This window comes from Salvelinus alpinus, chromosome 36 (assembly GCF_045679555.1).
Source record: "Salvelinus alpinus chromosome 36, SLU_Salpinus.1, whole genome shotgun sequence".
In the NCBI taxonomy this organism is placed as follows: domain Eukaryota; kingdom Metazoa; phylum Chordata; class Actinopteri; order Salmoniformes; family Salmonidae; genus Salvelinus; species Salvelinus alpinus.
In genome coordinates this window covers 12,170,531-12,227,270 of record NC_092121.1, presented here as the reverse complement: position 1 = coordinate 12,227,270, position 56,740 = coordinate 12,170,531, and the positions used below count along the sequence as shown (strand labels likewise).

Below are 56,740 nucleotides of genomic sequence, written 5' to 3'. Positions count from 1 at the left end.
TGGAAACTCATTTCATGAAGCTCCCGACGAACAGTTATTGTGCTGACGTTGTTTCCAGAGGCAGTTTGGAACTCGGAAGTGAGTGTTGTAACCGAGGAAAGAAAACGTTTATGCGATATGCACTCGGCAGTCCTGTTCTGTGAGCTTGTGTGGCCTACCACTTCGCACCTGAGCTGTTGTTGCTCCTTACATTTCCACTTCACAATAACAACACTTACAGTTGATCGGGGCAACTTTAGCAGGGCATAAATTTGACAAACTGACTTGTTGGAAAGGTCGCATCCTATGATGTCAGCACGTTGAAAGTCACTGAGCTCTTCAGTAAGGCCATTCTACTGCCAATGTTTGTCTATGGCAATTGCATGGCTCTGTGCTCTATTTTATACACCTGTCAGCAACGGGTGTGGCTGAAATAGCCAAATTCACTAATTTGAAGAGGTGTCCACATACTTATATATAGTGTATCAAACCGCCTGGCGGAGCACATTTTTTGAAATTTGTGCTTTTTAGCCTCTTTACATTTTAACTATTTATTTTCGTATCCCTGCTCTTCATGGTCTCTACTAACAGGAATGGTGCAATATTTATGCCTCACCAACTGAGTGTCTGCCTTTTATCCCATGTCTTTGGTGACTGATTGAGTTTTCTTACAGCCCTCTGAGTGGGCAAATTTAGTGCCACTACTGATGCAGAAGGGCTAGGGAAGTTGACCAATCAGGTTCAAGTGAAGCTGTTTTCATATCCATTTCTAAATCGACTTCTTTTGAGCCTAAAATTAAGAAAATTGGCATGAAATTGTAGAATGGGATCCTCCTGCAGCTTAGAATGCTTAGCATATTATAATATAGATAATGTAGCTAGATATATGAATGTGTATTTAACAAATCAAATATCCACATAGTTCTGCAGATAGGCCGGTATAGTCAAAGTGATCTACAATTCTTGGTTTTCTTGTATAAACAGACATTGAATTTGCTACAACTTATCGGAGTTCCTCCTGAGATGCAAATTGTTGTGTTTCCCTGGAATTCAACATCTGAAAGTTGTCACAAGGGAGAGAGGACTCATCGGAGAATGACAATGAGTGGGCCACGCAGCTCGTGCACTGGCCAGGAATAAATGAGTGAATTATAGAAACATATCTCAGTAAATCTAAGTCGAATGGCAGGAAGGTCAAAGGCTGGAAAATGTATAGGTCAGGGTGGGGGTGGGAGCCACAACAAAAAATCTGAAATCATCACGAGGGGCCCCAGTGGCTCGCAGGTCTCCATACCCACATCGATACCCACACATGCAGCCTAGCGTTTTGGGGGCCCTAAGCAAAACATATATATTTTATAATTATGAATTGTGTTGTTGTATTGGATCAATAGAATATGGGGAATAAAATGTATCCAAATACACCAGTTCATCCTGAAATTAAAGCTAGATTCCTTCATTGAAGCATAAAAAAGAAAGCCATCCATATCGCGGTCACCAACGCCCCACTAACCAGCTAAACAACTTTTCATGATTCGAGCACAATGACCCTAAGCTGCCGAGGAGGGCCCAGATGACAACGTGGGCTACACACCCAGTCTCCACTGAGGACATATGTGTTAACCCTCACAAGGCTGCCGGCTCAGACGGCATTGCTAGCCCTGCCCTCAGAGCATGTGCAGACCAACTGGCTGTTGTCTTCTCTGACATTTTCTCTCCCTAGGTCAGGCCGCTATACCCACCTGCTTCAAGATGTCCACTATCATCCCTGTGCCCAAGAAAGGGAAAGTAACTGAACTGAATGACTATCGACCAGTAGCACTCACTTCTGTTATCATGAAGTACTTAAAGAGGCTAGTCAAAGACCATATCACCTCCTCCCTCCCTGACACACTCGACTCTCTCCAATTCGCCTACCGCCCTGACAGATCCACGGACGACGCAATCACCATTGCACTGCACACTGCCCTTAGCCACCTGGACAAAAGGAATGCATATGTGAGGATGCTGTTCATCGACTACAGCTCGGTCTTCAATACCATAGTGCCCTATAAGCTCATTACAAAGCTCACGGCCCTGGGTCTGAACTCCTCCCTATGCAACTGGGTCCTTGGCCTCCTGACGGGACATCCCCAGGTGGTGAAGGTAGGCAACATTACCTCGTCGACACTGATTCTCAACACAGGGGCCCCACAAGGGTGCGTCCTCAGTCCCCTCCTGTATTCCCTGTATACACACGACTGCATAGGCTCACACAGTTCCAACTCCATCAGCAAGTTTGCTGACAACACGACAGTAGTAGGCCTGATTACCAACAACGACGAGAGAGTTTACATGTAGGAGGAAGGCACTCTGACGGCGTGGTGCCAGGTAAACAACCTCTCCCTCAATGTTAGAAAAACAAAGGAGCTGATTGTGGACATCAGGAGGAACCAGGCTGGACACGCCCCCATTCTCATCAACGGGGCCGCCGTGGAGACAGTCAATAACTTAAAATTGCTTGGTGTACACATCTCAGAGAAGCTGAAATGGTTTAACCACACGGACACGTGAAGAAGGCACGACAGTGACTCTTCAACCTCAGGATGCAGAAGAAATTTGGCCTGTACCGAAGGGCCCTCCACAGTGTGCATCATCGAGAGCATACTGTCGGGCTGCATCACTTACGGCAACTCCACCGCCACGGACCGTAAGGCGCTTCAGAGGGTGATATGTGCAGTCAAATTCACCATTGGGTGCACACTGCCTGCCCTACAGGACAACACCAGGTGTCGCAGGAAGGCCAAGATGATCATCAGGGACCCCAGCCATGCCCTGTTCTCCCTGCTTCAATCACTCAGATGCAAACAGTTGTAAGGGATTTCTGCCCTTTGTTCGTACAAGAGACCACAGGAAACTTATTTGATCAGAGGTTAGTTTTTTTAATAAGGATTGCAACCTGGAGTATACACTTACAGTAATTTGCAAGTAACACACTCAGTTCTCAAGATGGTGTTTGCCCTTTTTCTCCCTACTATGGTTCACACAGCACAGGGTGATGTCCCTTAACTTTAATACCATATCAGTTGCTAATACAAAATTGTCTCTGCTAGCCATGTTTTGAGGGTATACATTGTTCGTTTACATTTAATCTAGGCCTACATTGTTTACAAACATTGGTGTAAAACAAGCTTATATTTTGGGTTCTGATGGGGTAGGTCTACGACAGTTGAACTAGCTCATGAGGCATTTATAACTTAGCGTATTCTTCAAGAATCAATGGGTATAGGCTATATCATTCATGTATAGCCTATATCCAAAAATGGATGTAGCAACTAAGAGTTATAGCTGTGTTGGTTAGAATATGAGAACTCCTTTTACGGCTTGCCTCAGAAAGAAAAAGTGAGGAGCGCTATACACTATAAACCTACTTCAAACTGAGGACTTTCGGAAGGCTGCCAAGACTTGTGGCTTTCCACTTACATCAAATGTTGGGAAGAGAATGTTGGCTGCGTTCCGAAACGGAAAACTATTCCCACCAGGGTTCAGGAAACACTGCGGGCGGCAACAGACAAATCAAGACGGCGTTTTTTCACTTCGACAGTGCAGTGAGACCCAGGTTAGTGAAAAACAACAAAAGCAACACCATCAGTTGTTTTGTCTGCGCGTGATGCCTGGTTTATAGAGGCTTCCCAACTAAAATAACCATTATAGTGTATTTCAACTTCAAGAAGACGATGCTCTTGCAAACCACATTTTGTGTAAAAATAGTTACACATTTAATTTAATCTAGGCCTACATGTACAAATAAAAATATATTTAAAAAAATATATCAACATAACGAAGTCCCTTGAACAAGTATTTATTTGACAGGAACGCACAACCCTTTCCACAGTATGTGCGTAAAATACACTTTACGCAGGAGGAATGTTGGCCTTTATCCAAAAACTATTGGATTAAATCCCGGCAATTGCATAACTTTATTCAACGTATGGGAGAACTTTGGATTTCTGGAGGGTGCTGCATGGGGGTGGGACGAGGGACGGACGGGTGTAGCTCATCCGAAATTCATTTGCGCGCCTAATCTTATTTCATGCTCGCAATCGCCTCCTCTATCCAGAACACCCCATGGTGTTTAGATGGTGGTTTTGAGAATGACTTCGTTAGTTAAATGGATATTGATACTCCTTGGCCTGATCTCAGTAATAGCGAATATTGTCATTGTATGTCTTTACTCAGGTAGGCTGCCCAAATGCTCCTCGAAGCCGCATCATGTTTTCAAGGGCAAACACAATGAACGCAGCGCGGTGTTTGCTGACCTGTCCGCCGAGGAATATCTCCAAGTCCGCGACTATATGAGTAATCAGAAAGACTTGGATATTTCTGTCAATGCGCTTACAAAGCCTTCAGGGAATTTTCTCTTCTTAATTGATGTTTTGTTGCCAAGGAAAGCAGATGCGCTTGGCTACCTAGATAACAATAAGCCCAAGCCGGTGAGAGAGGCGACTGCGGTGGTTTTCTATGGCACCCTTGGGCACATTAAAGAATATGTGGTGGGACCTCTCCCCAACCCGACTTATCACCGCGATGTCACCGTTGAGAGGTATAAAGAAGAGTTGCCCATCAATGCGCGTACGGTCACCATTGGTGAATATGCACTTATTTTCAAGTTTATTAATGAAGAGGTATTTACAAAACTTGGTAAAATTGTGAAAGAAAGTTTTGATGTCAGTAAAGAGAAAACCCTGAATTGTTTCGAAGGCATGCCTCGGGGTGTCAAATCAGGAGAGAGACAGACATGGATATCTTTCTTTCGTGATTTGAGTGGGATGTACATCCACCCTGTAGGTTTGGAAGTTTTAATCAACCACGAAAGCACCAACGCGTCTCTTTGGAGTGTGAAGAGATTACTTTATAACGGACAGTACTTTGACAGTGTGGAGGATCTTATAAAACAATATGATGATGGAAAAGTGACTAAAATTGTGTATAAACCTGTCCAGAACTATGCATCACTCAAACCTAAAATTAAACCCACCGGTTTAAGCCCTCAGCAGTTTTACGCGCAAGGTAAACGCTTCAGTGTCAAGAATAATCATGTTATGTATCTCGAATGGAGTTTTGCGTTTGGTCTGAGTTCCCTCACCGGTATGAGAGTTTTTGACGTTCGTTTCAAGGGGGAAAGGATAGCTTATGAGGTTAGTGTTCAAGAGGCAATGTCAGTGTATGGTTCCATCACACCCGGCATGATTCTGACTAAGTTTTTGGACTCTAGTATCGGAATAGGGCGCTTTGCGCACGAGCTCGTTCGAGGCGTGGATTGTCCGTACGCTGCAACCTACATCGACACTTTCCGATACATTGACGTCAGTGCACCTCATAGATTCAGGAATTCAATTTGCCTTTTTGAGCACAATACAGGCCGTCCTCTCAGAAGACACTTCTCGGACTTTTTCAGCAATAGTTATGGAGGCATGGTTAACAGTGCCTTAGTTTTTAGGACCATTACGGCCATAGGTAACTATGACTACTTGTGGGACTTCATTTTTTACCAGAGCGGCTCTGTTGAGACCAAAGTGCATGCCACTGGATACATATCGTCATCTTTCAACGTTGATGGCAATCTCAAATACGGACACCAGGTGGCAGAAAATACTATTGGGAACATCCACACTCATTTCATCAACTTCAAAGTTGACCTGGACGTGTTGGGTAAGTGTGAACAATGCATTTGGCCTAGTATGAACCGATGAAAGGTCAAGCACAGTTGTAAATGTTTTAAATGTCTTGTGGCCACTGAAGACCTGGTTTTAACCCCAGTTGGTTACATTGGTGCTGGACATGTCTCTGCAAGTTATCTTTCATTTCAATGATAGGATTATAACATGATCCAATAATTAGAATTTTGAATTGGGTTTCTGTACCACAGGGGTTGAGAATGTATTCCAGACCAAGGACATGAAGTTTATGAATGTGTCTTTACCCTGGATGCCGGAGCGCTATGCCATGGTTCCTCAGCTGGTGGAGGCCCAGCTAAAGACTGAGAAGGAGGCTGCTCTCCGCTACGACACCAAGACGCCACGCTACCTTCACATCGCAAGCAACCGCACCAACCGCTGGGGCCACCAACGCTCCTACCGCCTCCAGGTGGTCAGCTTCACCGGTGACAGCCTTCCAGAGACGGAGCCAGAGGAGAAGTCCATGTCTTGGGCTAGGTGAGGCTCCCTCCTCTCTCCTCCTAAGGTCCTAATTCCCAAAACATAGGTTACAGGTAGACCAAAGGCAAAGCAGTTTGACCAACTTTTGCTATTTTATTTGACAGGTATAAAGTGGCCATCACTAAGCACAAAGACTCAGAACAGACCAGCAGTAGCCTGTACAGTCAGAACAACATGTGGACACCAGCAGTGGACTTCAGCAAGTACATTGAGGATGATGAGAGCATTGAGAACCAGGTATGTTTTTGATCTTATGGCCATTGTCCTTACATATATTTTACCCCTCTCTCGAGATTTGCACATTTTCAGGTCATTGATAAATGAAGGTTTGGTAGTCACCGAATTAGTGCTTTTTCGTCTAGGACCTGGTTGCCTGGGTAACCACCGGCTTCCTCCACATTCCTCACGCTGAGGACATCCCCAACACAGTTACCGTTGGAAATGGAGGCGGAGTGATCCTGAGACCACATAACTACTTTGACGAGGACCCGTCTATTCACTCTCCAGACGGGGTGTACATCAGTCCAGGGTCAGAGGGAAACTGTGAAAATAACAAGATGGCCTGCTTGGCTGAAGACGCATGCAGCCCAGTCATTGAACCCTTCACCTACAGTGGGTTTGAAGGGACCATAAAGTTTGAAGAGTGAAAAAAAAAGTCCCCAGTCCCAATCCTGAGTGTGCTCTGCGCTAAACACTTAAACACCTGTGAAAATGTGAATCTTGCCCAAGACAACATTTGAAATAACTAAGAAACAACATTGGATTTCTAACTTAGCATGGACTCTACAAGTTGTCAAAAGTGTTCCACAGGGATGCTGGCCCAAATTGACTCCAATGCTTCCCACAGTTGTTTCAAGTTGGCTGGATGTCTTTGGGTGGTGGACCATTCTTGATACACACGGGAAACTGTTGAGAGTGGAAGACTCCAGCGGTGTTGCCGTTCTTGACACACTCAGGCCAGTGTGCCTGGCACCTGCTATCATACCCTGTTCAACAGCACTTAAATCTTTTGTCTTGCCCATTAACCCTCTAAATGGTACACTCACTGTATATATTCAACTCAATACAGTATAGGTTTATATCTGCTGATTTGAATACTTTATCACTGCACTGAGGCTTTTCAATTCACTTTCGTCTGACCACTCTCTGTATGAGGAGGAAGCCGAAACTCTCCGTTGATTGTTTTGTTTATGTTTTTACCTTACACATAAGAAATAATCTGTCTAGTTGTCTCTCCCAATAAAAATAAAAATATTTGTTTAAAATGGGCTGGACCTCAGCTGTTTCCTGTTTTTTCAGTCTTTCTACTCCCCATGGTGTCTGCAGAGACCAGATCAAAGTGGGTGAATGAACTCCCCACCCCTCCTCACTTCATGGGAACGGAAGTTCTTGTTGTAATGCATTTTAATACATTGATAACTTTTTTTTAACCTTTATTTAACTAGGCAAGTCAGTTAAGAACAAATTCTTATTTACAATGATGGCCTACACCGGCCAAACCCAGACGACGCTGGGCCAACTGTGCACCACCCTATGGGACAATCACGGTCGGTTGTGATACAGCCTGGATAAGAATTAACTTAGATTTTTTTTCACAGTACAATAGGGTAACAAATTTAAACAGCACTGCAATTTATTTCCTGTAAACATGCATTTCTGGGGGGTTTGTTGCACAAGATTTTGCCATTTTTTAAGGCCATTGCGAGTCTGTAATTTCCCCCGTTGGATAACCCACAGATTTTGTAACATATCTCGGCACAGCCTCCAATCCTTACAAAAGGTGACCTGAAAATGACCTCCTCTCCCTGGCCATCGTAAATATTTGAAAGAATGTCCATGCAGCGAAGAGGCCTCTTACGCTGAACTTTGTCCACATTCTGGAGTGATGGATTTCTGCTCCGGTGCTAAGTGCCTCTTAGACCTGTGTAGGCTGCTCAACACACACACACACACACACACACACACACACACACACACACACACACACACACACACACACACACACACACACACACACACACACACACACACACACACACACACACACACACACACACACACACACACACACACACACACACACACACATCTACTCCCACTTGTGTTGCAAAACATCTGTTTGAATTTGACCTTCCACTTTCAATAAATTCCACTCAGACTGTGTAGACATTCAGTTACAGACCAGATGTTAAAGTGTTAGAACTGTGAGGGGAATGGATACATTGAATCAACACTGGAGTTAGTGGTGTCAGAGAAAACGTTCCTATGGAGATTACCACATCTGGGTTCGCATAATTTCAGTCAGACACTAAGGAAACTTTGGTTTGTCCTCCATTCTAATTAATGCCTGCAGGCTAGCTTGGTTAAAACAAGACAGATGAGTAAAAACCAAACACTCAGTAGAAAGCGAAGGAACTTCATTTGTCAAATTCCTAACTTGACTCCTGACACAGCAACCCCCCCCCCTAAATAAAGAGGAGATAACTGCATCTGTGTCACTGGATTCAAACTCTCAGCTGCCTAGTGCTGGTCACCCCAACGTCCTCGCCCTGTGACCTTCCTGCTCCACTAACCATATAACGGTCATGAGTCATGACCAGTAGACTGCTCCAGTTACTGGTAAGAACCCCCACACACTGATCTCAGTGGTAGACCAAAGACTGGTTGTCAGTCTCTCCAGAGGCACCTTCATTCTGGGAGTCACTCCCTTGGAGTTGAAAAGTCTGCACCAAGATTACTAGACTTAGACTACGCAGTAAGAAGACTTGAATAGAGGAATATACACAGGATAGCCTATAGCCCACATAGAAAGATAACATACAACATTAGATCAAATGCTGGCCAGATAAAACCACACATCTTTAGCTATTTACCTGAGTACACTTGAGTTTGATTTTCATTTCATAATGAAAGACCCATGCACAACTATTAGGTATCTTCAACCATGGGAAATGTTTTTCTTTATGGCAACAAGAAAATCTAGCAAAAACTACTCAATGTCAGGGTCTCTTGGTTCAGGGCATCCTGTGAGGAGTCTGAACAGACTTGGGAAAGTATGTTGGATGTTTCTATAAAGAACCTTACTGTCATAACAAGACTGTTTATCATTTGGATTCTCTTGGCAGACTGCCTGGCGAGACATCGAGACCAACATGGGTGTCACACGCTATGGCTTCATCTGTCTATTCTCAAGGGCAATAGATGGAAAGTTGCCTATAAGTTGAGGTTCCTGATAGTATAGTACAACACTTCTTTTGATCCTGTAGTCCTTAATTAGTCTAGTTTCTCTTTCAACAACAACTTCTATAACAGATGTATAAATGTTGAACAGACCAGATGACTTTATAAACAAAACCTCAACTTTATGGCTAAATTGTATTGTGTAAACACAGTGATGCTATTTTAATACGCTAATCTATCTGACGCAGCACATCAGATGATTGTTTATTCAGTATTTCAATGTGCTTGTACCCGTCCCTATTAAAATAAACCATAAATGAAATTAAATATAGGCCTATGCATGGTGTGAGTGTAATGGGTACGTGTTGGTGGCAGGGAAGTCAGGCGCAGGAGAACGAACTTGGTATAAATGGAGTTGTTAAATAAGTGCTCACAAAAAACTCCAAAACCAAAATATACAAAAATAATAAAAATGGGTACAAAACCCGTTGCGCACCAACACATAACTAGCACAAACAGACAATCAAACAATCTCCGACAAGGACATGAGGGGAAACAGAGTGTTAAATACACAACATGTAATTAATGGGATAGGAACCAGGTGTGAAGGAAGACAAGACAAAACCAATGGAAAATGAAAAGAGGATCAGTGATGGCTAGAAGGTCGGTGACGTCGACCGCCAAACACCGCCCGAACAAGGAGAGGGACCGACTTCGGCGGAAGTCGTGACAGTGAGACCCCCAGTATTTGACTACCCTTTGGAACTTCCTCAAAGGTAAGCCTCTCCAACTGATGAAAGAGGATGCTGACAGAGTCCAGAAACTCAGGGAGGAATCCAAAAATCTCCCATTGACATCAATGCATTATTTCCGCAAAAGTCTGAGCCTTGTGATTCCCTGGTGCTAAAAGTCTCCAGTAGACCATTATCCTCCTTTTATAACGTGGTGAACAACAGCAACACCACACAATGTAATGAACGCATGGTGACCTGCACAGGTTTCCTCTCTAATGCATCATGCATCCTCACATTTGTGATGAATGTGTTGGGGATGTCTGTAATCATTAACTAATAGACCTGGTTTGGTCATAACTCACAGTCCCAAACAGCCACAGCTCAGAGGCCTGATCTCCATACAAAGCAGACAACCATTGGCTGAACATTCAATATTTGGACAACTGTGTGTTTTTCTCTAGTTTATCAGCACTGTCCACTGGGACAGATGGTACATTGGTGTGCAGGGCAGTGATGTTGGTGATGTGGTCTATGGCAAGGGTATTATTGGTGATGGAGTGCCCGGTTTAACCTCTGTTTTAACTCTGTTTATTAAGCCTGGTTAAAGCACTCTGGTAATCAACATGGCACAATTAAGACAATTGCCTTGTTAATCACAGACGTATTTGTGTAGACATAAACAAGAGGCTCTTGACTGAGTTAACATCTTCACAGTTATATGTTGCATAGCAGAGATCAGCCACAGTTAATGGCCTCCTTGAGTTGCAATCTCACACCAGTAGCAGTCCCTTAGCTGGCTAGAAAATATTAATAGGTTTGTAATGGATTTACAAATGTTACATGAATAAATATCGCAAAAATATGTCCTATTATAACGTCAGGGAAGAGTTCAACAAAACACACTTAGATCATGCATCTCTCACCTGGTTTCCCCCCTCCCCACCCCACACACATGTTCACTTGTCTCCCCCCTCCCTGAACGTGTTTCTCAAGGGAAAGCCATCCGCTCCATTAGTGCAGTTGGAGGGGTGGGGGACGGACATGAAATGGGAATTGTAGGATGTGTGTGTACGTGTGGTGGGCTGCACAGTGGGACCATGCTAGTGTTATTTTTAGCTCCCTGGGGAAGATTATGGTTTGTGGAGCAAACAACTGCAGCAGCAGGCAAGGAACAGGCCTAATGTCTGTCAGCCGGCCACGGCCAGATAACATATCACCTTGGAAACGTGTGCTGGTTGGAGGGTGGTGGCTGGGGACACTCAGCCTGAAGTAAACACAGACCCTCTCCTCCTCCCCTCCTTCACTCCCCTCCATGCCTACCCTCACTAAACGAGGCTACACTCTTTTCCATCAATAGCTCTGCGTGCCTGTCCAGTGTGGGTTTTTCCATATTGTCCTCTTTTTCCCCCTCCTCCTTTGGCCTTCAGCAACACATGCAAAGTAGTATGTCCTGGAAAAGTCCTCTTTCTTAACATGGTTAACCATACACTCTTAGAAAAAAAGGAGCTATCTAGAACCTAAAAGGGTTCTTCGGCTGTCCCCATAGGAGAACCTTTTTTGGTTCCAGGTAGAACCGTTTTGGTTCCAGGGAGAACCCTTTTGGGTTCCAAGTAGGACCCTTTCTACAAAGGGTTCTACATGGAACCCAAAAGTGTTCTACGTGGAACCAAAAAGGGTTCTCCTATGGGGACAGCCAAAGAACCCGTTTGGAACCCTTAGAGAGTACATGTAGTTTAAAGCAGTCATTGAATGAAATAAGAATGATGGATCAATGAGACATTGAGGGATAATGAACTCTTGAAAGGAGAAATCCGTCAGCGATTCATTGGCGCTTATATTTAACCCATACTCTTGTTATTGTTCAACTCCACTAGCCCCATAAGAGGGCAATCAGCCGACGGGGGAAAAAGAACACTTCACATTTACTTCATCTGGTATCTACTCACTCTGAGCTCTCAACAGGGCAGGGAGCGATAACTGGAGGAGCAGCCCCTGCACATGTGACAGTGGTGATGAGTATGTGTGCATGCATATGTCTTTCAGTGGAGGCTGGTGGGAGGAGCAATAGCAGGACGGGCTCATTGTAATGGCTGGAATGGAATTAATGGAATGGAGTCAAGCATGTGGTTTCCATATGTTTGATACCGTTCCATTGATTCCGTTCCAGCCATTACAATGAACCCGTCCTCCTATAGCTCCTCCCACCACCCGCAACTGGTGTGTGTGTGTACGTGCGTGCATGTGGGGGGGGGGGGGGGGGGTTTCCAGCAATACCACACCACAGGTAGTCCCCATGGTGATGCACTGACCAGCTGCCTGCAGTGCAGTCAGTCATGATGTAATGTTTGTCCAGTTCTTTTCCCTCCTCACTCTCTCCAGTTCAAAGATCAGGCGTGGTGGAGTGACCAGGTGTTCACACAGGGTATAAAAGGGATGGCAGCGGTGACAGGCGGGCACTGGACAGACAAGCAGCACACACTACAAGGGCTGCACAGAGACCTCACACCTCTTGACTTTATCGGACAATACACACAGAACTATGGTACTGCCAGCGGGCATCTCAGCAGACACCTCTGCTCTTCTGACATAGGGTATCAGACACAGCAGCAGCTATAGACTAGTTGTCGTAACGTTAGTGTGACTGTCAGATACAGTGAACTAGAGAGCAGCCATGGACACCGTCCACGCCTATGGGGTTGGCACCACACGATACCTCCAGACTCACTACAGGGACACGCAGAGCTGGTTTCTGTTTGTTTCCATGGCAGCTGACCTGCGGAACACCTTCTTTGTCTTCTTTCCTGTGTGTTTCCACCTGCGGGAATCAGTGGGGGTCAAGCTGGTCTGGGTGGCTGTGGTGGGAGACTGGCTCAACCTTATCTTCAAATGGTAGGTGACTGCTAATACTAATACTAATCACAGTGCTCAGATGCTAAGATAAAGAATAACAATATAATACGTATATTTCCAGGATGAAAATACTGCAGGTTCCGAATGTTTTAACTATGCTATGAGAACGATCCAACAGATGATCCCTCCAGTGCGTATGTTGCCAGAAAGAGGAGGATTCAATATGTGATACATGATGTATTACTCTCTCATGTCTACACAGGATCCTGTTTGGCGAGCGTCCCTATTGGTGGGTTCAAGAGACTCCTTACTATGGCAACTCATCAGCGCCACAAATTGAGCAGTTCCCTATGACCTGTGAGACTAGTCCAGGTGAGTTCCTGTTTGTCTGCTGCTGGTGGCAAAACCACTTTCCCTTCTGGAGAATCCATGCAGTATATTCAACTCAAATGAATTAAACTCAATTATTTTCTTTTCTTTTTTCTTTTTTAAATCTTTATTTAACTAGGCAAGTCAGTTAAGAACAAATTCTTGTTTACAATGATGGCCTACCAAAAGGCAAAAGGCCTCCTGCGGGGACGGGGGCTGGGATTACAAATAAATTAAATAAAAATATAGGACAAAACACACATCACGGCAAGAGAGACAACACAACAACATAGCATGGAAGCAACACATGACAACACAGAATTGTAGCAACACAACATGGCAGCAGCACAACATGGTAGCAGCACAAAACAGGGTACAAACATTGGGCACAGACAACAGCACAAAGGGCAAGAAGCTAGAGACAACAATACATCACGCAAAGCAGCCACAACTGTCAGTAAGAGTGTCCACGATTGAGTCTTTGAATGAAGAGATTGAGATAAAACTGTCCAGTTTGAGTGTTTGTTGCAGCTCGTTCCAGTCGCTAGCTGCAGCGAACTGAAAAGACGAGTGACCCAAGGACGTGTGTGCTTTGGGGACCTTTAACAGAATGTGACTGGCAGAACGGGTGTTGTATGTGGAGGATGAGGGCTGCAGTAGATATCTCAGATAGGGGGGAGTGAGGCCTAAGAGGGTTTTATAAATAAGCATCAACCAGTGGGTCTTGCGACAGGTATACAGAGATGACCAGTTTACAGAGAAGTATAGAGTGCAGTTCGATTCAGTTGGATTCCATTCATTTCACAATTTTTTTTTCAAGCAAAACTGTACTTGACAGCAGTTCTCCTCTCACAGGAAGTCCGTCGGGTCATGCCATGAGTGCTGCAGGGGTTTACTACGCTATGATCTCATCACTCCTCGCCATCCTCCTCAAGGGACATGGGTGTCACATCAAGAACTGGTAAGAGGACAAATTCTGTTGTTTATGTTGTTTCTCAGAGTTTATCCTCTAGACACAATTATCTAGATTGAATGATCCAACTCTGCTAAGTAGGTGACTGTGTGTCTTTCCTCGTGTGTGTGTGTGTCAGGTGTGTCCGCGGGACCCTGTGGGCTGTCTTCTGGTATGTGCAGGTGTGTGTTTGCCTCTCCAGGGTTTTCATCGCTGCCCACTTCCCTCACCAGGTTGTCGCTGGGGTCGTCACAGGTCAGTGGAGAGCCCCAACTCTTATACCAAATTCTAAATCAAACCCTACACCCTACCCTGTTCAGAGGGTGAATGGGCAAGACAAAAGATTTAGGTGTCTTTGAACGAGGTATGGTAGTAGGTCCCTGGCGCCTTTGTTAGGTGTTTTCCCAATTGAGAACATGCAAGTGAAAGCTGGGAAAGAACTTCTATTTGACAAGCCTGTCCGTTTTCCTAGGCATCCTGGTGGCGGAGACCTTTGACCGGGTCCAATGGATCTACAGGGCTAGCCTGAGGCGCTACATCTACACCACCCTCTCCCTGCTCTCCTTCGCTGTGGGCCTTTACCTGGGCCTCAGGGGCCTGGGGGTGGACCTGCTCTGGACCCTGGACAAGGCCCAGCGCTGGTGCCAGCGGCCCCAATGGGTCCACATAGACACTACACCCTTCGCCAGTCTCCTGCGCAACACCGGCACTCTGTTAGGCCTGGGCTTGGGCTTGCACTCGCCCCTCTACGCCGAGGCCCGGAGAGTAGGCGGTGGCGCCACCTACAGGCTGGCATGCGTGGGCGTCACACTGCTGCTGCTCCACCTACTGGACTCATTCAGGCCACCAGCCCACACCAGGGCTCTGTTCTACCTGCTGTCCTTCTGTAAGAGTGCCACTGTGCCCCTGGCCACTGTGGGCATAGTGCCCTACTGCGTGGCCGGGGCAGCGGGACGGAACGGAAAGAAACACCAGTTTTGAACTAATTCAAACTTATTGTAATTCTGTGAGAAATGCCCTTAAGGGACAGACAGAGGCGGACTGTCATAGGAGAAGCAGGAATGTTCACCCCAGTTGAAAGAGCTTGAAGGTCGGTCAGTAGACACTTGTTGCTGCATGAGGTGGATGTTTTTGTAGATGTAGTTGCAGTGTACAGTGAAATTCTTAAGCTCCGAGCTCCAGCAGTGCAGGTGTGAACGAAACAATAAAAAAATACAATAATTATTATTATTATTATTATGTATACATGTTTACAACGTGACAATGATAAATATAAATGTTCATTGGGTGTGGGCAGGGTAATTGTCCGTTGGGGGGGATAAAATGTCCATAGAGGGATCAGCTGTCGTTTTTCAATGGAAAGTTCTGGTAACCTCACACAGTGCAGTGGTCATGGACAGGGCCTGCCCTGAGAAATTAGACAGCAATATAAAGCCGTTATTAGCTCACTACTTGGTTTTCTTTTTATATGACATGAGAGACAATTATTTTAAAATTAAATATATATATTTTTTTATTGTGTACAATCCAGATTATTCATGTTCTATGAAACAGCCCTTTTTCCTGTAAATGCCCTGTGATTTGTAATACCCAATGGCACATTTTATTTGACTATCAAATAGCATAATTAATAATTACTTACTGTAGATAGAACACAGTTCATTTATTTGTTATCGCTCTCAGCCAGAAAAACCTGTGGAGGATTCAGTCTTTAGATTGTAAAATCAAGAAGCACCCCAATCGGTTTCTTGTCTTCATTAAATATTGTTATAAGGAGAGAAGGAGGGTGAGCATAGAATTACATATATACTTAACAAAAATATAAATGCAACAAAGTCTTGGTCCCATGTTTCATGAGCTGAAACCAAAGATCCAAGAAATGTTCCATACGGACAAAAAGCAGATTTCGCTCAAATGTTACGTACAAATTGGTTTACATCCCTGTTAGTGAGCATTTCTCCTTTGCCAAGATAATCCATTCACCTGACAACTGTGGCATATCAAGAAGCTGATTAAACAGCATGATCATTACACAGGGGGAGCGTGCAATTGAATGACTGCAGGAATGTCCACCAGAGCTGTTGCCAGAGAATTGAATGTTCATTTCTCTATCATAAACTGCCTCCAACGTTGTTTTAGAGAATTTGGTAGTATGTCCAACCGGCCTCACGACCGCAGACAACGTGTACTGCAGTCCGCCACGTGACCGACTTCAGTGGCAAATGCTCATCTTTGATAGCCACTGGCAAGCTGGAGAAGTGTGCTCTTCACGGATGAATCCCAGTTTCAACTGTACCGGGCAGATGGCATCGTGTGGGCGAGTGGTTTGCTGTTGGCAATTTTGTGAACAGAGTGCCCCATGGTGGTGGTAGGGTTATGGTATGGGCAGTCATAAACTACGGACAATGAAAACAATTGCATTTTTATCAATGGCAATTTGAATGCACAGAGATAACGTGACGAGATCCTGAGGCCCATTGTCGTGCCATTCATCCGCCGCCATCACCTCATGTTTCAGCATAATAATGCACGGCCCCATGTCGCAAGGATCTGTACACAATTCCTAGAAGCTGATAATTTCCCAGTTCTTCCATGGCCTGCATACTCACCAGACACGTCACCCATTGAGCATGTTTGGGATGCTCTGGATTGACGTGTAAGACAGCCTATTCCAGTTTCCGCCAACATCCAGGAACTTCGCACAGCCATTGAAGAAGTGGCCACAATCAATAGCCTGATCAACTCTATGCGAAGGAGATGTGTCGCACTGCATGAGGCAAATGGTGGTCACACCAGATACTGACTGGTTTTCTGATACACGCCCCTACTTTTTTTTTTAAAGGTATCAGTGACCAACAGATGCATATCTGTATTCCCAGTCATGTGAAAGCCATAGATTAGGGCCTAATGAATTCATTTAAATTGACTGATTTCCTCATATGAACTGTAACAGTAACATCTTTTAAATTGTTGCATGCTGCATTTATATTTTTGTTCAGTATAGAACTCTATAGAACTCGGTGGGAGTGAGACTTAGTAGTAAAGACAGAATGTGTGGGGGAGGGGAGGTCAGTTACACAAGACCTCCCCTGATATACACTCAATGAGCGCTCTATGATGAATGAATGGTCTATGTACATCCTCATCAAACTTCTCACTATGCATATTGTGTACTGTACTGTATTTTACCTCAGAAAAAAAATACACAGTCTATTTTTATGTAAACTGTATGAGTCAGTGTATTGTCAGTGTATTTCACTGTACAATATCTGGGGTCCTTGGGATGTCCCTACCTCTAAACCCTAACCTTACATTTCAACTTGTAGTGGGTAGGGACTTCCCAAGGATTCCGAATAGCAAGGGGCATTTACACAAGGGACCATCATGTACACGTTACAACACTGCCATCTAGTGGCCAATTGAATAACAGTAGAACCGTTTCAAAACATTCCGAAACGTGTCGACCTGCTTGAACACACCACGGAAGTGTGAGACAAACGTTGAACGGCATCTCCAGTCAACCAGTTTCATTAGTGAGCATTTTCATTTTAAAACGCTGTGTTTATTTTTACTGCTAAGGGATAGCTAACGTCTTAAAACAGACACCGTTAAAGTGAAATATGCCTCGGAGAAAGGTAAGAACTTGATTTATTTAGATACGTAGTGGTAAAATACAGGTGACTGACTCATGCTAGCTATATTTAATGTCAATTTGTTTAGCTAACTTGCTATCATGTCGAAATGTCACTATAACGTGACAGATAGGAGCTAATTGAGCCCTGGTTTGCGTTAAAACATGGCACAATCAATTTTGTGTAACATTTAGAATAGCACAAATGCCATGGCAAGCTGATGCGATACTGGTCTAGTTAATGCTAACTAGCTATCCATGAGTGTGTTCATGGGGCGCATTTGAACATCATTTCACAATCGCTTTAGCTAGCTGACATAGTTATCTAGCTAACAGATGAACCACCAGCTAGCAGTGATAGAACCAAAAGCTTGGTGGAACAGGCCCGCAGGGTGTACGGAAAAGGTGTTATCTAGGTTCAAACCTCTCTGGCTGTAGCTAGTTGAATCCTGCTGGTGGTGAGGGAAATTTTTGTCTTCCTCAAAACAACAATTTCATTGGATTGATTCAGGAATAACATAGTGTCAATTGGTTTAATTTTCTCCTGTCCCGCCTTTCCTCACTTGCAATTGGTTAAAGACAAATAGTGCCCTCAAGATTGTTGAACCATTTTCATCTCGAATGTATTTTCTCTACGCTAGTTGTCAACGTAACAGTATGGTAATGTTGTTAATATACATATGCATGGTCCGTTTCATGTTCATGTTTGTTTTGGAACATTTCTCGAATGGATTTCAGTTCTGGCCGTTGGTAAATGTTTTGACATGGTGCATTGTGGGAAAAGTACTACGGAAGTGTTGCTTGTACACATGCCCCTCCTCCACATTAATCAAGATGTAAACCATTGACACTTGTAAACATTATTTTCGGCGATTCTTGTATTTTATGTGCTTGTGCTGTTGGATTAGGATTTTTTTCTGTGTAGAGTACTAGCTAGTATTCCAGTCCAGTTTGCTTCAAAACACACAATGCATTCAGAAAATATTCACATAAACTTGACTTATTCCACTTGTTGTGTGACAGCCTGAATTCAAAATGGATTAAATATGTTTTTTTCTCACCCGTCTACACACAATACCCAATATTTATAATGACAAAGTGAAAACATGTAGTTTAGAAATGTTAGCAAATGTATTGAAAATGAAATCAGAAGTATTAACACCCGTGAGAATGCATGTTAGAATCACATTTTTCAGCAATTACAGCTGTGTCTTTCTGGGTAAGTCTCAAAAAACTTTGCACACCTGGATTGTGCAATATTTGCCATAGACTTTCAAGCCGATTTAAGTCAAAACTGTAACTATGCCATTCAGGAACATTCAATGTCGTCTTGATAAGCAACTCTTGTGTATATTTTGCCTTGTGTTTTAGGTTATTGTCCTACTGAAAGGTGAATTTGTCTCCCAGTGTCTAGGTTTTCCTCTAGGATTGTGCCTGTGCTTAGCTCTATTCCATTTCTTTTATCCTAAAAAACTCCCTGTTCCTTGCTGATGACAAGTATACCCATAACATAATGCAGCCACCAATATTCTTGAAAATATGAAGAGTGGTACTCAGTGATGTGTTGGGATTTGCCCCAAATATAACGCTTTCTATTCAGGACATAAAGTACATTTCTTTGCCACATGTTTTTGCAGTTGTAGGGGGCTTTTACACAATTGGTTTGGTGCGTTTTTTCCGACCTCTGGTGCGTTTACCCCCTTAGTTGGGCTCGTTTGTACTGGTGTGATTACTATCTGCACTCGGAAGCACACTAAACAACGCACCGTGATTTGCTCAAAAAGGGTGTACTCGGTCCGATTCTATTCATACAGTGGTGCGGTTCACTGCAGGTGAGAATGCAGTCTGGACTAAACAGGAAAATAACCTGTCACATTTTTATTTTTTATTTTATTTATTTCACCTTTATTTAACCAGGTTGGCCAGTTGAGAACAAGTTCTCATTTACAACTGCGACCTGGCCAAGATGAATCAAAGCAGTGCGACACAAACAACAACACAGAGTTACCCTTTTTCTAAACAAACGTACAGTCAATAACACAATAGAAAAAAAGTCTATTTACAGTGTGTGGAAATGGCGTGAGGAGGTAAGGCAAGAAATAGGCCATAGTGGCGTAGTAATTACAATTTAGCAAATTAACACTGGAGTGATAGATGTGCAGATGATGATGTGCAAGTAGAAGTACTGGTGTGCAAAAAAGTAAATAAAAACAATATGGGGATGAGGTAGGTAGATTGGATGGGCTATTTACAGATGGGCTGTGTACAGCTGCAGCGATCGGTTAGCTGCTCAGATAGCTGATGTTTAAAGTTAGTGAGGGAGATATGAGTCTCCAACTTCAGCGATTTTATTTTAAATTTATTTTATTTTGGATTTTTTTGCAATTCGTTCCAGTCATTGGCAGCAGAGAACTGGAAGGAAAGGCGGCCAAAGGGGGTGTTGGCTTTGGGGATGACCAGTGAGATATACCTGCTGGAGCGTGTGCTACGGGTGGGTGTTGTTATCGTGACCAGTGAGCTGAGATAAGGCGGAGCTTTACTCAGCGAAGACTTATATATGACCTGGAGCCAGTGGGTCTGGCGACGAATATGATGCGAGGGCCAGCCGACAAGAGCATACCGGTTGCAGTGGTGGATGGTATATGGGGCTTTGGTGACAAAACAGATGGCACTGTGATAGACTGCATCCAGTTTGCTGAGTAGAGTGTTGGAGGCTATTTTGTAAATTACATCGCCGAAGTCGAGGATCGGTAGGATAGTCAGTTTTACGAGGGTATGTTTGGCGGCGTGAGTGAGGGAGGCTTTGTTGCGAAATAGGAAGCCGATTCTAGATTTAATTTTGGATTGTAGATGTTTACTTGGAGTCTGGAAGAAGAGTTTACAGTCTGCGGGCAGCGATCGGTTGAAAAGCATGCATTTAGTTTTACTAGCGTTTAAGAGCAGTTGGAGGCCACGGAATGAGTGTTGTATGGCATTGAAGCTTGTTTGGAGGTTAGATAGCACAGTGTCCAAAGAAGGGCCATATGTATACAGAATGGTGTCGTCTGCATAGAGGTGGATCAGAGAGTCACCCGCAGCAAGAGCGACATCATTGATATATACAGAGAAAAGAGTCGGCCCGAGAATTGAACCTTGTGGTACCCCCATAGAGACTGCCAGAGGTCTGGACAACAGGCCCTCCGATTTGACACACTGAACTCTGAGAAGTAGTTGGTGAACCAGGCGAGGCAGTCATTTGAGAAACCAAGGCTGTTGAGTCTGCCGATAAGAATACGGTGATTGACAGAGTTGAAGGCCTTGGCCAGGTCGATGAAGACAGCTGCACAGTACTGTCTTTTATCGATGGCGGGTATGATATCGTTTAATACCTTGAGCGTGGCTGAGGTGCACCCGTGACCGGCTCGGAAACTGGTTTGCACAGCGGAGAAGGTACAGTGGGATTCGAAATGGTCAGTGATCTGTTTATTAACTTGGCTTTCGAAGACTTTAATAAGGCAGAGCAGGATGGATATAGGTCTGTAATTATTATTTGTTGTTTGACTGCGAGCATTTGACGAAATGCATGCAGCATCATAACTTGAGATCTCTGCAGAGAATTTATGAGCGCATCCGATGCAGATTAGGGGACACTGGAGCTATATTGGGGGATATACAGTGCATTCGGAAAGTATTCAGACCCCTTCCCTTTTTCCAACTTCTGTTACGTTACAGCCTTATTCTAAAATATATAAAATATAATTTTTTTCATCAATCTACACACAATACCCCATAATGACAAAGCAAAAGCAGGTTTTTATAAATTCTTGAAAATGTATTAAAAAATAAATAAATGTAAAACCTTATTTCCATAAGTATTCAGACCCTTTGACTTGAAATTAAGCTCAGGTGTATCCTGTTTCCATTGATCATCCTTGAGATGTTTCTACAACTTGATTGCAGTCCACCTGTGGTAAATTCAATTGATTGGACATGATTTGGAATGGCACACACCTGTCTATACAAGGTCCCACAGCCGACAATGCATAACAGAGTAAAAACCAAGCCATGAGGTCGAAGGAATTATCCGTAGAGCTCCGAGACAGGATTGTGTCGAGGCACAGATCTGGGGAAGGATACCAAAAAATGTCTGCAGCATTGAAGGTCCCCAAGAACACAGTGGCCTCCATCATTCTTAAATGGAAGAAGTTTGGAACCACCAATACTCTTCCTAGAGCTGGCCGCCCAGCCAAACTGAGCAATCGGAGCCTTGGTCAGTGAGGTGACCAAGTAAAAAAAAATAGGAAAAGAACCCAATGGTCACTCTGACAGAGCTCCAGAGTTCTTCTGTGGAGATGGGAGAACCTTCCAGAAGGACAACCATCTCTGCAGCACTCCACCAATCAGGCCTTTATGGTAGAGTGGCCAGACGGAAGCCACTCTTTAGTAAAAGGCACATGACAGCCCTATTTGAGTTTGCCAAAAGGCATCTAAAGGACTCTCAGACCATGAGAAACAAGATTCTCTGGTCTGATGAAACTAAGTCTGGAGTAAACTTGGCATCATCCCTACGGTGAAGCATGGTGGAGGCAGCATCATGTTGTGGGGTTGTTTTCAGCGGCAAGGACTGGCAGACTAGTCAGGATCGAGGCAAAGATGAACAGCAAAGTACAGAGAGATCCTTGATGAAAACCTGCTCCAGAGCCCTCAGGACCTCAGACTGGGGTGAAGGTTCACCTACCAACAGGACAACGACCCTAAGCACACAGACAACGCAGGAGTGGCTTCAGGACAAGTCTCTGAATGTCCTTGAGTGGTCCAGCCAGAGTCCAGACCTGAACCCGATCAAACATCTCTGGACAGACCTGAAAATAGCTGTGCAGCGATGCTCCCCATCCAACCTGACAGAGCTTGAGAGGATCTGCAGAGAAGAATGGGAGAAACTCCCCAAATACAGGTGTGCCAAGCGTCATACCCAAGAAGACCCGAGGCTGTAATCGCTGCCAAAGGTGCTTCAACAAAGTACTGAGTAAACAGTCTGAATACGTATGTAAATGTGATATATATTTTTATACATTTGCTAAAATAAAAAAGTTGCCTTGTCATTATGGGGTATTGTGTGTAGATTGAGGAGGGGGAAAAAACGATTGAAAACATTTTAGAATAAGGCTGTAACGTAACAAAATGTGGAAAAAGTCTCTAGGGGTCTGAATACTTTCTGAATGCACTGTAGTCTACTGAATATAGCCTATTCACGTCGCAGTTAGAGCGGCTATTGCGGCGTTTCCTCCCACATGTTGTTGGAAGACGCCAACGAAAGTAATAGAAAGATTTGGGGCACACAAGTGATGCTTCATGATAATCATAAATGGATTCGACGATAGCATTGTGTTCATACAAGCTAACAGGAACCAAACCAAAGAATCGTCATGTTTATGTTACTGATGTGCATAACTGTCGATCGATCTTCCCTTTTGTTCTATGAAAGAGGAATGCTGGGAGCAGCTCCGACGGCACTGAAGATTCAGACTTCTCTGCTGACCATGAGCACACAGACAGAATCGAGACCTATGGGAGAACACGGAGGAACACGCGCCTCACCCGGGCATCGCTGCGACTCAGCCAAAGTTCACAAGGTAAATATGCTGTTTTCAAATCAAAATGTATTTGTCACATGTGCCGAATACAACAGGTGTAGTAGACCTTACAGTGGCTTGCTTACAAGCCCTTAACCAACAGTGCAGGTTTGATATGGAACTGTCATGAGATGGCCAAGATATTTATATTGTTATGTTTCTGCATCAAGAATCTGCTGAATAACTATGAATCCCTTGGATTCCAGCCATATGAGTTGTCAGTCTAGGTCATTGAACCAAATGTTGTGACAATAATCTAAGTCAGAAGATTCAAAATGAAGATACTGACTGTAATGCTGGGGTTCTCTTTTGTCTGTAGATATACCCATAGATGTGCTCATGGGTTGTTGTCGCTTGCTGTACAATAGCCATTGAATATCAGCATTCAAGCTCATAAACTGTGAATGGGTTTAGACAGCAGTCATACCCCCTGATCCCTATTCGGTCTGGCTGTCATGGTTTGAGTAGAGGATGATATAGTTTCCACTCCCTTTTGTTATGCATTCTATGTGGTTTTTGAAAAGCTTGGCATGTCCCTTGGTCCTCAATGTGACAACTGAACTGATATTGTTATTAAGTTGTTATACACAACAAGTAGCCTACTGCTTGGGCCTATGTTTTGTTTGTTGCCTGTACTCTACTGGTCAGTTTTGTTGTGGAAACGAATCCGTTTGTTAAGGGAGTGTAAGTGTCTCTGCTTGAAAGGGAGTTGTCCATTGACGAGACAAGAGTTGTAGCTCCTAGCCTTCTACATTACTGCTTAGGGCCAGAGACCCCTGAAGACGTTTGTTAAAAAAATGTCTTTTTAGATTCCAGCCCTGCCCAGATCAGCCCAGCAGAGGTGGTGACCTTCTCTGCCCGGCGAGTGACCCGTAGCCGTAGTCTGCAGCAAGGGCCGCCGGTCACCCCCAAGAAATACCCTCTGCGCCAGAGTCGCTCTTCGGGGTCGGACACGGAGCAGCATGTGGAGGGTAGGAGGACGAGGCAGCATGGTCACTTTCTCTCACAGTTCCCCCCCCCCGCTCCATTGTCCACATGCGAGAGCTGGCCACCCACTGCGTTATTGATGTTATGTTTTATTGTATCATTTTAAGTTTTCGAAGAGGCAGTGATGCTCAACCAGTGCTTTTCTACTCTAAGTTTGTTTTGGACTTGTGTCCTCAAACAGATGATTTGAGCTTGTGTTGTCCTCCACATGTTATTCCACTCATTTGTTATGTCTCTGCTGGTTACTCAGACAGTTCTGCTGAAAATTGCAGCCTATGCTTGTAGCTACCATCCCTATTCATTCCTTTGGGTTTCCGTTGCTGGTGTGGTGGGGTCGTTGTACTCGATCATGTATTGGGTGTTTGATGTCACAATAAGTCATCATCCCCTCCTGTCCTGTTTCATACCCTCACTTTTTGCCTTTGGAAGAACATGGCTTGGGAAAACCTGAAGGGGGCGTGAAAAACAAATGCATCACCAACATTGACAAGAAATATATAGGTGTGTGTGTGTGTGTGTGTGTGTGTGTGTGTGTGTGTGTGTGTGTGTGTGTGTGTGTGTGTGTGTGTGTGTGTGTGTGTGTGTGTGTGTGTGTGTGTGTGTGTGTGTGTGTGTGTGTGTGTGTCACAACAAAATGGAACCTTGTGTCCTGAAACTGTATAGACATGGTACTGTGAGATAGTTGGAATGTCCTCGTTCATAATTCTAGATACAAGCCAGGCACTTCAAATATGAACTAAGCCCCATCATGTGGGCTCCCGAGTGGCACAGCGGTCTAAGGCACTGCATCTCAGTGCTAGAGGTGTCACTACAGACCCTGGTTCGATTCCAGGCTGTATCACAACTGGCCGTGATTGGGAGTCCCATAGGGCGGCGCACAATTGGCCCAGCGTCGTCCGGGTTTGGCCGGGGTAGGCCGTAATTGTGAATAAGAATTTGTTCTTAACTGACTTTCCTAGTTGAATAAAGGTAAAATAAAACAATGTGAGGTGTCTGTCGGACTTGTGAGTATAACAATTCCTTTACATGTGTTCTTCTCCTCGTTGGCTTTTCCAGACCTGAAGCGAGCAGCAGACCAGGACGAGTCTCCGCCCCGTACCCCAACAGGGAACGCCCTCTCATCGGAGTCGGACATTGACGTGTCCAGCCCTAACGCCTCTCATGACGAGAGCCTGGCCAAGGAGCTGTCACTCAAAGACTCTGGCAGCGACCTCTCCCACAGGCCCAAGCGCCGCCGCTTCCACGAGAGCTACAACTTCAACATGAAGTGCCCCACACCAGGCTGCAACTCCCTGGGTAAATGATCTCATTCTTAACTGTCAGCTCCACCGTCAATGAGGACAGGACATTTATTTACATAGTTGACTTTTTGTGCAATGTGGACCTCAGAGCGCTACACATTCAAAACACACACTGTTAATTGTTATGTTCTGCATTGGTTTCATTTGACGTTCTCTGTTTTATTCGTTTTTCAGGCCATTTGACAGGGAAACATGAGAGGCACTTCTCAATATCTGGCTGCCCTCTCTTCCACAACCTCTCTGTAGATGAATGCAAGGTAAATCTACCTTAGAAGTTGGCTTTAGTGTTGAGGTGTGGGATTCTTGGACTGTGTCTGAAATCTGTCTGCCTACTACTTAATAAAACAACATACTGTAGGCATATCTTTAGTAGGGATCGCTTACCAAATGGGAATTCTCTTCGCAGACGAGGGCCTCCTCTCGTGACAAACAGGTGGAGGAGCGGACGTTGTCCCACCGGCAGGATGAGAACAGACACGCTACCCGTCACCAGGTACTATGATCCTGGGCCTTTCATTTGGTCAACCATCTCATTTTATCACTACGCTACTGTTTTTGGTTTGGATTTGTCTCTCCTTGCAGTCAATGTTTCAAGAAAGGCAATATCAAATAGGGCGCAAATTAGGATTTGGATTTAAAGGCAGTATCATGGCAATATCATAACATTGCATAATGGATTAGGCCCCAACGGAGAGACAGATGAGGTACAAGGAGAAGGTGACGGAAATGAGGAAGAAGAGGAACTCGGGTCTGCCAAAAGAGCAGAAAGACCAGTACATGGTGAGTGTGATGATCTGACCTCTAATCCAAACTCTAGGAATGAAAAAACTACCCATTTCCATTAGTGCCAGAAGAAAAAGCTTCCTTGTAGCCTACGCGTTGCAATACACTCTTATCCCATACGAAACGTAAACAAATATAATACTTCCAATATTAAAAAGTGTCTTGCAAGCACAGTTTGACAACTGTTCGGACAACAGATATGTTGAAGGTAAATAATGTGTCCGGTTGAAGAGATGTGCTGATTGTTCTGAGGTTAAAGGCTTCTTCTCCCTCTCTGATGTCCCAGGATCACCGGCAGTCCCACGGCAACAACCGAGAGCCCCTCCTGGAGAACATCACAAGTGATTACGACCTGGAGCTCTTTCGAAAAGCCCAGGCACGTGCTTCGGAGGATCTTGTAAGAGAGAGAACTCATCGCCCTTCCTCCCATTTTCCTCTTTCTTTTCCTGAGCCTGTACTAGTGACTGGCTGGACTGGGCCCAGTCGACACCCAGCTCTCACCGTTTATGGTGGGCAGTGCCAGACGGGGAGCATTCTGGGTAATCTGGCTTCTCACACTGTCTGGTGTTGTCAGTTACAAGACCGGGTAGTTTATGGAGAAGTTCTTCTTCGCTCTCTTTGAGCTAGATTTACTCTAGCCAATATCTTTAAGAGCCTCCCCTTTCAGTCTTCCAAATCAGAGCTCTCTCTTATCCTTTCCACACACATTTCTAACCTTTTTTTCCAAATTAAAGCGCATTCTCCGTGGTCGCTTCCACGGAGAGTAATGAGTTCTCCTCCCGTGGCGTTTTGCCTGCCCCTCTCCCTCGCTGCGTTGGTCAAACCTCTCTCTTCCTCCTCTCTTTTCTGTCCCCTCTCCCTGTCCTCCGCCTGGTGCAGGAGAAGCTGCAGGGCCAGGTGGCGGAGGGCAGCAACATGATCAAGACCATTGTGTTTGGCCGCTACGAGCTGGACACCTGGTACCACTCGCCCTACCCCGAGGAGTACGCCCGCCTGGGACGCCTCTACATGTGTGAGTTCTGCCTCAAGTACATGAAGAGTCTGACCATCCTGCGCCGGCACATGGTGAGAACGTTGGTGCATGTCAATTACTTTCTCCGGTGTTTTCTGATTGTTCTTTATGGATGGATTCAGACGTTTCAGAGTGGATCTCAGTTCTGAATAAGTTTTTGTATGATGATCGGTGCCGTCCCTCCCCCTGTACAGGCCAAGTGTGTCTGGAAACACCCACCAGGGGATGAGATCTATCGAAAGGGAAACATCTCCGTCTTTGAGGTGGACGGTAAAAAGAACAAGGTGAGAGATTGCTGGGGTCCCAGGAATGTTATGTTATCCTGCCTTGTGAATGTTCTGACTACCCTGCTCTGACCATAACCCTGCTAAATGACCCTATCGTCCACAGATCTACTGCCAAAACCTGTGCCTTCTGGCTAAGCTCTTCCTGGACCACAAGACCCTATACTACGACGTGGAGCCCTTCCTCTTCTACGTCATGACAGAGGCTGACAACACCGGCTGCCATCTTGTTGGCTACTTCTCAAAGGTAACCAGTCAGTCGTAGTTATAATGCTACGTTTTATTTATAAACTGCTTTTCTCAAACTCAAAACGTCTATGCCCTCCCATTTTAGGAGAAGAACTCGTTCCTGAACTACAATGTCTCCTGTATCCTCACCATGCCACAGTACATGAGGCAGGGCTACGGAAAGATGCTGATTGACTTCAGTGAGTACAGCCACTACCTTGTGGTCTCTCTGTGACTCTACCTGACCTCTCTGTAACCCCGTGTCTGGTCCTGGTTTCTCTCTAACCCTGGTCTCTGTGTAACCCTGTGTGTGGTCTGCCCTCTCCCAGGTTACCTACTGTCTAAGGTGGAGGAGAAGGTGGGCTCTCCAGAGCGGCCCCTCTCAGACCTGGGCCTAATCAGCTACAGGTCCTACTGGAAGGAGGTGCTGCTGCGCTACCTCAACCAGTTCCAGGGGAAGGAGATCTCCATCAAGGAGATCAGCCAGGAGACAGCCGTCAACCCAGTGGACATCGTCAGCACCCTGCAGTCCCTCCAGATGCTCAAGTACTGGAAAGGGAAGCACCTGGTCTTGAAGAGACAGGTATGTCACCTACCATTTCTTCATATATTTATTCTTTAATCAGCCAAGAACAAGTCCTGATTTAGTATGACGGCCAGGACATTTCTCTAACTAACTGTGGAATTAGTTGGGGTTTGGGTTATTACATTAGACGTCAGTTCAGTCTCGATGTTGTCTTGGACATCCACTTATCATTGAGCCTAGCAGTGCTAACATTCTTACTAACCTCACGGAGCCATCCTTCCAAATCTCATCACGATGACTTTACTATTGGAAGTCTGGAGAACTTTGGTATTGGATTTTGAGTAGAAGTGACGTTTCCCCTCAGGAGAGGCTTTTTAATTTATTTTTTTATTTTTTTATTTGCTTTGTTTCTCTTTCTACCGTGTCAGACAGTTTGCCTATGCTGTGTTAGTTGTGTATGAATAAATAAAATAAGCTGAAACATGCTAAATATTTAATGGGTTTGAAAAGTGGCAGTTTCCATCTATACCACTGTCTGTCCTTTTTTATTGTCTTCCTGAGGAGAACTTCCACAGGTTTTGGAACGGAGCGTGACAAACCTTGGCTTCTGAGGCTAACATGCTACTATCTCCTCCAGGACCTAATCGACGACTGGAAAGCCAAGGAGACCAAGCGTGGCAGCAGCAAGACTATTGAACCCACCGCCTTAAAGTGGACCCCACCTAAAGGAACATAGGACACCCCTTCCCCCTACACCATACCACGCCAACTCTCCAACCCACGGACCTGCGTTCAAAGCTCACTATCAGAATAGTTTACTTCAAACAACTTTTTGATCAGTACACTGTGTTAGTGCAGAATTATTGATCATTATTATTGAGAGTCCTAACCAGGCTTAAGTAGTAGATCATAATATCAAGAAGAATACTGATGGTGGGTTGCTTGAATCCAGACCCTAGCTTTCCTCACACAACTTCTCAGTAGAAGCGTATTAAACTAGTGAGCCAGTCAGTTAGTACGTATGGGAATATAGCTGTCTTTCTGGGAGGGGTTGAGGTAACACAACAATGTATCCATGTGTCTTGATTGTCTTTAGTGTTTCTGTTTGGTTTGAGCTTTATTTAACTTTTTATTTAACTTTTTATTTTTTTGAATTTTTTTAAACTTCTGTTTGGTTTTACCACTGTTTTAAGCTGTTTTGGCGAATGTCCTTTTTTAAGCTATTTTAAATTTGGATTCCTGAAAAATTGCCAATTCCCTTTCTTCCCCTTCTCTCCACAGTGTGCACTCTTTCAAGTATTTAAAAGCATCGGACTGGTGAAAACGTTGGCTGGAGGAAGTTCCTTACCCCAATCCATTCCTTTTAAATCCACGAGGAAGAGTGCACAAGTAAACACTTTGGGAGAGAAGGAGGAGGAAAATAACTGGAATTCTCAGTCAGGCTCTGTCTGAGGCCGAAGTACGAATTTGATGTCAAGTTCAAGTCATGCTGTCAATATATTTAAATGATAGAGAGAAGATTTTATAGTACAGGTTTGGCAAGACAAAGTATATTTGAAGAAAGTTTTTAAAATGTGCAGGACTGGTTTCCTAGCCGTACTGAGAACTAGATTTGAACGTGTCATTAGAAGAGATTTTCTCTGACATGTTGCAGAGGAACAAGCAAATGCATGTAGTACACAGCAAAAGAGACCATTAGTTTTGCGTTGTGGTCAACCCATTTTATGTCTATGTGTATAAGGATAAAATAATGGATGTTTTTCACCAACATTTTGAATTGCTGCAAATGTTACTGACTGCTAGACTGATTGTGCATATACTTTGGATGAAACCAGAAATTACCTCCATCTGCTGTGTGTATATATAAAGATTCCGAGTTCCACAGCAACCTATGGCCCTCATCTCAAGAATTTATAGCCACAATAGGGCAATAAATATATAAAGTGCACATCTTTATAGTTGCAGAAGAAATGGCCTTTACTGACCATATGTCAAAAGTTAACTCTTACTAACATCGTAAAGGATTGACAAACTTCACTGTCATTCTGAAATAGTGTTAATCCTTGTTTAGAATTTTTATTCAGTTGTGTTTCTGGGTTCTTGTGTGTTTAAAAAAAATAAGCTATTTGATCTGTGTATATGTTTGTCATAGGGGAGAAACAAAACAAGCTCAGAATCTGAGAGGAGGTATTTCTTCAAGGCTGCCAAATATACTGTATATTTCACGTCCATATTTCAAAATGTATTTCAATGGATCCAACTAAGAAAGTAATACTCCAATAATATGGTGTTATGATTATTTTCAGAATTGAAGCACTCGTGTTGGATGTCCAATTTAAATTGCATGTTAAAATAGTTTTGGGCCAGTCAGGCTTTATTCATTCCTTCTGCTTTTGAATGTTAAGTAACAGGCCTTGAAATATACCTGCCCATCAGATTGTTTACTTCCTTATTTTGACTCTCTGAAACTAGATTGTACACTGTCCACTATATTTTGGGGTATGATTTTGATTTAGTTGCAAAGTTCATGGTTCTTCAAAGAGTCTGTATAATATCAGCATCTTTGGCATGAATCGATGCTAACTTGGCCTAACATCACACAAAGTAGGTATTATAGCAGGTCAACTTGCAGCTCATTTCACTGTATATTTTATTGGAACCTGAGAAAACACTGCTACAACAGGTCAACTGTTAATTTCCCCAAAACAATTTTCCTTTACCTCTGCCTTTCATATTTTGCCACCCAACATGTTGCTGTGGTCTGTGTTGTCTTGATGCTTCCTCCTGTGCCAGTCATGGCAGCTATAGAAAGCAACTCCAGAACAGCTGGGTTTACCTGAAACCAGTGTGTGTGGTCATAATGTTCACCTTCATTCAAGAATTTGTTCTTCAGTAAGCTATCAAAAGAGCAGTAGACCACTGTAGCTACACAGTAGTACCTCTGTACAGCATTAATATGTAGATAAGTTGTGTGCACCTGCTTTTGTACTTGCTTCCTCTCCAATAAATCTAAACTCAAATGTCTTGATCCTGTGTGCAAGGTGTTCTTTCTGAACTTTCTTGGGCAGCATCCTCTGTTTCCCCAACCAATTGCCACTACACACTGCAATGTGTTGCTGTCTCGGGTGCATGGATCAGTCTAGTGGTTTCATCTCCGCTCCATGACCTGCACCAATCTGGTAAATCTAGACAGTTGAAAGCAAATGAACACTACAAAAAGTGGACTTGATTGAACAAATTGTTTTTATTAAGGAAATGTGAACAGCATTGAGCCTTTGCCACATTGATGTGTAGAGGTTCACTGACAAATTATCAGCATTTGATATGAAGCACAGAAAAGCAAACAATTTTTCAATATTAATTAATCTTGAAGTTCAGTAATGCTCTCAGTGATGGGACATGTGTGAATTATCTTAAATTAGACAAATATACCTGTTTGTATGCACAACAATCCATCTAATATTATGCCCCCCCCAAAAATACTGCGGCTTGTATTGCAAAGAGTACAGAATGATACAGTTAAGGAAGGCATAAAATGTAAATTAGTTGCAGCAAATCCCTGACGCCGTTTAAACACATGGGTCAAATAATTATTGACCCTTATTACACATTCCTTACTTATGTTACATCAATTAAGCTTTGTTGCACGTATTGGATTGCTTTGACCTAGATTAATAATTTGAGCAACATTGATTATTACAGTAACTTTGAACAATCAAGTTATATCTTCATCTCTAGTAATACTGGGGCTTGTTCCATTCTTCTTGTGACTCTGGAAAAAACAAATATGGAATAAATATATTAGATTGAAATTGTTCTGAAGAATGATAGCTAACATATTTATCATCTGGTAAGGTGCTTGACTCTACCTCCACTTGAGGACCTTCGACCCATGAGTCCAATATACATGTCTCCTTTATTTCCTGATGAAACACACACAATATTTATTTTATTTGAGAAGTACATAATATAGGCTATAGCCCAAAGCAGGCCAATTAATAATGCTTTCAAATTTGAAAAACCTACTTTTCTGCCCCAGTTTATTAATCGGTTGAGGGACTCCTAAATTGGGAAATGAAATGTGTTTAATTCATTCAAATTTCTATAATTTCTATAAATTATAGCCTACAGGCTCATTTTACTATGACCCCCCCCCCCCCAAAAAAAACTGACCAAATCAAAAGATATGAAAGTTGAATTGACCTGAGGTTCGCCCAACGAGTCCGTGAAACTGCTGCGAGTTGGACCTCTTGATAAGGTCAGCCACGCGGAAGGCCAAGCCACTCTCCAACGGATCCCTCTGTAACAATATTGTAACAGTCAATAAAGAAGCCTTCTATCAACCATTGCCATATAAGATGTCCTAAACGTGAAACCTAAAAATAATAGCTTGAACGCAGCAGGACGCTACAACATTCGCTGCTAACCAACTAGATATGCACTTCAGAAGAGGGATGTGCGTTTTACCTGCCAGTTTTCAATCGACCAAATATCTCCATCGTCGCTGGTTGGGGTTCCCAGGGCACCGTATACCTGCGCAAACACGGCAACAATCAAAACCACAAACTTTAAAACGTCCATGTCGGTAAATTTGAGGAAATAGATGATAGGCAGCAGGTGTTTCTTCTGTATGAAACAAACAGATATCTATTAAGCAAAGCCAAAGTTTTAACGGTCTTTATAGTGTGGTCTCTCTCGTGTGCCTGTCAATCCGTAGCGCTGCGGTCAATTTATATTCCAATGTTTTGCTCCGCCCCTCTCTCCATAAGCATCATATGTGCATTTTTATGAGAATAAATATTGGTTTTGACATAGCTTTGTGCGCAACTGGTGAGCAAACTCACGATTGTCTAAAGCTATCTGACCTTTTTCTCATGATGCATGTGTTGTTTTTCTCAACCCATCAACCCATGTTTACCTCTGGATAAATTATCATCCAATAAGGGCAGAACACTCAGAGGTGAGTACTATTGAGTTAGCACAATAAGCAATGATTTATTGAAGAAATATATATTGCAGTTGCAGTTGACTTGGTGAAAAAATGCTAATGGCATCAATGTTGGACAAATCAAACCCTCTCTAATGAATATATTTATTGAAAAAAGTTTCTTATATCTTAACAGTTCTTATTCGGTAATTTCACTCTTTATATCTCTGTGTCAGACTGGGGTGTCGTGCAACCTAAAAACCTGAGGGGGCACAAAGTATGTGAGGATGGCTGGTGGGTGGGCCAGAGAAGGGCTATAAATATAAAATCATAAAAGCTCATTTACAAAATAAACCCAGAATGCAATTATGTCATTAATTAGGAATGTATAACATTGCTTTGTTCATTATCACCAATAATTCAGCTATTTGCCAATTTGGAGAATTTAGCATTTTTCAAACATCTGAAACAGCTTTTCTTCTGCAATCTAGAGCCATAAGCATGATGCTTAGTTCTATGTAAAAACAACATGGTTATTTTTCTGCATATCTAATCATACCTCTTGAGCTGTCTGTATCCTACTGACTGGTGTTTTTTCTAATTTAAGAAACTAAATATGCTACTTTGCATTTCTACTAAAATCTGAGTAAAATATTGAAATGAATGAGTCTTATTCAGTACACTTAGTAATTGCTTACTTTTCTAGTCTACCAACCTTGCCAGCAGGCATGCCAGCTGAGATAGTTAGACAAGCTACTCTAACTTGATAGCCTGAAATTTCTTCTTGGTAGCTAGTTATGAGGTTGGGAGATTGTGTATCTGGGCTAGCTAAAGCCAACTTCATAAAATTGCTACAGATGTAGGATCTTAATTTGATCACTTGAAAAATTAAAGGACAGGCGCACATTCTGGGAGCTCAGATGCAATAATTTAATAACCAAAGTTTTGACAGACAAGCTGTCTTTACATAGTGTCAAAGGACACACACAGGTGTGGCCTGATATCATTGGTTAATTCTCAGATATATAAAAAAAACATACCAAAAACATGAATGGATAGCATACGATCATAGATACAATTTGGCTACATAGGCCTACAAAACTTTTACAATAGCAAAATCACAATAATCACAAGAATGGCTTCAGATAAAAGTCTACGTTAAGACCGAAGGGAACAAGGGTCTTTAAATTAAAGATCCAGGCAGCCTCTCGTTTTAACAATAAATTGTCGAGGTCACCCCCTCTTCTAGGGAGGGTGACATGTTCGATGCCGATATAAAGTAGGGATGAAATCGAGGGGTTTGCTTCCAAAAACTGTTGCAGCATAACTTTCCTGCAATGCAAAATGTAAAACTTGGAAATGTAAAACTTGTAGTGTATTTCAGGTTTAAAAAAGTTTCTGAAGTCTGTCATTTCCACTTTGAAATAACAGACTTGATTGTCCATTACAAAAAATGTCTCATCCCTTACAAAAATTGCATTAATTATAATCCACATAATATTTCCTATTGCTGCAGGATTATTTTCCTGCTGTAGTAAACTCCCTCAAATTAACATCATACATATGTAGGTGTCTAGTAGTATTACAGAGAAACAATAACAACAAATTAAACAAAAACATGTCATGTTATTTTTTTCCCAGGACACATCTGAGGGGGCACGTGCCCCTGTGCCCCTTATGGGAATGACACCTCTGTTGGCAGATCTGCATGTAGCATGTAGGCCTACATCTTCCATGTGTTTTATGGCATGCGTCACATAGCAGGCATAGGCTAAGGTCTATGTTAATACACACATACAATACATACATTAAAATACAGGCTGGAAAATACACCACAAGAAAGAACAAAATAACATGCTACACACATGTTGGTTATATCATCCCTCTAATGATAGATGGACCAATTCCAGGCTGAAGTACAGGTGCTATTGGATGTGCGTGACAAGAGCAGTTCAATCAGCACATAGCCACGTGTTTTGCATTCAATATCCCAGCCAGTCACAAAGGTTCCTAATATCCTCATTGTCTTTTTGGACATTGGGGTCAACTCTAGGGATGAATCTGTAAAATGAGATTGCTGCTCTATCCAGCTCAATCCTACCCAGGCCACAGAGGTAGTTTCAGTGAAATGGCAGGTCTCACTGAGTAGGCAGTCAATCTCAGGCATGTTGCTAGAGGTGTGAATATGTGCCAGGAAGATGAGGCTGGCTGGGAAGTTAAGTTAACTTAGCGTCTTTGACAGGATTAACTTTTTTAATATGATTGATAAAAAACAAAAAAGGTGTATGTAATAAAATGAATGTATCATTGAAGTAGAACGATTGATACAGGTGAGAGGTTATATAGAACCTGCCAGAATGACATGATAGAAATGTCTGTAATCAAGCTGCATTGAAAATCAGACCCATTTGAAAATCATTCTCCATTGAAGTCATAAGGGTCGGTATCAATGGACATTGTGGACGTCATCAGGAGATAATAACATATTTCTGGAAGATAAAAAACTGAAATAAATGTTTAGTCTAGTCATCTTTATTTTTTGTTTTACAGTCTTGTTTCAGCCGTATAACTGAAACAACATTTTGGTAACATAGCTGTGTTGTGTTTATCATATCTAGCACAGCTCAATAGATCAGGCAAATTAGATGGAGACATAGCAGCCATCTTGTTTAGCAGTTTTATCCCAGCTATCTGACCTTTCAGAATCATAAAACACACAGCATTCTGCCCATCGATGCGCGCACATCATTTTTGTGACGTTGTCAGGCAACCCATCTACAAAGAGCAATAGATAGCAATAAAGAATGTTAGTCTTCAAGTTTTCAACATCTGTCGTCAACTTGAAAGCTTCTTTATTAGTTATTGTAATTCATTCGGAAATTAGCCTGCTAATTTGGATTGTTACACAACCCTACCCACACATGCGACATCTTATAACTGAGGGTATTCATGGGTAAAAAAGTGTTCCTAGAATTGGACCTAATGGAAAAGTCATCCCACCTGGGCGATACATGTCAGTCATTTCTATTACAGTTACCGAGGAATGCATAGGTTAGATTGACTTAAAGGAAATTAGGATGAGAATTTATGTCAGTTCCTTCTCAACACTTCAGCCTTCGGTCTGGAATGTCACACTGCCAACTAAAACGCTCCTGAGGGAGAGCATGATTAGTCCCTAGTGTTATCTCTCCTGTTCCACCGATCAAATCAAATGAAATCAAGCATTTCAGACATGGAATGCAACGCAATGTGCTTTACAGGAAAAAATAATGAATAACCTACGAAAATAAAAGCTGAAATATTTACTACACAACAAACGTCAGATAAACAAACTAAAGAATGACACAAACTGAACAACTAAAAAGCACCCTAAGGAAAAGCAAAGCTAAAAAGATGTTTTAACATCTCTTTTAAATATGTTCTTAGTTTCGGCCCCCCTCATGTTCTATGGGAGGCTATTCCAGAGGCTGGGGACATAGTAACTAAAGGCTGCCTCCATGCCTCTTGGTCCTAGGCTATGGGATAGTTAAAAGGCCAGTGCCAGAGGACCTGAGGGACCTACTGGGTACATAACTTAAAATCATGTCTGACATGTATTGGGGTGCACAATTGTGGATTGATTTAAAAACCAAGAGAAGAATCTTAAAATGAATTCTAAAACTCACAGGCAGCCAGTGCAGAAACCTTTAAACCGGTGTAATGTGTGCTCTCTGTCTGGTCTTGGTCAGTACCCGTGCTGCAGCATTCTGTATGTTTTGCAGTTGACCAATGGCTTTCTTGGGTAGACCAGACAGGAGAGCATTACAGTAGTCAAGCCTGCTTGTAATAAAAGCATGGGTGAGTCTCTCTGTATCAGACTGAGAGAGAAACGGCCGCACCTTGGCAATGTTCCTCAGGTGGTAAAAAAGCTATTTTGGTCACATTTCCTAATGTGTGATTTGATATTTTGTTCAGAATCTAAAATAAAACCTAGGTTTTTTACCTTTTGTTTTATCTTTATTGCCTGTGAATGTGCAAAAATGTGCAACTATATTCTCTCTCTATGCTTTGGCTCCAACAATAAGTACCACAGCTGGGGGAAGTTGTGAGCCATCAGAGTATTTAAATCACTAATACAGTCTAATAATGTATCTGTGGAGCTAAAATCCTCTGGTGACACAGAAATGTAAAGTTGTGTATTGTCTGCGTAGCAGTAAAAATCAATGCTTTCCTTTCTGATAACGCTGCCAAGGTGTAACATATACACTGCTCAAAAAAATAAAGGGAACACTTAAACAACACAATGTAACTCCAAGTCAATCACACTTTTGTGAAATCAAACTGTCCACTTAGGAAGCAACACTGATTGACAATAAATTTCACATGCTGTTGTGCAAATGGAATAGACAACAGGTGGAAATTATAGGCAATTAGCAAGACACCCCCAATAAAGGAGTGGTTCTGCAGGTGGTGACCACAGACCACTTCTCAGTTCCTATGCTTCCTGGCTGATGTTTTGGTTACTTTTGAATGCTGGCGGTGCTTTCACTCTAGTGGTAGCATGAGACGGGGTCTACAACCCACACAAGTGGCTCAGGTAGTGCAGCTCATGATGGCACATCAATGTGAGCTGTGGCAAGAATGTTTGCTGTGTCTGTCAGCGTAGTGTCCAGAGCATGGAGGCGCTTCCAGGAGACAGGCCAGTACATCAGGAGACGTGGAGGAGGCCGTAGGAGGGCAACAACCCAGCAGCAGGACCGCTACCTCCGCCTTTGTGCAAGGAGGAGCAGGAGGAGCACTGCCAGAGCCCTGCAAAATGACCTCCAGCAGGCCACAAATGTGCATGTGTCTGCTCAAACGGTCAGAAACAGACTCCATGAGAGTGCTATGAGGGCCCGACGTCCACAGGTGGGGGTTGTGCTTACAGGTGCAGGATGTTTGGCATTTGCCAGAGAACACCAAGATTGGCAAATTCGCCACTGGCACCCTGTGCTCTTCACAGATGAAAGCAGGTTCACACTGAGCACATGTGACAGACGTGACAGAGTCTGGAGACACCGTGGAGAACGTTCTGCTGCCTGCAACATCCTCCAGCATGACCGGTTTGGCGGTGGGTCAGTCATGGTGTGGGGTGGCATTTCTTTGGGGGGCCCTCTATGTGCTCGCCAGAGGTAGCCTGACTGCCATTAGGTACCGAGATGAGATCATCAGACCCCTTGTGAGACCATATGCTGGTGCGGTTGGCCCTGGGTTCCTCCTAATGCAAGACAATGCTCGACCTCATGTGGCTGGAGTGTGTCAGCAGTTCCTGCAAGAGGAAGGCATTGATGCTATGGACTGGCCCGCCCGTTCCCCAGACCTGAATCCAATTGAGCACATCTGGGACATCATGTCTCGCTCCATCCACCAACGCCACGTTGCACCACAGACTGTCCAGGAGTTGGCGGATGCTTTAGTCCAGGTCTGGGAGGAGATCCCTCAGGAGACCATCCGCCACCTCATCAGGAGCATGCCCAGGCGTTGTAGGGAGGTCATACAGGCACGTGGAGGCCACACACACTACTGAGCCTCGTTTTGACTTGTTTTAAGGACATTACATCAAAGTTGGATCAGCCTGTAGTGTGGTTTTCCACTTTAATTTTGAGTGTGACTCCAAATCCAGACCTCCATGGGTTGATAAATTTGATTTCCATTGGTAATTTTTGTGTGATTTTGTTGTCAGCACATTCAACTATGTAAAGAAAAAAGTATTTAATAAGAATATTTCATTCATTCAGATCTAGGATGTGTTATTTTAGTGTTCCCTTTATTTTTTTGAGCAGTGTATATAAACTGAACAGTAAAGGACCCAAAATCGAACTTTGTGGAACGCCACATGTGATTTGTATTTTATGTTTTATGAGTTATGTTCACCAAGGGTGACAAAAAAGTCTCGACCGGTTAAATCAGTCCGAAACCAATTTATAACTGGACCAATGGCTTTCACATAACTCCCTGGACAATGTCAATAATACAGTTAACCAGTCCACCATCAACTATCAAGGTATTCATTTCATGTTAACAAAACATTCAATTTGATTGGTAATCATCTTTGTTTGTGCTTTCTAGCATAACTCTCCCAGATGCCAACAATTCATCAAGGCACACATCTACAGAAAGGAACATTTAGTTGAGGTAAGACATTTCTCTCTGACACTTTGTGGTGATTGAAAGTAGTCAGACATCTCTGGCCGTGTTTAGGCGTGGAGTGATGAGGGAAGGGTCAGAGGATGCAGAGAGATGAGATGAGTTAGACCAGACTAGACCAAGGCTGATTGAGGATGTGATCTAAGGAGGGTCCTCAGATGATCTGAGTGTCCTGATGAGAAACACTGTCACCACTCTCCAAACGGACAGGGAATAAATTAGACTGCTTCTGTTCCATATGAATTCTAGACAAAAAGGAACGACAACACCACCATGTCACTGCTCATAACCGTCTCTACAGTAATGTGGCTACAAATATCCTGTAATTCCTTGTCTAGCAAGGGTAATACTGGTGCTATCTGGAGGCGAAAGAAACGCACACCTGTTTAGGTGCTGGCTGGCCGAGTAGAACACTTGAAAAAGAAAAGGAGAGCCACACACTCTAGGAGCTCAGACGCACTCATTTCAGAACCTAATGACCAACGTTTCGACAGACAAGCTGTCTTCATCAGGGTCCTGGTGCTATATCATATTTATGCACATACAGTACCAGTCAAAAAAGTTTGGACACGCCTACTCATTCAAGGGTTATGCTTAATTTTTAATGTAAAATAATATTGAAGACATCAAAAATATGCAATAACAAATCTGGAATCATCTAGTAAGAGAGCTTACTCCAATGAATACGGCATTCATATGACTGGGTATCATGTAGTAAGAGAGCTTACTCCAATGAATACGGCATTCATATGACTGGGTATCATGTAGTAAGAGAGCTTACTCCAATGAATACGGCATTCATATGACTGGGTATCATGTAGTAAGAGAGCTTACTCCAATGAATACGGCATTCATATGACTGGGTATCATGTAGTAAGAGAGCTTACTCCAATGAATACGGCATTCATATGACTGGGTATCATGTAGTAAGAGAGCTTACTCCAATGAATACGGCATTCATATGACTTGGCATTTCCCTCAATGATGGATTGACTCAATCATTTGCCTGAGAGACCAGCATGTGTCTTTGAGGCATGTTTCCTCTAAAGTCCTCGACTGATTGGAAAGCAGTTAAACTCGAATCAGCATCAGTCAGTTAGTTGGTGTGTTGCCGTATGGTACACACTCACTCTCCACTGCAACGTGTGTGTGTGTCACAGATGGGCTAGATCTCACTACCTGCCAGACTGAGCTGTGAGGTACACCCACACCCTGTTAGGAAATTGTCTTTTAAAGAGCGAGTCACTGAGAGGTATCTGCCTTCATCTCCTCTCCACACCACTAGCTACTGTGTGGTGAACTACTGACGCACTGTGGGCTTTATAATCAAGTCAACCCCTTTTCACTAAACTATAACTGTCACATCGGAAGATAAGGAGTGTTAAATCACACATGGGATGGCAAGCCACTGTATTCAGTCAATGAATGAGTTGTGTATTCAATATTCAGCAGGATCTTGCTATTTAGTCCGACCTTCTGTTTATTATATGAAGATAGCAGGGTAACACATACTGTGATGCCATTTCAATTAAAGTAATAACGATATAAGTAAGTTATTTTATAGATCATTTATAAATCAGCAATAAACTTTTACTCCTTCTTCGGGGAAAAGATAACCTTGTAAATAGATTCATCCCTGAGGCATTTCCAAGCTCCTAACTGCTTTCCATATGCTTCAATTTGGCAAACTAAAATTATTTCACAGGGGCAAAAGAGTGTGTACAGCGGGTCTGAAATTATTGACACCCTTGATAAAGTTGAGAAATAATGACTGTATAAAATACATTATTCAAATACTGAGCTATATTGTATGCTCAAAAAAAAGTGGGAAATTATATAATTGTATAGTAATACAATTGCAAAAGAAATATTGATTTTGCTTAACAAGTAATACCTTTTTTCTCGAAAAGGTAGGGGTCCAAATTATTGACACCCCCAAAGAATTGTAAAAATAAAGTCGTCAAAAGTTTAGTATTTGGTCCCATATTCCTAGCAAACAATGAATACATCAAGCTTGTGACTCTACAAACTTGTTGGATGCATTTGCAGTTTGTTTAGGTTGTGTTTCAGATTATTTTGTGCCCAATAGAAATAAATGGTAATTAATGTATTGTGTCAGAAAATCCTGAATGACTGCTGGTTTTATTGGTTTATTAGGATCCCCATGATGTTTTCCTGAAGCAGCAGCTACTCTTCCTGGGGTCCACACAAAAACATAGAACACGACAAGTAACACAACACTGATACACTGCTAGACAAGAACCATCACACAAATGTAAAATACAACAATATTTAAACAATACAACTAAAGAATGTGTGTATATATATTTTTTTTAAACTTTGTTTAACTAGGCAAGTCAGTAATTCTTATTTACAATGACGGCCTACACCGGCCTAACCCGGACAACACTGTGCCAATTGTGCGCCTCCAAATGGGACTCCCAATCACGGCCGGTTGTGATACAGCATGGAATCTAACCAGGGTGCCTGTAGTGACGGCTCTAGCACTGAGATGCAGTGCCTTAGACTGCGTTAGAGTGTGTCAGTGTGTGTCATTTCACAGTCCCTATTGTGCCATGAGATGTTGTTTTATCAAAATGACCTAAAAATGTTTTATGTTTGCTTGAGTAATTGGAGATAGAAGGGAGTTCCATGCGATCATGGCTCTGTATAATACTGTGGCGAGTCCCCTGTCTTGTGGGGTACATTTGGGTGTCTGAGATGTATGTTATTTGATTATGCAGACAATCTGGAATTTTCATCAAAGTAATATTTCTCATAAAGACTACAAGAGAATACTTTAATCTCTCTTTAACCCTCAACAAGGAAAGATTGGCATGCATGTTGTTGATGTTATGCAGTTACAGTGCATTCGGAAAGTATTCAGACCCCTTCCCCTTTTTATAGCCTCATTCTAAAATTGATTTAACAAAAAAAAAATCCTTATCAATCTGCACACAATACCCCATAATGACAAAGCGAAAACAGGTTTTTAGAAATTAAAAACAGAAATGCTGGCCGCCCGGCCAAACAGAGCAATCGGGGGAAAAGGGCCTTGATCAGGGAGGTGACCAAGAACCCGATCCCCGATCCCCGAGCTCCAGAGTTCCTCTGTGGAGATCGGGGAAGCTTCCAGAAGGTCAACCATCTCTGCAGCACTTCACCAATCAGGCTTTTATGGTAGAGTGGCCGGGCGGAAGCCACTCCACAGTAAAAGACTCGACAGCCCGCTTGGAGTTTTCCAAAAAGCACCTAAATGATTCTCAGACCATGAGAAACAAGATTCTCTGGTCTGATGAAACCAAGATTGAACTTTTTGTCCTGAATGCCAAGCGTCACGTCTGGAGGAAACCTAGCACCATCTCTACGGTGAAGCAGGGTGGTGGCAGCATCATGCTGTGGGATGTTTTTCAGCAGCAGGGACTGAGAGACTAGTCAGGATTGAGGGAAAGATGAATGGAGCAAAGTACAGAGAGATCTTTGATGAAAACCTGCTCTAGAGTACTCAGGACCTCAGACTGGGGCGAAGGTTCACCTTCAAACAGGATAACGACCCTAAGCACACAGCCAAGACAATGCAGGAGTGGCTTCGGGACAAGTCTCTGAATGTCCCTGAGTGGCCCAGCCAGAGCCCGGACTTGAACCCGATCGAACATCTCTGGAAAGACCTGAAAATAGCTGTGCAGCGATGCCCATCCAACCTGACAGAGCTTGAGAGGATCTCCAGAGAAGAATGGGAGAAACTCTCCAAATACAGGTGTGCCAAGCTTGTAGTGTCCTACCCAAGAAGACTTGAGGCTGTAATCGCTGCCAAAAGTTGCTTCAACAAAGTACTGAGTAAAGGGTCTGAATACTTATGTACATGTAATATTTCAGTTTTGTAAAAAAAAAATTATAAATGAGAAAAAATGTCTAAAAACCTGTTTTTGCTTTGTCATTATGGGGTACTGTATGTAGATTGATGAGAAAAAAACAATTGAATCAATTTTAGAATAAGGCTGTAACGTAACAAAATGTGGAAAAAGTCAAGGGGTCTGAATACTTTCCGAATGCACTGTAAGGGCAAGGCGTGCTGCTGTTTTCAAACAGCTGCAGATTTGCTATGTTTTTCTTTGCTTCATTTGACCATATTACCGGACAGTAATCAAGATGGGACATACCCCTCCCCATCTTCACAACAACTTAGTCAATATGATAATTGACCATCCAATGATAATTCAAATCAAATCAAAGTTTAATTGTCACGTGCACTAAATACAACAGGTGTAGGTAGACCTTACAGTGAAATACTTACTTACTAACCAATAGTGCAAAAAAGGTATTAGGTGAACAATAGGTAAGTAAAGAAATAAAACAACTGTAAAAAGACAGGCTATATACAGTAGCGAGGCTATAAAAGTAGCGAGGCTACATACAGACACCGGTTAGTCAGGCTGATTGAGGTAGTATGTACATGTAGACCATCCAATGTTATACCTAGGAGTTTAGTCCCTCTGTAACTTTTTCCCTCATCATTATTTACGATTCATTAAGGATTATCCGCAATCAAGGTAGCACCCACATTAATGTAGAAGTGTTTAGAAACATTATATTCTTATTTACAATAAAAGTGATTCCAAAAAGACACAATACATGATTTACCATTAATTTCTATTGGGCACAAAATGATCTGAAACACAACTTAAACGAACTGAAAATGCATCCAAAAAGTTTGTAGTAACAAGCTTGATGTAGTCATTGTGTGCTAGGAACATTTGACTATTTTATTTATTAGAATCTTTAGGGGTGTCAATAATTTTGACCACTACCCTTTTGAGAAAAAAAAATATTACTTGTTAAACAACATCTCTTTCTCTGAGGAATTGTATTATTAGTATAAAATAATAATTTCCCAATTTTTTCCGCATACAATATAGCTCAGTATTTGAATTCTTTAGTTTATAAAGTCAATATTGCTTATCTTTGTCAATCTTTATCAATAACTTTGAACCCCACTGTAAATGTTTTTCTCGGGTTATTCTTAAACAAACAGAATACACTGTGCTTTATTGGTGTACAGGTCTCTTCTAAATTATTTACAGTGATATATTAAAATCCACGGTGGCATGTCTGTGATTTTTCCTCCTAAAAATTGTGAAAGAATCCAGCCACCCATATCATACACTGTTCTCTCTGCTACCGCACGGCAAGCGGTACCAGAGCGCCAAGTCTAGATTCAAAAGGCTCCTTAATAGCTTCTTTCCCCAAGCCATAAGACTCCTGAACAGTTAATCAAATGGCTACCCGGACTATTTGCATTGACCCCCTTTTTTACCCTGCTTCTACTTGCTGTTTATTATCTATGCATAGTCACTTTACCCCTATCTACATGTACATATTACCTCAATTAACCTGTACCCCGCACATTGACTCGGTACCGGGAACCCCTATATATAGCCTCGTTATTGTTATTTTATTGTGTTACTGTCACACCCTGACCGTAGATTGCTTTGTATGTTTCTATTTTTGTTTGGTCAGGGTGTGATGTGGGTGGGCATTCTATGTTTGTATGTCTAGGTTTTGTATTTCTATGTTTTGGCCTGGTATGGTTCCCAATCAGAGGCAGCTGTCTATCGTTGTCTCTGATTGAGAACCATACTTAGGTAGCCTGTTTTCCCACTGGTAGTGGTGGGTGGTTATTTTCTGTTTAGTGTTTGTATCACCTGTCAGAACTGTTTCGGTTATTCCTTTTGTTATTTTGTATTTAGTGTTCCGTTTCGAATAAATAATATGAACACGTATCAAGCTGCACCTTGGTCCTCACCTTCTTCTACCGACAGCCGTTACAGTTACGTTTTTGAATATTTTTTATTATTATTTTTTAAAACTCTGCATTGCTGGTTAAGGGCTTGTAAGTAAGCGTTTCACCTGTTGTATTCGGTGCATGTGGCAAATACAATTTGATTTGAACCCGAGTCGTATTGAAAATTAATAATAGTACGATTTCATAATGCATTATTTGTGTTTTTGGGGGGGAAACCAAAATGCATTATTTGTGTTTTATAATATATTGTTGTTCAAGTTGATATGACAAATCTATTTGAACACACACATCACTAGAAAACTAACTCCTGAATAGGTAACCAAAAGTAAAGCCAGAATTTTGGGCAGTAGCCAGAGCGGTCAATCTCCCGTTGTCATTCAGACATTAACAAAGCAGCAGCAACACGTGGCAACACTTTAATAAGCATAAACAAAGCCAAAAGCAAAACGTGAAACTAGTTATATCATCTCACTTATATCATCTGACTGTTGTGAATATTGAACAGTATTTTCATGGTTTTTAAAATGAAAGGAAAGTAGAACCAATACTATGTTGGTAGGCCTATGAGATGCCATCCTCACACTGAATGTGAACCTAAGGTAAGCCATCATATCCTGATCGTTGGAAGCACCATTGGGGAAGCATGGAAGCTGCTCACGACTGTTGGTCACTGGTAACATCAGTGCTGCTCTAGCTGCTGCTGCTACCACTACTGTTGTCCTCTTCACTCTCCTCTCTGATGTCATCCATGATGAGGTCGTACAGGTTCTCCAGGCTTCCTTGGCTCAGGCAGGTGTTGACGGTGGAGCCGGAGCTGATGTGGATGGAGCTGGGATTGACCACGCGAGGCTTCCTGTTCCTCTGGCGACTGCGGGGGTGGACACACTCTGTCCCAGGAACATGGGGCTCTGGCATGGAAGTACAAGGCCAGTTAGTTGGCTGGAGCCAGCAGCCAGACAGACATGTAAAAGGACGCCATCTGGTGGTACTTGTTTGTAGTAACACACTCTACAAACCACAGTGCATTGCACTGTAAAGGAATCCTGTGTGTGTGTGTGTGTGTGTGTGTGTGTGTGTGTGTGTGTGTGTGTGTGTGTGTGTGTGTGTGTGTGTGTGTGTGTGTGTGTGTGTGTGTGTGTGTGTGTGTGTGTGTGTGTGTGTGTGTGTGTGGTTTAACCTTGTCTGTTGTAACAGTCCTCAGCGAGGCAGCTGTGTGGGGTAGGTTTTCTGGGTCCTACTACTCCTACCCCTCCCTTGCGTGGAGGAAGAATCTCTGTTGGGATCACCAGAGTTCGACAGGAGTAGCAGGGGGAGCCCAAATCCATCCTCCCAAAGCCTCTGATGGACAAATCAAACCAAGTGCATAGAGATTAAATCACATGTATAATTTCTCATAATCACACATGTACAGGACAGCTCCAGCTTTTACCTGAAGGAGCGTGTGCATTTGGTGCAGCAGAACTCTCCAATACCCCACATTTTGTCATAAGGGACAGGGTCATATTTCTTCTTGCACAGGTGACAGCGAGATACCTAGGAGAGATGACAGTCAGTGGAGGCCCCGGTTAGTAGATGAACTGGCCATGTGAAATACACATTCTAAGACAAAGTAACAAGGTAACAGAAACACAGTTACAGACACAGGCATGGGGAAATACTTTTGAACTATTGTGCATGGGTTTGGCATGCATATCAAACAGTGTACCAATGTGTGAAGACCACGGTGGATACCAGGTGGGTATGTATGGAAGAGCATTACCCTCTTCCTCTGGGGCACCCGACGCCACCAGTCCTTGTCACAGGTCTGACAGGCAAACTGGTGCAGGACAGAGGGGGTGAGGTGGCGCTGGGCATTATCAAACATTCTCTTGTTCTTCTCAGTGAGAGGCAGGACCCGCAGACGCTCTCCCAGCTCCTGAAGACTCAACACACACGAGCCACACACATAAAGGCAGGGACGCACTCATGCGCACACACACCTTTCAGTTAGCCATCCACTTAACCCTTCATCTCTTTCCCCACCAGTAAAGTCGGAAAATAGCCTGTGGATGACTGACCTTGATATCATTATCGTCTTCAGGCTGTCTGCTTCCTCGGTGCTGTAGGGAAGACAAAATGTAAGTCATAGAATTAGAAATAGTCAAGGCAACCAATTTACCAACCTGATTATCAGATTGGATATAGGACCAATGTAATATGATAGGAGTTTTATTCCCTCTTTCAGCCCTTGAACAATGTTGTTATAATAGCTCACAAATCTATTCCCAATGTGTTATTAACCATTACCAATATGGTTATGGAATACGGAACTTCAACATCAACAGAGATTTTTGCATTATGCTGAAATGCCTGAAATCCAGATGTCTTCTGAGGAACATTGACTCTTTAACCCAATGAAAAGGGACTAACTAACACCGTGACTGTGTTGTACCTGTTGTGCAGGAGGGACCAGAGGTTCCCTGTCCTCAGCTGTGAGTCTCTGCACCACATTCTGAAAGAGAGAGAGGTGGGTCAAGGGTCAGTGTACAACTGAACTATCATGTTTATGACCACAAAGACCACATGTTCAAAGAAATACAGACCCTCCTGGATACACCCCTAAGCCAAAGAGACACACATAATGCGACAGAGAATAGTATGGCATTTATTAATGTAACCTTGACAGCCTGATCCGTCTCTAAGCATTTTCTGTCCTCATCATCCAGCTCTGCACGGCAAGAGTAGAGAAAGAGGAAGAATCAGAGATTAGATTGTCAACATGGCCAACCCTTTAACGCAAATAAAATAGGTATGGTTGTTAAACCACCAGAGATCATGTCTGAATAGAGAGGTTAAAGAGGCAATCAGCAGCTGAAACAATAACAAAGAGGCTTCCCCGCCCCTGTTTCTGTAAATAATGTAGGGATGGGGCTGGAGAAATGTAGCCACTTTTAAATGTATACACAGAGCTGTGGCTGCAAGAACTGACCATCCATGATATAAAAATTATAGTTTTAACCATGTTTTGAGGCTATATAGCGTTTGTTTACATTTACTTTGTTTACAAACAATGGAGTAAAACGAGCTTATATTTTGGGTTCTGATGGGGTACCACAGTTCAAGAATCAATGGGTACATATCATAAATGCATAAGTCCAACAAATGGATGTAGCAACTGCAAATTGCCACTTTAAGGGATAGTTTCCAGGACAGATGAATCATAGTTCTGACTAAGGGGCACATTTAACGGAGAATCCCCATTGAGCAAGCTTTTTATTACAGGACCCAGTGTATTGGAAAACACTCCATAGGGTTTCCTATGGTGGTATGACTGGGGTTTGCATTTACTGTAAACCATTTCTTTACCGTTGCCTTTCTTCAGTATAACTGCCCAGGTGACCATTTGATGGTTGTTGGCATAGCGTCTCATCAGTAAGGTTGCCTTTTCCACAGCTATCTTTCCATGGAATGTCTCCCTGAACCGCCTGACACTTTTCTCCAGCTGAGTTAACAGACAAATAAGAAAAGGACAATAATAATCTAAAATAAACAGGATGCACTCAATCATGTTGTAAATCAAATAGAAGATCGGGCACATTCAACAGGAAGATCGACAGAACATTGCAACAAATGCAAATGCAGCCTAAGGTCATGGTTTATTCAAAAACAGATCACAACACAACGCACAATGAAACACACTGCTCTTGCCCTGTCCTCTCTAACCACATAGGCCTACTTATAAAGTGTAATAACTCTATAGTGTTTGATGACGTTATTTAGGCTTAGGCTAAACGTATGAGAAATGTGATAAAAAACACTATTCTTATCCAACGTTAAAAGTTTCACATCGACCAAAACACAAATTGGACATTGGACCCGTAGGACTACAATAAAAAGAAAGGCGCATAGAAATTGACCATATAAAACAGTGTTATTGCCCAAATGAAAACTAAGTTTACCGTAGCCTACCTCAAATTCATCTTGCAGACAGCTCATTTTATTATCGTCTTGGCCTTTTCTATCCTTGTATATGTCGTTCTATGGCCACATAATTTGCAACAATCGATCTATTTAGTTGTAGCGCTGCAGTTGCATTGTGTTGACTAACGTTAACAACTTTCACTTTGATAAAATGCCGCGTTCAAAACCACTGGGAACTTTGAACAATACGATGTCAGATCATTACATCGGGATCACTAAAGTCGGAGTTCGAGAAAGAGGCCCGAGTTCCCGAGTTGAAATTCCGAGTTGGATGACCTTTCCCAGTCGGAGCTCGTTTTTTTTGTTCGAGTTCCCATTTGTTTTGAACGCGCTGAAGTCAGATTTCGGGGTTCCCAGTTCCGAGTTGTTTTGAACGTATCATTAGACTGGTCATACGTACCACGCGTCCACACACGCCCACGCACGCCACACACCGTAAAAAACAACTCACACCAACCAATGAGCACACTACCAGCCCCCACTACTTCTTCTTCTTATTATTTGGTATCATGGCGTTTGCACCGTTTGTTTGTGCATTTCGCCACCTACTGTGCAGTAATGTATGTTCAATCACGTTATACAAAAATATATTTTTTATATATATATATTTTTTACCCCTTTTAATTTTTGAATAAAAAATATATATGACCAGTCTAATGATACGTTCAAAACAATACATACCTAATGTATATATATACATTCACCACCAATCAACCCTACAACTATCTGGCGCTATTTCATTTTAAAAAATCTCCAAAATTTCATATAGCCAGCTGCCAGCTACACTCATTAAAAAACCCACCACCCCATTCCACTACATTGACCCTATCTGCTCCTACACCATGCCAACGGCCTGGGAGGACGGGACACCCCCACTCAACACACCCTGTAACTCTTCTGAATTCAAATCTCATATACCCAAATACTTCTCTGCAGCTGTCACCGCAGCATCTATTTTCTGTGATTTACGTTCCCTTTCTGCGGTACAGTTGATAACCATTGCTATGAACGCTAACAAGGCAGCCTCACTGAAGCTCAAAACACTGTGGCCTCTCCCTCTGTGCTGGCACAGATCTACGACTCAATGGGCTCCTCTCAGGATTCCTCACCTTTGACCCATCCGCCTCTGCTTTCTTCACTGCCTCAGCATACAACACCTTCTGGACTAGTCTCTGGCCACCTCAACCTGCCTCTCTCGTACCGGACACTTCCCATCCCCAGCAACATGGGCACCACTACAGTTGACACACACAACTTTACCAAAACTACACAATCCTCTGCCCCCCTGCACACTTCTCACATCATGGAATCTCCCTCCTACACACTGCTGTGACATAACCATAAACATTGTACCTGAAACAGCGCAACGGATTCGCCACAAAAGCTCAAACAGGATAACTGATATATCCTAACATGACCTTGTCGGGTAAAGACTCTGACTCAAAACTCAAAAGGACTGACAGTGACTCCTCTGTTTCACCACGCTCCCCACCAGGTCTGTGTCGCACCAAACAGCGGGCTTCACAAACACCGGAAATCTTCAACTTCAATTGCTCCACTGCCACACTTAACGCTATCCCAGAAATCACTCCTTTCAATTGTGCCCTGTTCCTAAGAGCAAAGCACAAAATAGATCTTGACCCAAGTTGCGTGACACGGAGCGCCTGCTCCGTCTGGTCAGAAGAAACATAAACAAAAAGAAAAAGTCCACTTCAGGTTACCTTCATGGATTCTAATGCACCCAACTCATTTCCCACCAATCTTGAAACCACAAATGGATCTGCCAAAAGGCAAGGGTCCACTTTCTCCAAAAATGTCACTCCTATTGAACTAGATTATTTTGTATTTTGTCCAACGATGTCAAGCTCTTCACCACACCTTCCACCTCACTTAACTCGCCCTCATTCACTTCAATTTCTCCTCTAGAACTCAGTCTGGCTCATGGTTCACTCTGTTTGACACTAATCATCCTCAACACCCTATAATTTTTATTGCCTTCTTCCTCAGATTCAAATCCATCTTCTGCTTTCTTCATTCTCTTCAACCACCTCTTCCTCTTTTTCCGCCTCCATTCCTCCTCAGAAATCCACATTTCTGTGTCCCTGTCCCAATATTCCTGCTCTTGTTCCATGATTCCTCTTCAGAACCCCTTTCAAGTGAACTGTTCCAACCAGCCCCCTCTGCTTCTTCTTCTTTGGGATTGGATTGGCGGATCACATCCAACTTTTAAGGTGCATACACCACCTACTGTACTGGAGTGTAAGGCCAGTCACAGCCTACCAAAATGTAATTATCTTCATTAGTCCTGTTCCTCTAAGAAAGTGAAATACCACTTCCCTCCCATTTACTCCCCCCAAACTCCAACCCTGTCCAGCCTCTCTAACCGTTTCACACAATCTCTCCCTATCTACATTACCAGTCAAGGGTTTTTCTTAATGTTTTACTATTTTCTACATTGTAGAATAATAGGGAAGACATCAAAACTATTAAATAACAAATATGGAATCATGTAGTAACCAAAAAAGTGTTAAACAAATCAAAATATATTTGAGATTTTAGATTCTTCAATGTAGCCACCCTTTGCCTTGATGACAGCTTTGCACACTTGGCATTCTCTCAACCAGCTTCATGATGTAGTCAACTGGAATGCATTTTAGTTAAAAGGTGTGCCTTGTTAAAAGTTAATTTGTAAAATGTCTTTCCTTCTTAATGCGTTTGAGCCAATCAGTTGCGTTTTGCAAGATAAGGGTGGTATACAGAAGATATCCCTATTTGGTAAAACACCAAGTCCATACTATGGCAAGAACAACTCAAATAAGCAAAGAGAAATTACAGTTCATCATTACTTTAAGACATGAATGTAAGTCAATATGGAAAAGTTTCTTCAAGTGCAGTTGCAAAAACCGTCAAGCGCTATGATGAAACTGTTTCTCATGAGGACCGCCACAGGAAAGGAAGACCCAGAGTTACCTCTGCTGCAGAGCATAAGTTCATTAGAGTTACCAGCCTCAGAAATTGCAGCCAAAATAAATGCTTCACAGAGTTCAAGTAACAGACACATCTCAACATCAACTGTTCAGAGGAAACTGTATGAATCAGGCCTTCATGGTGGATTTGCTGCAAAGAAACCACTACTAAAGGACACCAATAATAAGAAGAGACTTGCTTGGGCCAAGAAACACGAGCAATGGACATTAGACCAGTGGAAATCTGTCCTTTGGTCTGATGAGCCCAAATGTGAGATTTTTGGTTACAACAGCTGTGTCTTTCTGAGATGCAGAGTAGGTGAATGGATGATCTCTGCATGTGTGGTTTCCACCGTGAAGCATGGAGGAGGTGGTGTGATGGTGTGGGGGTGCTTTGCTAAATAAATCACTGTCTGTGATTTATTTAGAATTTAACACTTTTTTGGTTACTACATGATTCCATAAGTGTTATTTCATAGTTTTGATGTCTATTATTCTAAAAGTAAGAAAAACCCTGGAATAGGTAGGTGTGTCCAAACTTTTGACTGGTATTGTACGTCATACCGTTCACAAAATATCAACACATGATCCACTGTTTCGTCCACTAAACACTCATCACACAGCCCTGTTTCATGTCTCCCTATCATCCACAATGTGGCATTCAAACCTGTATGCCCAAACCGTAGTCTACTCTACACAGCTTCCTTTCTCCTACATCCCATACTCCCCACCTCTTTATTTACTGACCGGTGCACGCAAACAATGTTCCTCCCCTTATACCTAGCATCCCACTGCCTTTGCCAAAGATCGAACCCTTTTGCCTGGATTAAGGACTTGACTTCCCTGTGGCCCAGCGGGACCTGAATATCTACCCCCTCTCTCCTCACAGCACTCTTAGCCACCACATCGGCCTTCACATTACCCTCCACACCCACATGGGCGGGAACCAAGCAAAAGCTCAACACCACTCCCATCCTCTCCTATCCCATTAACAGCACCGTCATCTCCACTAAACAAGTCTAACCTATCTGACCTGCCCGTCTTCACACTATCCAACACTGCAGCCGAATCAGAGCAGATCACCACTCTGAGTGGTTTCACCTCCTCCACCCATCTCAAACCTATAATCATGGTCATCAACTTTGCTGCATACACTGACACATAATCAGTTAACCGCTTACATACACTAACATTGAAATCTGGGATATACACCCCTGCCCCCACCCTACCACTGACTGGATCCTTTGAACTATCTGCTTATATCATTAAAAACTCTACACACCGTCTCATGTCACCCAATTATCTCCTGCCCTCAATCATGTCCACATCTACACTTGGTTTAGGAAACAGCCATGGAGGAACGTTCCCCAATGCAATTGCCGGCCCTCTCCCTCTCTCCCCTGGATCTGGCTGTGCCACTCAAGGACATTCAGAGACTTGACCCGAAGCCACTCCTGCCTTGTCTTGGGTGTGTGCTTAGGGTCGTTATCCTGTTAGAAGGTGAACCTTCTCCCCAGTCTGAGGTCCTGAGCACTCCGGAGCATATTTTCATCAAGGATCTCTCTGTACTTTGCTCCAATCATCTTTCCCTTCGATCCTGACTAGTCTCCTAGTCCCTGCAGCTGAAAAACATCCCACAGCATGATGCTGCCACCACCATGCTTCACCGTAGGGATGGTGCAAGGTTTCCTCCAGACGTGATGCTTTGTATTCAGGACAAAGAGCTCAATCTTGATTAGATCAGACCAGAGATTCTTGTTTCTCATGGTCTGAGAGTCTTTTAGAGGCTTTTGGCAAACTCTAAGCGGGCTGTCATGTGCCTTTTCCTGAGGAGTGGCTTCTGTCTGGCCACTACCACAAAGGCCTGATTGGTGGAGTGCTGCAGAGATGGTTGTCCTTCTGGAAGGTTCTCCCATCTCCACAGAAAAAATCTGAAGCTCTGTCAGAGTCACCATCGGGTTCTTAATCACCTCCCTGACCAAGGCCCTTCTCCCCCGATTGCTCAGTTTGGCCAGGTGGCCAGGTCTAGGAAGAGTTTTGGTGATTCCAAACTTCTTCCATTTAAGAATGGTGCAGGCCACTGTGTTCTTGGGGACCTTCGATGCTGCTGACATTTTGGTACCCTTCCCCAGATCTGTGCCTCGACACAATCCTTTCTCGGAGGTCTACAGACAATTCATTCGACCTCATGGATAGTTTTTTGCTCTGACATGCACTTTCAACTGTGGGACCTTACATAGACAGGTGTGTGCCTTTCCATATCATGTCCAATCAATTGAATTTACCACAGGTGGACTCCAATCAAGTTGTAGAAACATCTCAAGGATGATCAATGGAAACAGGATGCACCTGAGCTCAATTTTGGGTCTCATAGCAAAGGGTCTGAATACTTATGTAAATAAGTTATTTCTGTTTTTTTTTTTTTTTTTTTTTTTTACAGTATTTTTATTGGAATTTCACAATTTTCACCCATATTAAAGAGATACAACAACAGAGACAAGGCAAAAAATAATAATAATAATAAAAAAATACGGCACCCGCCTACACATATCTGCGCATACATATATATATACACATATACCTATACACACATACGCACACCACTTTCCTATCCCCGCTTCTCTCACCCTATCCCCATCATTGCGTCTCTCAATACATACATTTTAAACAAACTTACAAACAGAGATTAAACAAAAAAGCTCGGTTTAAACTAAGAAGTTAGGTTCCACACATGGAACATACAGTGTAGTTCTGAATACATAGATCACCACCATTCTAAGAGAATCCTTGCAGCATAATAGCTGATACCTCAGGTTCTAGGTAATTTAGATAGGGTTCCCACACTTTGTAGAACTGATCTGTTTTAGAATGCAATGTACATGTCAGATATTCCAGAGGCACCCATTCAAAAAGTATCTTATGCCAATCTTTAATAGAAGGAACCTTATCACTAATCCACCGTAAAAGGATGTTTTTCCTTGCAGCAAAGGTAAGGATGTTATAAAGCCTCCTCTTACTCACAGAAGTAACATGCCTACTAGGGAGACCCAACAGTAAAGAAACTGGGTCCAATTCTAGATCAACCCCTAGGATCTTTTCAATTTCTTGCAGAACACCAGACCAGTATCTTTGTATTTTGGTACATGACCATAAACAATGTGTTAGGGTGCCTGTATCAGTTTTGCATTTAAGACACTGAGGAGAAGAGGAAGAGGGGCTAAAGGCATGTCTGCGATTTGGGGATATATGCAATCGGTGTATTATTCTTAATTGGATTGCTCTAGTACGATTACATATAGATATTGTTTTTGCATATCTCCAAATGTCCTCCCACATCTCTTCGTCAATAGTCACAGACAATTCTTTCTCCCACACTTGTTTCACCCTCTGTGTATCGACAGCAGGAAAGGACCTTAAAGCATCATAAAACAGACTTACAGACATTTTCCTTTGTGGAAAGAAAAGCATTCTCTCAATGACAGACATATCAGGGTTACCAATTAAGGTGGTGCTCTTACATTTACATTACATTTAAGTCATTTAGCAGACGCTCTTATCCAGAGCGACTTACAAATTGGTGCATTCACCTTATGATATCCAGTGGAACAACCACTTTACAATAGTGCATCTAACTCTTTTAAGGGGGGGGGGGGGTTAGAAGGATTACTTTATCCTATCCTAGGTATTCCTTAAAGAGGTGGGGTTTCAGGTGTCTCCGGAAGGTGGTGATTGACTCCGCTGACCTGGCGTCGTGAGGGAGTTTGTTCCACCATTGGGGTCCCAGAGCAGCGAACAGTTTTGACTGGGCTGAGCGGGAACTGTACTTCCTCAGAGGTAGGGAGGCGAGCAGGCCAGAGGTGGATGAACGCAGTGCCCTTGTTTGGGTGTAGGGCCTGATCAGAGCCTGAAGGTACGGAGGTGCCGTTCCCCTCACAGCTCCGTAGGCAAGCACCATGGTCTTGTAGCGGATGCGAGCTTCAACTGGAAGCCAGTGGAGAGAGCGGAGGAGCGGGGTGACGTGAGAGAACTTGGGAAAGTTGAACACCAGACGGGCTGCGGCGTTCTGGATGAGTTGTAGGGGTTTAATGGCACAGGCAGGGAGCCCAGCCAACAGCGAGTTGCAGTAATCCAGACGGGAGATGACAAGTGCCTGGATTAGGACCTGCGCCGCTTCCTGCGTGAGGCAGGGTCGTACTCTGCGAATGTTGTAGAGCATGAACCTACAGGAACGGGTCACCGCCTTGATGTTAGTTGAGAACGACAGGGTGTTGTCCAGGATCACGCCAAGGTTCTT

The 56,740-nt window shown here is 43.1% G+C and overlaps 5 protein-coding genes across 10 annotated transcripts; 3 read left to right on the top strand and 2 right to left on the bottom strand.

Annotated features, from left to right (window-relative positions):
- The first annotated feature begins 3,430 nt into the window (after nucleotides 1–3,430).
- LOC139565153 (amine oxidase [copper-containing] 3-like) lies at nucleotides 3,431–7,444 on the top strand. Of its 3 annotated transcripts, XM_071385272.1 has the most exons (5): nucleotides 3,431–3,577; nucleotides 5,514–5,670; nucleotides 5,888–6,173; nucleotides 6,281–6,413; nucleotides 6,539–7,444. In XM_071385272.1, exons 1-5 carry the CDS (start codon nucleotides 3,461–3,463, stop codon nucleotides 6,821–6,823), a joined length of 978 nt encoding a protein of 325 aa, XP_071241373.1. In that variant the 5' UTR covers nucleotides 3,431–3,460; the 3' UTR covers nucleotides 6,824–7,444. The 3 variants fall into 3 exon arrangements, with proteins under 3 accessions (XP_071241373.1, XP_071241371.1, XP_071241370.1); XM_071385270.1 differs by lacking the exon at nucleotides 5,514–5,670 and having other exon boundaries at nucleotides 3,499–3,577; XM_071385269.1 differs by lacking the exon at nucleotides 3,431–3,577 and having other exon boundaries at nucleotides 4,016–5,670.
- A 4,990-nt stretch (nucleotides 7,445–12,434) lies between these two features.
- LOC139565157 (glucose-6-phosphatase catalytic subunit 1-like) lies at nucleotides 12,435–15,485 on the top strand. The gene is made up of 5 exons (XM_071385292.1): nucleotides 12,435–12,979; nucleotides 13,203–13,312; nucleotides 14,165–14,270; nucleotides 14,401–14,516; nucleotides 14,734–15,485. The coding sequence occupies exons 1-5, from the start codon at nucleotides 12,762–12,764 to the stop codon at nucleotides 15,240–15,242; spliced, it is 1,059 nt and encodes a 352-aa protein (XP_071241393.1). The 5' UTR covers nucleotides 12,435–12,761; the 3' UTR covers nucleotides 15,243–15,485.
- Nucleotides 15,486–17,725: 2,240 nt separating this feature from the next.
- Nucleotides 17,726–31,653, top strand: LOC139565154 (histone acetyltransferase KAT7). 3 transcript variants are annotated; one of them, XM_071385273.1, is made up of 14 exons: nucleotides 17,726–17,896; nucleotides 23,357–23,504; nucleotides 24,314–24,475; nucleotides 25,548–25,787; nucleotides 25,967–26,049; nucleotides 26,199–26,285; nucleotides 26,474–26,572; nucleotides 26,862–26,972; nucleotides 27,455–27,640; nucleotides 27,782–27,871; nucleotides 27,978–28,118; nucleotides 28,206–28,299; nucleotides 28,429–28,682; nucleotides 29,263–31,653. In XM_071385273.1, exons 1-14 carry the CDS (start codon nucleotides 17,882–17,884, stop codon nucleotides 29,359–29,361), a joined length of 1,809 nt encoding a protein of 602 aa, XP_071241374.1. In that variant the 5' UTR covers nucleotides 17,726–17,881; the 3' UTR covers nucleotides 29,362–31,653. The 3 variants fall into 3 exon arrangements, with proteins under 3 accessions (XP_071241374.1, XP_071241375.1, XP_071241376.1); XM_071385274.1 differs by lacking the exon at nucleotides 24,314–24,475; XM_071385275.1 differs by lacking the exons at nucleotides 26,474–26,572; nucleotides 26,862–26,972 and having other exon boundaries at nucleotides 17,727–17,896.
- A 197-nt stretch (nucleotides 31,654–31,850) lies between these two features.
- LOC139565169 (protachykinin-like) lies at nucleotides 31,851–33,348 on the bottom strand. The gene is made up of 5 exons (XM_071385317.1): nucleotides 33,093–33,348; nucleotides 32,829–32,925; nucleotides 32,652–32,687; nucleotides 32,495–32,548; nucleotides 31,851–32,397 (listed from the first exon to the last, which is right to left on the bottom strand). The coding sequence occupies exons 1-5, from the start codon at nucleotides 33,204–33,206 to the stop codon at nucleotides 32,360–32,362; spliced, it is 339 nt and encodes a 112-aa protein (XP_071241418.1). The 5' UTR covers nucleotides 33,207–33,348; the 3' UTR covers nucleotides 31,851–32,359.
- A 12,572-nt stretch (nucleotides 33,349–45,920) lies between these two features.
- LOC139565158 (shiftless antiviral inhibitor of ribosomal frameshifting protein homolog) lies at nucleotides 45,921–49,878 on the bottom strand. 2 transcript variants are annotated; one of them, XM_071385294.1, is made up of 9 exons: nucleotides 49,469–49,878; nucleotides 48,866–49,001; nucleotides 48,178–48,227; nucleotides 47,952–48,011; nucleotides 47,578–47,619; nucleotides 47,280–47,435; nucleotides 46,950–47,053; nucleotides 46,698–46,858; nucleotides 45,921–46,428 (listed from the first exon to the last, which is right to left on the bottom strand). In XM_071385294.1, exons 1-9 carry the CDS (start codon nucleotides 49,493–49,495, stop codon nucleotides 46,211–46,213), a joined length of 954 nt encoding a protein of 317 aa, XP_071241395.1. In that variant the 5' UTR covers nucleotides 49,496–49,878; the 3' UTR covers nucleotides 45,921–46,210. The 2 variants fall into 2 exon arrangements, with proteins under 2 accessions (XP_071241395.1, XP_071241394.1); XM_071385293.1 differs by having other exon boundaries at nucleotides 47,226–47,435; nucleotides 49,469–49,857.
- Nucleotides 49,879–56,740: the final 6,862 nt, after the last annotated feature.

Bases quoted from the DNA above. Each gene is read 5' to 3' on its own strand.
- LOC139565157 (XM_071385292.1), top strand. From the start codon at position 12,762: ATGGACACCGTCCACGCCTATGGGGTTGGCACCACACGATACCTCCAG. The intron at 12,980-13,202 runs GTAGGTGACTGC...ATGTCTACACAG, and splicing joins CTCAACCTTATCTTCAAATG to GATCCTGTTTGGCGAGCGTC. The intron at 14,517-14,733 runs GTCAGTGGAGAG...CCGTTTTCCTAG, and splicing joins TGTCGCTGGGGTCGTCACAG to GCATCCTGGTGGCGGAGACC.
- LOC139565154 (XM_071385273.1), top strand. The intron at 24,476-25,547 runs GTAGGAGGACGA...TGGCTTTTCCAG, and splicing joins CACGGAGCAGCATGTGGAGG to ACCTGAAGCGAGCAGCAGAC. The intron at 26,050-26,198 runs GTAAATCTACCT...TTCTCTTCGCAG, and splicing joins TCTCTGTAGATGAATGCAAG to ACGAGGGCCTCCTCTCGTGA.
- LOC139565158 (XM_071385293.1), bottom strand. From the start codon at position 49,495: ATGAGCTGTCTGCAAGATGAATTTGAG. The intron at 47,436-47,577 runs GTCAGTCATCCA...TTGAGTCTTCAG, and splicing joins AAGACGATAATGATATCAAG to GAGCTGGGAGAGCGTCTGCG. The intron at 46,429-46,697 runs GTTAAACCACAC...CTTCCATGCCAG, and splicing joins GGACTGTTACAACAGACAAG to AGCCCCATGTTCCTGGGACA.
- LOC139565153 (XM_071385269.1), top strand. From the start codon at position 4,098: ATGGTGGTTTTGAGAATGACTTCGTTAGTTAAATGGATATTGATACTC. The intron at 5,671-5,887 runs GTAAGTGTGAAC...TCTGTACCACAG, and splicing joins AGTTGACCTGGACGTGTTGG to GGGTTGAGAATGTATTCCAG. The intron at 6,414-6,538 runs GTATGTTTTTGA...TTTTTCGTCTAG, and splicing joins ATGAGAGCATTGAGAACCAG to GACCTGGTTGCCTGGGTAAC.
- LOC139565169 (XM_071385317.1), bottom strand. From the start codon at position 33,206: ATGGACGTTTTAAAGTTTGTGGTTTTGATTGTTGCCGTGTTTGCGCAG. The intron at 32,549-32,651 runs GTAGGTTTTTCA...GTGTTTCATCAG, and splicing joins TAATAAACTGGGGCAGAAAA to GAAATAAAGGAGACATGTAT. The intron at 32,398-32,494 runs GTAGAGTCAAGC...TGTTTTTTCCAG, and splicing joins TCGAAGGTCCTCAAGTGGAG to AGTCACAAGAAGAATGGAAC.